Source organism: Mesocricetus auratus, unplaced genomic scaffold (assembly GCF_017639785.1).
Source record: "Mesocricetus auratus isolate SY011 unplaced genomic scaffold, BCM_Maur_2.0 Super-Scaffold_100010, whole genome shotgun sequence".
Classification (NCBI taxonomy): domain Eukaryota; kingdom Metazoa; phylum Chordata; class Mammalia; order Rodentia; family Cricetidae; genus Mesocricetus; species Mesocricetus auratus.
The window spans coordinates 17845683-17917262 of NW_024429194.1; the positions used below are offsets into that span (position 1 = coordinate 17845683).

The window sequence follows — 71580 nt, forward strand, 5'->3', positions numbered from 1 at the left end:
TACCCTTGGTGAGGGTCCTTGTCACTGCTGGAGGAGGTGACAGGACATCTGACCCCACACAAGTCTCCAAAGACACTTATGTGCACCTGAAACTTATTCTTAGCACTGTGGAGAGTGTGAAAGGAACGGCCTGAGGGTGAGCAGTCTGTTGCCATCACGTAAGTGTGTGTCCTTCATGGGGCCACCTGGCACTGCAGGCTCGCCTACCGCCATCTGGTGGGTGTGGCCCGTGTGTGTCACACTCCTTGGCAAGACCTGAGACTCTGCCCTCCAGTCAGGTGCTGCCCCATCACCCTAGGAAGCACAGCCTCTGAGGCGCCTATGCTGAGGTGTCCTCATGACTGGGTGACTCTGTCTGTCAGCTCACAGTCCTGCACGCTGCTGAAATAGCCTCAGACGGGGAGCCTCTTCCTTCTTCGCTTGTGGTACTGCAGCCCGGCGTGTCTTCCTTCAGTGGTGACAAGCTGCAGTGCTGTGCGGAGAATACAATTATTTTTCAAGCCAACTAGAGAGCCGGGCAACCAAGTGTGCGGCTTGTCTTATGCTTTGAGCAGTTCCCGTGACTTCAGGCTCTGATCGGCCCTGCACTGCCTGCTTCTCCACGCACCAGAGGAACGCCATGCTTGTCCCTCATTCTCTGACACGGGGAAGCAGAATTTCTGTCAGGATGTGGATCTGTCGCCCGACCAGGTCCAACACAGGACATCTGACTAACTTTGTGGCCAGTGGCTTGGAAGACATTGTTTACTTACTGTTGAGTGAACACGGCCTTTGTCCTGGGTGACAGCAATTCTGGTCCAGGTAATTGTGCCTGAAATGAATTGTGATTGGATTTTTGCAATCCGGTGCACAAACCCTGTGTCATGGGGTCATCCATGAAAGCTTCTTCCCATCTGTTCTTCTGTCCTGGGATGAAGAAGAGGCCCTTCTAGAGAGCAGGCTGAGGACATGGGACTTGGGGGGGCAGGCAGCCTCCTACCCGGGTGTGTGACCCTTCTGGTGTTTTCTGTTTTGAGGAGAGCCAGGCCCTGAGTGGTTTCACTGTTGCTGATTCGGCTTAGGACCGCATCTAGTAACATTCTCTCTTGTGATGGCAAACTTTTACCAAGGCAGAGGCGGGGCTAGGGTAGGGGGGACAAGTGCGGGAAGGGACAGCCTCACCCAGGAAGGACACAGGGGCTTCTCACACTGATCCAGGTCCTCCAGCTACAAGTTCTGTCACCCCGCCAGCCTGACACCTCTGCACCCTGCAGGTGGGCACACTCTTGTCTGCCTCTGCTCCGCCTGGGACCTTCGATATCAGAGCCATGGGAGTGGCCTCCTCTCCCACTCCCCTGCATTGCCAGGGTTCAACCTAAATTCCCTCTTACCCAAGAGCCTTCTCTGAGAGGCGTGGACAAGATGGCTCCACCCATGTCTCCTTCCTATCTTCAGTTTTATTTCCCTTGCCAGCCTGTGTCACAACTTGACAACTTAGGTATATTTGTCTTTCCTGTTTACTGTCATCCCTGGCCACCTGTGTATCCTCTTGCCCAGGAGAGACTGCCTGGCATACAATAGGTCCTCAATAAGGACTTGTTGCATGCAGTTTGTCATAGACAACCCACTCATTTCTGACCTCTGACTGGTGTCACACAATCCCAATGTCCGCACTTGATACACCCTGTGTCTGGAAGGCCCCCAAAGGTTCATGCGTTAAAGGCTCAGGAAGATGATGTGATTTCATCAATGGATCAACACACTGATGAGTTTATAGTCAAATGGACTACTAGGATGTAAGGCCCTAGTTGGAGGAGTGTGTGTGTGTGTGTGTGTGTGTGTGTGTGCATGTGTATGCATATTTACATATATATATATATACATATATTCCCAGTAGTCTCTCTGTTTCCTGGACACCATGAACTGAACAGCTGTGTTCTTTCACATGCCCCTACCATGACAGTCTGCCTCCCCATGGCCCAGAAACAGCCGGGTGACCATGGGCTGAAACCTCAGAAACCGTGAGCCCAAGCAAACCTTTCTTCCTTTTAGTTGGTTTTTCCCAAGTGTTTTGTTATAGCAATCGATAGCTGACTGCCACAATGCGGGACAGGTCACATGACCCCGAGACAGTCGCTGCCACAAAATCACCCATCTCCCTGCACTCCTGTCTGTGCTCTCTTTTTAAAAACCGAAGTTGTAGCTGGCTGTGGTGTTACACGCCTGTAATCCCAGCACTTGGAAGGTAGAGGAGAGTCAGAAGTTCAAGGCCATCTTCAGCTATGTAGTGAGTGGAGATCAGTCTGGGTGACATGAGATTTGAGAAATAAAGATCAAAACCGAGACACAGCAGAACAGAACCACTAACATCACTTTATTGATGCTGAAGTCATCTACGATAAGGCAGAGTCCTGATTGGTGCTGCCGCCCCATAGGAGCCTCAGGCTGCTCCCACTGTGTCCAAAGTTCCCGTTTCACGGTTGTCAGAATCGCCTGTCAGCACCAGTTATAGGCCTATCACCAGAGGCTGTTTCGCTGGTTCTAGACTGTGTATCCCATTATGGCCTGGGTTCTTAGCCTCTGACTTTCAAAGTCCCCATATCATGTGTGGTGGCATTTCCTCCCGTCTACTGCCGAGGGGCATCAGCTGCAGTGCGGGGCTAGTTTTATGTCAACGTGACACCAGCTACAGCTACCGGAGAAGAGGGAGCCTCCATGAGAACGCCTGCATGAGATCGGCTGTGGGCAAGCCTGTAGGTTCTAAAGGAAGCAGTGTTCAGTGCTAGGGCCTTGAAAGTGACGGGACCATGGGGACTCTGCCTTCGTCAATGAAGCAATCTGCTGATGGAGTCATAGTCCGACGGTATTACTGCAGGGAGGTAGACACGTAACAAGGGGGAGCCCGGCTAAAGAAAGCAGGTTACCAGGGTTGTGTTTTTACAGAATGTATCTCCCCCCATGCCCCTTCCTGTCTGGCCCCTCTGCTTCCTGGCTCCATGAGGCTCACCTCACGGGGTGAACAACTCTTCCGCCATGATGCTCCACGTCAACAGAGCCAGCTGGGTGGGAACCAAGCCTCTGAGACTGTGACAAAACGAATCCTTTCCCTTTCCAGTGTTTCTCTCAGATACCTTGTCACATTCATGAGAAGCTAACACACCCGCCTGTGGAAGTGAAACGCCATCACACAGCTATGGCCACCACCTGCCACTGTCCACAGCTGTCCCCAGCAGCAGGATGAGGTGAGGTGAGGGGTCTGGACAGGCCATGGTGCACACTCAGCCCAAAGTGTTTACCACCTGCTTTTTGGGAATAAGCAAGCATGTCCTGCGGTAGACAATGGGAAGGGAGGACTCCTTAGCGTCTAGTAGTTGACGAAGCACGATGTGTGTCCCACTTCGCTGTGGTGGTTCTGGGTTTCCTCCATTCAGTTTTGGAAGGAACTATCATGGGCAGCCTGGCCAGGAGGCACTCAGACTAGTGTGGTCGTGCTCTTCTGAATTTGCCGAGGTCCAGACAGAAGGGGGAGGTGCTCTCGGCTGATCCAGGTGCTGTAGAACTTGGTCCTACTGGCAGGACCTCTGTAGGCTTGGAATCAGAGCTCTGATGTTACCCACATGACCTGAGGGTGTCGTCAGACCCCTCAGATCCCAGCCACTCACTCACTCCTGGCCCCCATTCCAGACTAAGTGTAATGCTGCTCCTAGTTACACTTGACTTTGAGGTACTAACAAACAAGACTTGGAAGGTTGACTAGGGCGGGGACACTGGAGAGGAGGTTCTTGTGAATCATGCCCCATGCTGGGGTGGGCTTTTCATGATGCAGCTGCCTCGGGAACCCTAGTAGCACGTTGGCTCACCAAGCTGGGTCTGGGTGGAATCGTTTCTTTGGTCTGTCCATGTCCTCTCTAACTGGGGTGAATACAAACAGGGACTCCCCAGGAAAAGACACAGGACACCAGGCTAGGGCTCGATTCAAATACAGGTCTCAAGGATACTTCTCTGTCATTCTGTCAAGGAGGAAGGCCAGCTGCCACTGCCACACGGATGTCCTTGCACCCCTGGACCAGCCTTGGCTTGCACCTTAAGCCACGCTTCACGATCGAGCCCACTGTGATGTATAGTTGTGCGTAGGTATGCCCTGAGCGCAAGAGCATTTGCCTCTGTTTGGAGATCACTACCACACCCAGCTCTGCAGCTGTGTTTCAAATCAGTTTATTAAAAAATTCATTATAACTAAAAGTGGAAAATAATACACCTTTGGAATGGCGTTAGGAAGTCTCCCTGTAATGAATCTGCATGGGGAAGGTTTGTTTCTGTGCTGTTTGGTTGTCATGGTGACAGGCTGTATTAGCTAATAAGTTTGTTTTGAGAATTTTAACACCAGTTTGCCAATTTTTCTCTTTCTGCTGTGCCTGTGGCTTGCACTGTTACCCCCTCCGTGTTCCTATGCTCTGCCCTTAGGCTCCTGAGCTGGCTAGGTCAGAGCCTCTCCAGTAAACTCCACCTGAGGGAGGCACTCAGCACACATGGAGCTGAGCTGAGGGACTTCCCAGCTTGGCGAGATTGAACAACAGGTCACCGCTCTTCACAGTAAGAATGGGATGGCTCCAGGGAGAGTTGGGCATAGGAAAACTGAGTTGAGCCCGCGTTGGTCCTGTCAGCTGCCCAGAGAGAGCCATGCAGGCGGAGGCAGCAAAGAAATGCCAGGACAGGTGGTGGGGCAACCAGGCCCCACACCAGGCAGACCCCAGTGAGGCCTGGCGAAAAATCTCCACTTTCCACTCAGGCTCAGAACCTCCAACACGGACCCTGCCAGCTTAGCAGACAGCGTGCCACCAGGAGGGAGCGGGAGGTGAACCTGGGGCCAGCTGAGCCTCTGCCGATTCTCCGTGCCCTGGGTCTCCATTTCCCCTGCCTGAGCTGTTGTGGAGGAATGTGACGACACAGCAGGCCCGTGGAAGGAGCCCAGGATCTAGACACCAGCTCCAGGCTGCGCAGGGCCTGTGGTGGAGGGCACAGGGAGGACTCTTCTGATGCTCACAAGGAAAGGCCCAGGAGGAGGACCTTCTGAGTGAGGGGCAGACGCAGTTGGAAACAGCTGGGAGCTGAGCATCCCCGGGAGGTACCTGGACAGCAGACAGAAGCTCTGTGGTTCTGCTCTCTGCGGCTGAGGGCGCAGTTGCTCTGACTAATGCAGGCAGTAAGCCCTGAGTGGGTGGATGCCAGACAGTCCCACCTTCTCCGGAGAAGGACCTCAGCGTGCGGTAGTGAGGGGAGACAAGCCTCTTGGCCATTGGTGAAATGACCAGGAGCTGCCCTTTCGGGGTTCAGACCTCAGCTCCTCAAATGCAGGGCTGCCTAGAGCACTCATTTCATCCTCACAAGCTGCTGTTCAGAGCATCAGTCCTGACCTGCCTCAGTTTCCCTGACTATAAAGTAGGGTTTTCACAGTAGAGTTTGGGACCTCAAAGTTTGACAAGCAAAAGAGGAGGCCAAGTGTGGCGTCTGCTGACGGGGATGGATCTGGGCAGTCTGGGGGGAGACTTCTGAGTGAGCTGAACTCTAACTGGTGCGAGCCCCGCCACCCCACCCCATGCTCACCAGCATGTGTTATTTTGAGCAGGTGTGTGTATAAGGTAGTAAAACACAGCAGTGAACTTGGATGAACCCTTGCAGCGTATGTCTAGGAGCGATTGCTTGGGTGTGTCTGCGGTGAGGTGTCTGTGTGTTTGGACTGGCATCTGTCCTGGCATTCAGTGGATTCCCTGAATGTGCCTACTGTAAGCCAGAGCCTGGAGCATCAGTCACTTTTCTGTTAACATTCTGGAAACCAACGGAGGGAAGACAAAGGTTGGTGAGTGTGTGGAGTCCTCTAGACGCTCTCTCCGTCAGAACACACAGTGCAAATGTATCTCCTATCTGGCTTCCTAAAGCACGAGTGTGACAGCAATCTCAAGCAGAGGAAGAAGATGATTAACCCTGTGACATTCAGGATAGCCCCCGGTGATTATAGTAACAGGAGCACACAGCAGATGTGAGGTCCTCAGAGGCCGATTGGACTGGTTGGGGCACAGGTAACAGTCAACATGGGTCAGGCAGAGGAGGCATGACAGGGGCCATAGGAAGACACATGCCCACGAAGGGGACAACCTCAGAGTTCAGCCAGCTCTGGTCATCAGCCGCTTGCCACCTCTTGTTACAGGCAGCTGGCTTTGCACAGCCCTGACTCACGACCATGCTGGTTATGAGTCTCAGAGCGGCACCCAGTCCTTTCCAGCCCAGCCGTTTTCAGTGGGGAAAGAGGTTTGCAGACAGAGAATTTGAGTGCAGCTGCTGAGGTCGGAGGTAGGGACCAGTGGCTTCTTACCATGCCAGTGGACCCCTACCAAGGCTGGGCACACATCTGTGAGGGGTAGAGACAAGGGTCAAAGCGAGGCCATTTAAACGGGAAGGCTGAATGACAGAATCCCACGACAGTGCAGCGGTTGCTGTTCATGGAAATTCCTGCTTCAGGAAACAACCCATTTTGGGCTCGCTGCTTATCAGAGCAGGCACCACTGCCAGAAAAAATCACTTTCCTCATGTCAGAAATCCCTTGATTCCACTTCAAAACGACTGGAGATCCCAGTTCCATGGACTGCTAAACCCTGACCAGATTTTCTTGACGTTTGTGCTCAGCCCTGTGGTCAGTTCCCGTGTGCCTTCTGTGTCCACACTGGAGAGTCGAGTGGCACGCAGGGGAGCTCTGAGGGACCTTTAAGTCTGTGACCTCCACAGACCCCATTAGAGAGAGGGGTGGGTCTTGAGTCCCCCTCAGGTAGCAGAGACAGGTCTGGTGTCATGACTGCCTGCCTCAGGCGTGACCAGTGCTTGCAGAGGTTCAGACCACGGGGACCTGAGGAAGGAGCAGTGAGCGCCCTTCTGAGATGCTTCTGTTCTCACTGCCAAAAAGAAAGCTAGAGAAGCCCGCTGGTGTCTGTCCTGCATAACATCAAGCTGAGGGGTCCTGGCTGGGTGGATATGAGATCTGTCATTAATATCTGAAGAAAACCATCGGTGGCAGGCCTACAGATTGGTGTCACCTTTGGGCGCATACATCAAGCTCTCACAAGTCTGTTTTGTTTTGTGTTTTGAGTACATAGTGACCCTATCAGCATTAGAAGTTCTAAACACTGTTTCCATTCATCAAGGGAGGGAGAGGGGGCAGGCTTGGAGAAAGAGGCAACAAGGAGTTCAACTGAGATTGGAATGGCACAAATGAAACATGACCCCAGGTCTCACACTCCTGATGTCTGCATGGACAATGGCGGCGCAGGGCCAAGACCCATCCCCCTGTTTCCTCCCATGTGGTCTATGCATGGGCAGGGTCACAGGTGTCTGGAACACAGATCTTCAGGTTTCACCTCAGGACCTTCTGGCTCAGAATTCCCACTTAATGATGTCCCTGAGACATGCAAGTCCAGCTAACCCTTCCCTACACAGCACAGAAGAGCCAAAGGTGAACTTAAGGGGACCACCTTACCCATGCCTCGGAGCCGTCACAGGCAGCCATGGCTCACATTTCACAAGTTAGGGCTCTGTAAATCTTCATAAATTTGACCACAACTCGGCACACGCTTGCTTTCTCTACTTCTGCTACAAACTCATAGATTGTTGCTGATGCCAGGTGATTTGAGGGTGAAGGTCTAGGATGCAATCTGTTTGCTGATCTACAGGAAGCAGCTGGCACCTTGCCTGGCCCTCCAACCCATGTCCAATTTGGAACACTTCCATGGAGGTCAAGACTTTTGGACAAAGTCCAGCCCATGCACTGGCTTCAGGGGTAAAGAAGCTATAAGACTCGCCTCAAGAGGCAGAAGGGGTGGAGGGAGGAGGCCTTTAATGTGTCACCTAGGGTAGGGATCTACTGAGTTGGACTGACAGCAGCGACTGTGAAAAGGAAATCATAACTCTGTGTGACAAAAGTCACTGCAGAGAAAAGGGAAGTGCCTGTTCATTTTTACCATCGTACCCAAGCACCATCACACACACACACACACACACACACACACACACACACACACACACACACATGCCACAGTGAACCTACAGCATTCACACTTCTAAGATCAGAAAACTCACACTCAGATGTTAAATCATTCTCCTAGATGTCCATGATTCTGTCCATCCACCTACTCATCTGTCCATCCATCAACTCATCCACATACCTGCTCACCCACCTATCCATCCACCCACCCTCCTACTTGCCCAACCAACCATTATCTATCCACTAACCTTCTTATCCTTCCATCCACCCATCCACCCATCCATCCACCCATCCACCCATCCACCCATCCATCCATCCACCCATCCATCTATCCATGCATCCACCCATCCATCCATCCATGCATCCATTCATTCATCCACCCACCCAGCCACCCACCTGAAAACATGACTAGCCAAGGTGGCAAGCAAACTGATGGCTGACAAGGCTGTGCATGAGCTCATTGGAGGAGATCTAGCCTGACAGAAATAGCAAGAGGAATGCATAAATAACTCAGAAAAAAAGCAGCCCAAAAGTATATGAACTAGATGCCAAAATAACAATGACATGTAAAACACATTTTAGAATCACGCGTGTTACAAAGGTTGAAAAGGCCTCCCTATGGTGGTCAGTGGGTGAGGCAGGCATAGTGGCACACACCTATGACCTTCCAGCGTAAGGGGAGGCTGAGGCAGAATGGCCCAGACTGGCCTTGAACCCCTGACCCTCTTGCCAAAGCCTCCCCTTACACTGGAACAATGAACAAAAGACAGTATTATTTATAAAACTAAATAAATAGGGGAACAACCCAGTGAAATCTATGTGCTCATTCAAGACTAGCTATGTAAGCTGTGAAATGTAAGTTCAGAGGTCACACACTAACAAAACAACTACATTCGTGTCTCTTAATGCGGAACATCTGTTTCTATAGTGTATTATTGACCAAATGGACAACTTCAGGACACTGTGAAACCACTGGGGTCCATTTATTAGGAGAGTTATGGGTCCTGGTGCCTTAAACATCACCTTCCCATGTGTGCTTTTGTGCTTTGGAAGGAGGTGGCCACGCATCCCATAGGCTCCTGTCCTCACTGATGCTGACTTGGAAGGCGCTAGGCCCAGCCAGCTCTGTTCTGGACAGAGGGTGTGGAGTGAATGTGTTGTCATGTGAGGAGTGTGGTGGCCTTCTGCGGTCCCTGTCTGTTGTCTGGGCTTTGAGATCTGTTTTCTACTTTGGAACCTGCATCACTTCCCCCCAGAAGAAAGAAAATGTGTCAGAGAAGCACCGGGTTCTGCAGAGAAAACCCGCCATCCCACACTTTCTGCTTTTGAAGAAGTCCAAAGCGATTCCCAAGCCAGGGCAGGATCTGGAAACAGCGCCTGGCTGTGCTGTGATCACTGCTCCTGGGATACCTAACTTTTCAGGCTTTGTGTTTGGACTGCTGTGATCACCACATGACCTTCAGAGGCTCCTGAGGGCAGGAAGAATGCCCCCCCCCCCCCGGCTTTTCTCAGAAAGAGGAACTGTTTCTCCAGGATATCTGAACTCTGACCTGGGGGCTGAGCTGAAGACAGCCTGTCCCTGAGGCATAGGGCCTGTCCTCTTCCTATCTCCCTTCCCTGGACTCTAGCCACTGTGAGGCTGAGGCATCTGCCTTGCTGCATTACAGCCTTCCTCTTTAGCCTTCCTCCTCAGCCACACAAAAACAAAGACGGCTGATTTGAGGTGGGAACAGCTGCCCTGAAGCATGGATCCCTACCTAGGGCCAGTCAGAAGATGAGTGAAGCCCAGGGCTCAGAAACAAATCTCCAACCTTCTGGAACTTTGCTGGAGGCTTGGACTGGGTAAGTGGTGGCCTGTCTGAGTTGCTTTGATGTCACACAAATGACAAAAGTCAGATGTGAAACATAGCTTCTTGGAAGTCATGTTTTGAGCTCCTGGTGTCCATAAAGCCTCTGTTACCAGTAAATCCTTTCACCCTCCTCTCGGAGGGAGGACGGTCTGGCCGTGTCTGCCCCCTCCTGCAGGACAGTTTGGAACCAGGGTATCACTGGACTCACTAGACACAGAAGATGGGGACTGGCTCGGTGACTCCCAGAAGTCAACCAGAGAGAAAGAGCGAGGAATCTTGTCCTAGCCTGCAGCCACTGTCTGGCGGAATCAGCAGGGGCTTAGAGATGGGTCCCCTGAGCCCAGGTCACAAGGGAGATGAGCATCAGTGTGCTCTTATTAGCAAGCTATGCTGCCCTCATTAAGCAAAAGAGAGGGATGGTACTAAAACAAAGGCCTGCCGAGCCAGCACTGTGTGCTGCGCTGGGGAGGAGGCTTAATGGGCAAAAAGGCTTCACCGGAGCACATCTTCAAGTCAACAGGAGGCCTTGCAGACGAGCGTCTCTGCAGACTGTGAGACCTGAATAATAATTCAGCATCTCAAGGCAAACGGCGCAGAGCCTGTGCTCACCTGTGAGTCTGTCCTGGGAGTCACCTAGTCCATGGAGCAGCTTACACTGCCCGTTCCTCCTGGGAGAGGGTTCTCCATGCGGATGTGCAGAGGACAGTGTGGTCCAGGAGGCTGGCGAGCAGATTTGCAGCAGGCCTCCCTTGGCTGAACAGGCAGGTTCTCTGGAAGCTCTCATGCCACAGACTGAGCAGACAGTGTCCTGTGTATCCTTCTGTCCTCCTGGGTGTCTAAGCCTGACAGCACCTACCCTCAAGGCTGGGGGAGGCATTGGTCCTTCAGCAATGAAAGTCGGCGCTGAAAGAAACAAGCACCCTGCTCAGCAGAGCCCTTTGCTTTACAGAGAAGGGAACTGAGGCTAAGGGACAGGGCGTGGCAGGCTTAGATCTGGAGATCAGGTGGTGGCTGTGCTGGATGTGACCATGTCTGGCGCCAGCCCAATGTCCTCAGATCCCCATGGGCATGTGAGGAGCCCAGGCCTTCGCTCAAAGGGACACAGAAATTTCCATAAGATCTGAAGGGAGGCCGTCCCTAAATATAGAGCTGGAAGGAGCCTGGTAGTCAGACATAGCCATCACCAGAGACCAGCGTTTGGGTAGAATGTCTCTGTGGCTCTCTTTAGTGACTCTTCCCTCTGTCCAGTCAGTGTAGTTGGTGTCCAACAGATAGGACTGTTGGACTTGTTGGCCACATGACCTTGGGCAAGGATTCTCACCATAGCATCAGCTTGTCCTGGGAGGGTACCTTCCCCTCACTTGTGGAGAGAAAGTGACATTTCAAATTAGATGAGATCTCGGGGGCCTTTAAGGGTTACCTAGAGTCTCAGGTCTAGGTTGTCTCTCAGGAGAAGGTAGCATGCCTGGTCAACCAGTTTGCATGTGTGTGTGTGTGTGTGTGTACATGTGCACATGTGTGGAGACTTGAGATCAATGCCACAAATCTTCCTCAATTGGTCTCCATCTTAGCCTTTGACACAAGGTTTCCCACTGAACCCCAGTTGACCAGTGAACTCTGATTTCTGTCTGTCTGACTCAACTGCCAGGGTTTCAGACTTTAGTGACCATATCCAATGAGTTGGAAGTAACCATCTTTGTCTCTGGAAGAGCTAAAGTTTAATTTCTTTTAGTCTTCAATTGTCTTTAGCTGTTTTCTCTCTTGTGGCTACCATCGCATCTGTCTTCTGCCACTGTGTGCTGCACACTCCTTTTGGGAAGCTGACTGGTCACACTGCATCAGTCATCTGGAAGCAGCAAGCAAACAGGACATAGGGCTGGGAGATACGATCTGAAAGCCCACCCCCAGCATTGTCCACCCTTCAGTGAAATCCAGCTCCTAATGTAATGTAATGGAGAGCTGCCAGCTGAAGGCCAAGTGTGCAAACACTGGAGCCTGTGGGGGTAAGGACCAAGTGTGCAAACACTGGAGTCTGTAGGGGTAAGGACCAAGTGTGCAAACACTGGAGCCTGTGGGGGTAAGGACCAAGTGTGCAAACACCGGAGCCTGTGGGGTAAGGACCAAGTGTGCAAACACTGGAGTCTATGGAGGTAAGGACCAAGTGTGCAAACACCGGAGCCTATGGGGTAAGGACCAAGTGTGCAAACACTGGAGTCTGTAGGGGTAAGGACCAAGTGTGCAAACACTGGGGCCCGTGGGGGTAAGGACCAAGTGTGCAAACACTGGAGCCTATGGGGTAAGGACCAAGTGTGCAAACACCGGAGCCTGTGGGGTAAGGACCAAGTGTGCAAACACTGGAGTCTATGGGAGGTAAGGACCAAGTGTGCAAACACCGGAGCCTGTGGGGTAAGGACCAAGTGTGCAAACACTGGAGTCTATGGGGGTAAGGACCAAGTGTGCAAACACTGGAGTCTATGGAGGTAAGGACCAAGTGTGCAAACACTGGAGTCTATGGGGGTAAGGACCAAGTGTGCAAACACTGGGGCCCATGGGGATAAGGACCAAGTGTGCAAACACTGGAGTCTATGGGAGGTAAGGACCAAGTGTGCAAACACTGGAGCCTGTGGGGTAAGGACCAAGTGTGCAAACACTGGAGCCTGTGGGGTAAGGACCAAGTATGCAAACCCTGGAGTCTATGGAGGTAAGGACCAAGTGTGCAAACACTGGAGTCTATGGGGGTAGGAACCAAGTGTGCAAACACTGGGGTCCGTGGGGGTAAGGACCAAGTGTGCAAACACTGGAGTCTATGGAGGTAAGGACCAAGTGTGCAAACACTGGAGCCTGTGGGGTAAGGACCAAGTGTGCAAACACTGGAGTCTATGGGAGGTAAGGACCAAGTGTGCAAACACTGGAGCCTGTGGGGTAAGGACCAAGTGTGCAAACACTGGAGCCTGTGGGGTAAGGACCAAGTGTGCAAACACCGGAGCCTGTGGGGTAAGGACCAAGTGTGCAAACACTGGAATCTATGGAGGTAAGGACCAAGTGTGCAAACACTGGAGCCTGTGGGGTAAGGACCAAGTGTGCAAACACTGGAATCTATGGAGGTAAGGACCAAGTGTGCAAACACTGGAATCTATGGAGGTAAGGACCAAGTGTGCAAACACTGGGGCCCATGGGGGTAAGGACCAAGTGTGCAAACACTGGGGCCTGTGGGATATAGGGACCAAGTGTGCAAACACTGGGACCTATGGGGGTAAGGACCAAGTGTGCAAACACTGGGGCCCATGGGGGTAAGGACCAAGTGTGCAAACACTGGAGTCTATGGGGGTAGGAACCAAGTGTACAAACACTGGGGTCTGTGGGGTAAGGACCAAGTGTGCAAACACTGGGGTCTGTGGGGTAAGGACCAAGTGTGCAAACACTGGAGCCTATGGGGGGTAAGGACCAAGTGTGCAAACACTGAGCCTATTTCGGGGGGCATCTTACATTAAAGCTGTGACACTGTCTTGTAGGAAGCCTGGCTTAATGGTACTGTGGCAAGGGTGTGGCTGGGGAGTGCTGACACGCAGAAGACTTCAGAGTCAGGCAATCTTGATAGTTGTACCTCGGAGATGATCTCGTGCCTGCTTCCTGAACTTTGTTGAGGATCTCTGACAACATCTAGCTGCTGCAGAGATGTCAGGTAGGTTACCCCAGTGCCACGGACCACAGAGGTAGTAGATAGAACGAAGGTGTTATGAGGTAAAATTGCTACAGTAGTAAGGCTGAATTGAAACTACACATTTAACCCAAATTCAGGAAGACCCCAGAGCCTTTGGAAGGAACAGCACAAGCCATTCTAAGGAGACAAGGCACAGTGCCTCCCAATGCCAGTCTGTGCAAGGAGCACAAGCCAGAGAGCAGAGAGTGCTCCTAGGGAGCAGGTGTTCTTGCAGGGGCCTGGGGAGGGGTGGGAGCAGGCAGAGCACCAGCTGTGAAGGCAGCATCGAGGAGCACGCTGGGTCAGCAGTGAGTGTGCTTCCACTTACAAGGTGAGCGAGCATAGACAGGCTGTGAGACAGTGGGCGGTGTACAGGTGGCCGTGGGGACCATGGGGTGAGTGTCGGTGATCAGCTTGTTTGTAGACTGCAGGCACGGGATTCAGTCTTAAACCTTATCCTCCCTACTGGCTTCTGCAGACAGCTTTGAGAGTTGCGTTCCTGGAGTCTAGGAGGGAAGGAGGAGGGCTGGGGCAATAGGAGAAAAGGAATTGAATCTCTCTTATTCACAGGTCTTTAAAGCAAGGGCCAAATGCTCTTGCATCCCCAAGGACCTCTCTGAAGATGGGGTCTCCAGGTAGGGTGAGCCTCCTGGCTTAAAGCTGAGACCTGCTCCTCCTCCATCCCACCCAGTTTCCTCCAACTCTTGCTACCACTCAGCCAATTCCATTTTCATCTCCGTCTGTCACTTCGTTCTCTCACCCTCCATCTCTTTTCAGAGTTCCCTGAGTTTTATTGAGAACACAGAGCAGATGCTTTCTAAAATCGCCTTCCTCCTGTCGTGAGCAGTAGGCACGCCATCCACATGCTCGCATGGACATGTACCGACAGACTGTAGAGTAGGCATGCCATCCACAAGTTTGCATGGAAATGCACCGACAGACAGTAGGCATGCCATCCACATGCTTACGTGGAAATGTACTGATAGACAGACATGCAGTGTGAGCGCCCCTCTGCATGGCCTGTGTGCTGGCACTCGGTGTCCTTAGGCAGGGCTGGTGGATCTGCTGCTCCTCCACTGACTGCAGTGAACCTCACTTGCAGTGTCTGGTCCTCTGTGGTTTATCTGCAGAAGATAAGGGGCCTCTAGCCCCAAGGATGGGACAACCCATCCTTCAGCCATCCCACCAGGATGAAAGAGATCAGTCACCAAGGCTACCATTTTTCTCTTGTCAGGGTAGTGACCAAGGCTTGAGAGGCCCCACACCCACATATGATCCTGAACATGAATAGAGTCTATGCTTCTTACGCAGTGTGCTTCTGCCCAGGGCCTCCAACCCCTCTATAATAATGTTAGAAGTATAAGGAAATGAAGTGCTGTCCCTAGTACACTAGTGTGTACTCACACAGGGACAGCCTCTCCTCTGTCCCGGCCTTCCATCCCCCTGACCTTGGCTCACCTCACGGGTTAGGCCGACGAGGATGCCTAGCTTCATGAGGAACTAGCCCTGAAGGTGCCCAGCGCTTGCCTGGGTGGGCAGCGGGTAGAAAAGAGCAAAGGCAGCCGCGTGTGCAGCCATGCACGCAGTCATGCATGCTGTGCTGTCCAGCAGATGGGAGAGGCTGGGACTTGGGCTGTCATCTAGGAGCCACTTCCCAGTGAAAAACCAAGTTCTTCTCAAAGCTGGTGCCCCATGCCTCTTCCTCTGCCAGGATAAAGCCCCAAGTCTGACCAAACATTCAGAGATTATGGCCTCTTCTTTGGTTTCAGAGGTGCTGGACACCAGGCCACAGCTAAGGGTCTTTCTGTAGGAATTGAGAGCGGCGATGCTCTCAGACAACACCAGACAGCTCCTTGCTTACCATGGAGGCTTGGGACAGAGGTGGATGTACTCAACTGTCCACTTAGGAACTTGGAGAATAATAAGGGAGGGGTGAGGCCGAGCCACAGCTGATGCAAAGATAGGAGGCTAAGAAGCTCTTTCTTGTTCTTGGCATACTTAAAAGCACTTTAGGATATGTAATTCCAGGCATGCAAAACGTGATCACGGACCCTCATGCATCCTGTTCCCAGATTTAAGTCTGACACATGGCCAGTCTTTCCCCTTTCCTTATTTTGACCTCCCTCACGATTCTTCCTTCCTCTGTATTCCTCAGAAACACCCGAGTCATCATGTGACATCTCCTGCAAATGCTTCCATGTGCGTTTCTAAAAATAAAGACCTGTATTTTTAGACATGATGATGGGTTTCGAGACAGTCTCAAATCTTCACATCACCAGCCTCAGGTTGGTTCTGTTCCTCGGTGTCTCCCAAGTGCTGACTTACTCCTTCCATTGTGCTTGAACGACTGAGGACACTGAGTTTGACAGGTGACACTTGTTATGTCTCTTTCAATCTGTTTTCCCCCTTTGTCACCAGTTTGAGAGAAAAAAATCTCAGTGTTCCTTTTGTATTTTCATCATTGTGTTTTGAGTTAAGAGAGAAAGAAAAGAAGTCACAGTCGGTGTCACTCCTGATTGCTGCTGAGTGTGCTTGCTTCAGTGGTGTGTGCGTGCGTGTGTGTGCGTGCGTGCACGTGTGTGTGTGTGTGTGTGTGTGTGTGTGTGTGCGCGTGCATGTGTGCGTGTGTATGCCACAGTGAGCATGTGGAAGTCAGAGGGCAACTTGCAGGAGCATGCTCTCTCCTGCTGTCATTTTGGTCCTGAGGATGGAAGGCAGGCTGTCAGTCTTGGTGGCGAGCACCTTTATACCCACTGATGCATCTCACCAGCCCTTGGATACCATATTCTTGACTGTCACTGGCATTATAGCTTTCATAGGTAGGAAAGGATTACCCATGTAAGTCGCCTTTCAAGGGTCACAGAGCGCATGCCTGTCCCCCTCATACTCTGAGAGCACAGTGAGCAGCCTACCTGCCTTGCAGAGAGTCGCTCTTGAAGAGTAGTCAGGTGATGCTTACGTTAGTTTTTATTGCTGGAAAGAAAGGAAGGGAACACAGCTAGCGCGTGTCCCTCAGCTGCACCAAAGCCAGCAATACAAAGTCAAAAGCAGGAGTCTGCTTCTAGAAAATGTACCGCAGCAATGAATGTCCCTGATAGCCATCGCTGATGACCTTGATAAACACACTTAAGATTGCTGAAGGACACCAGAGAACTAACAAAGCAAAACTAAGACATCAAGATCCTGGCGTGAGGGCCTGGAGAGACGGCTCGGCGGTTAAGAGCACTGGCTGCTCTTCTGGAGTTGCTGTGCTCAGTGGGCAGCCCCTACACGGTGGCGCAGAACCCTTTCCCCCGTGACTCCAGTTCCAGGGCACCCAAAGCCTCTGAGCTCTGTGGGTACCAGGCACATAGATCGGTTATATACATAGAATAAAAACAAAGTTTTGTGGGATATGGCTTTTTAAAAGCACAATAGGGACTGGTGAGATGGCACAGAGACTAGGGTGCTTGCATCCTAGCCTGATGACCTGCATTCCCCGGGACCCGCATGATGGAAGGAATCAGCTACCCAAAATTGTCTCTGACCTTCGCGAGTGTACTGTAGCATGCATACAGCCACTCACCAACGCCTCTGTCCCTATACACACATGCACACACAGAGTATATAAACTAAAAAATTAAGTTCAATATATGCACAATTAGAGCCCTAGGGAATAGTTAGTGCCGCGATACTAAATAGAACAAATAAAGCAGTGTTTGAATGTTTGCTGGCCCAGAGCACCCCAAACACCAAATACTGAAGAAGAGATGCTGGTGAGAGTATGGGGAAGCTGGGACCATCTCCATTGTGCCAGCCCGCTTCTACTGCCATGATGAATACCCCGACCCAAAGAAACCCGGGGAAGAAAGGGCTTATTTCGTTTCGCACCGTACAGGCCATCATGAAGTGGGGGCAAGAGCTGAAGCAGAGACCGACCGCGGAGCAATGCTTGCTGCCTGGCTTACTCCCCATGGCTTGTTCAGCCTGCTTTCTTATACAACCCAGGATCGCAGCGGCCCCAGTGATCTGGGCCCTCCCACACCAGTGATTATTTCAGATGATGTCCCACAGATTTGCCTAAGGCCAAGGTGATGGGAACATCCTCTTGCTTGAGGTTCCCCTTTCCCAGATGACCCTAGTTTGTGTAGTTGTGTAGTTTGACAAAACAAGGCAAAAAACCTAGTTAGTACACACATTAAACCAAGAACCAAGGAAAGTTACAGACCCCAAGAAGATTGTTAAAGAAATCTAAAGCCAGACTTACTACAGTAAAGCTCCTGAAAAACAAATGAAAAAAAAAACCTTAAAGAAAATGTGCTCCTCTCACCCAGTGGGGTGAGCAGTGTGAAAAACAAATCTGAAGAAGAGATGCTGGCGAGAGTATGGGGAAGCTGGGACCATCTCCACTGCGGGTGGGAGATACAATGGTATAGCTCTAGGGAAACCAATATGTCGGCTCTTCAAGAAGTTAGAAATGTGTTTAGCATGTAACCCTGAAATCCTGTCTTTAGGTGTATCCCCCACAACCATGAGAAATCATCCCAAGGAGATGTACACATACCGGTGTTCACAGCGCTGCTGTGTACAACAGCTCAGATGTGGAGTCATCACAAATGCCCAGCAGATGTGCACACAACCAAAACGCCATCCATCCACACAGTGAGCTGTCCCACAGCCTGAGAAGGGACAGAAGACATTCTGAGATGCGCTGAAATGTCGATGGGCCCCAAGATCACCGTCACAGAAGGACAGACACCGAGTCTACTCGTGAGGGTCCTGAAGGAATCAAACTGCAGACAAGAGTCAGAATGCTGGGTCTAGGGACACAGGCAGGGGCAGGAGGGTGTTGAATCGGGACATAGACGGCTGAATTGTGTACTGAAGACATCTGAGATGGTACATTTTATATTGTGAACATCCAAAGCTGAGAGGGTGTTGGGGGGAAATTCGGATGAGACGGGAAGAGGGGGACATAATTTTCAAAGAAATAAATTTGACAGCTGCTTTCTCGGCAGAGAAGAAGTAGAAATCAAAGGACTGTAAATGAATGCGATCATTCAAGTGCTAAGAAAAATAATTACCGACTTAGAATTCTATGCCTGTGACAACCATCTAAAAACCAAGGTAAGCCGAAGGAATTTTCAAATAAAGTCTGAGAAAATTTGCAGCCAAAACACGTGAACTAACAGTAGTGCACAAGAGAAGTCTCCCACAGTAGGGAAATGATCCAGGATGGAGCTTTGAATGGGAAAGGGACAAATGCCCAGGTCAGCCTGGGAGAACACAGCATGCTTAGAGTAACCAAATGGAAAGAGAAAGCGGCCATGGCATAGGGGTGAGTGGGGCTCCAATCAGACCTTTCCTTGCTTGCCAAGTGCGTTGTTTATTTTTTACTTACTTGTGTGTGTGTGTGTGTGTGTGTTTGTGTATTGCATGCATTTGTGCTGGTATACGTATGCAGGTGTGTACACCCGTGCACTCACGTGCAAAGGTCAGAGAACGATTTTGAGTGTCCTCCTCTATTGCTGTCTTCCTTTTCCCTGAGGACAGGGCCCCACTAAAGCTAGAATTTTCCCTTTTTGGCCTAGGCTGGCTGGCCATCAAGCCCCTGTGATCCTGTCTCTGCCCAACCTCCCAGCCCCAGTGCATGGGCTACAGGCACATAGAGCCATGCCCAGCTTTTTATGTGAACTCTCAGAATCTGAAGCCAGGCTCTCTCTCATGCCTGCAAGCATTCTTGCCCAGCACCGTCTTCTCACCCCGTTACTCTTTTTAGTATATAAAATCATACTTACGTAAAACAAATACTAAGGTGTTCTACTGTATATAATAACTGGCTAATAGATAGGCATGCATGCTATTTTACAAGTTTTCTTTCATAATTTTATAATTCAAGGATGCATTTCTCCCATCTGGAAGTTTGTGAAACCCTCCCTAAGGAAACTAAAGGAATATGGGGTCAAGGAGTCTGTAGGAGGGAAAATAGAAGGTAAAGAAACCTGACACTAAGGAAAAAAGGGAAGACAAAATGAGCAAGAAAGATAAAGAAAACGAGAGACAGATCCAAGCGCTAGACGGGGAGATGCAGCTGTTGGCTTTCACGGGGCTGATCCAGAACTTCTGCCCTCTATGAGGAAAACGAGCAAAAGTCTGGGTGTGGAGCTCAGAGTGATGTGGAGCGCCGGCCTCGCCTGCAGAAAGCCATGGGTTAGATCTCTACCACCACAGGGAGGGACAGAACATGAGACTTGAACAAGCCATTGGCAGAAGGGTCCGGCCGGTCTAATAAGTCGCAGGAAAGTGCAAACAGAAGCCCTCCTGTGGCGACAGAGAAGCAGAGAGAAGGAAGTCCACTCTCCACACTCCCTGGAGTGGGCAGAGCCCGTAGCCACAGGTGCCCCAGCTGCCAGTGTGGAAACAAGTAGGGCTACTTCAGGACCAGCTAGGCCCCTCCTCAGTGACTGCCTCCCAGTGTCACGTCCTGAGGTTCATACCCAGCAGAGGGAAACCCATGGGCACCAGAGAGGTCCCCACGGCAGGATGGATTCATCCAGGGTCCAAGTGACAGCAGCAGGATATGCCGCTGATGCACTCACAGAGGCTGTGGGTGGAGAGCACGCGGTGGCTTTCTGCTCAGAAAGAGCTCACGAGGGCTGTCAAAGGCAAGGATGGTGCTTCTAAACGACCCAAGGCCTTGGGTACGTGAAAACACTCTTTACAGGAGCGGGCCACCCCAATGTGCACACCATACTCTGACATTTTGGCAATACTCTGTGTATAAGTTAAAGTTCAACCAAGGAGTTTATTTAAAAACATTAAAAGAGGTCAAGAGTTGTTTTCGGACTGTGGTTGTTTAACTGCAGATATTCCAGGAAATTCCCCATTAAAAATATGGTCTGGTGGAGGATGAGGTAACCACATTAGGACACGGCTCCAGATAGCCCTGTGGTGGCTATTGAGGGTCAGAGTGTGCATGCCACAGGGACCCTTCACAGGCCGCAGAGTTGGGGCTGCCCACCCTACTCTGGACAACTCTGACCAGGAGCGTAACCCCATGGCAGAAGGGAGAACTCATCTTGGTCATGAGGAATGGCCCATCTAAGCAGTCCTGTGTGAGCTCAGCATTGCTAGTGGCCCTGGGTATACGGGTGGGTTTATTTCATTGTTGGTGTGTCTGGACTTGCTAGCCAGGCTGATTTGAGGAGATGACTACCGAACAGTCCAGACGAACCGGAAGCTGGTCCAACTTGGCATTAGACAAGATGGGGGACAGACAGACATCTAATATCTAGGCCCCATCAGGAAGAAGGAGACACTGCCTAACCTAGGCAGTGTCACTCCAACTCACCTTCTAAAACAAGCCACATCTTCTAGAAAGGCTTCAGGGGGAAGAAAGCTCTTGTGGTCCCTGAAGAAGGCAAGTGGGGGCGCCCCAACATGCTGTGGCTGGATTTGACCTCCCTGGCTGCAGACACCCTAAGCATGGTGGTTCTTTCCCTTTGCCTCAGTTGTTCTGCAGCTCCGAGCCTATTCCTGTTCTTGTGGGGAAGTAAGCTGACCCAGGAGTCGCCTGGGCATGGAGAAGTGTTGGGCCTGAATCAACAGCTTGTCCTAGGGACTATGGGTGAATTCCTCCACATGATACCTGAGTTGCTTTTTGAGGGGAGAGGCCTGGGGTGCTGAGATATTCGGGGACTCTGAACACTAAAGCTACAGCAGCTTAGTAATGCCACCAGGTCCTGGTCCCCTGTCCACACCTCCTGTGAGTGTGACCCTCTGCATCTGTATCTGATCCCAATCAGCAGAGTGACAAACATGTTTGTGACAACCAGGCATCTCATGAACAAGTGTGGTTTTCATAGTTTTGGAATGGGTGAAATTTATCTTTTAAATTAACTAATTAAATAAGGTTTGAGACAGGGTCTTACTATATAGTGTGGACCTCACTATGTTGACTAGGCTGGCCTTGAACTCATAGAGATCTACCTGCTTTTGCCTCCTGAGATAAAAATCATGCACCACTATCATGTCTGGCTTTTTTGTTTGTTTGTTTTTATACAGAGTCTCACAATATAGCTCAATATCTATCTTGTTAATATTTACCACTTTTAACTCTTCCTAAAATGGCACTCAGTACATTCTAAAGTGTGTACTCCTTCCACTGGCTGTTTTCTGCTGGTAAGGATACGTGTTGAGGTGTCTCTCAACCTCATGTCTACAAAGCAGAGGACAATCTTTACTCTGCTGTTCATGTATCAATGTGTAAACCTCTCAGACCAAGTGTCTCCATGGTAACCATCTTTATGCCTTCATTGAGAGTACATTTCTTCTGCAAAAATAAGATAAAATGTGTCAAATGAACCATATCTATTTATGGTTCTTCTGAATGTTTTACCATATTTAGTTTCTGTAAAATTGTAAGACTTCTCAATTTAATTCCTTTCTGGTACAGAGTATAAATTTATCCCATTAAAAATAGGTGCTCTCTTGAGAGATTTCCCCCACAAACTAAGATATACCAAAGGAAAGCCATGAAATCTCAAATTTAAATATTATACACAAGAGAGGTTTCATCTGTGTAACATGATCTGCTCTCCCTTTGAATTTGTGCCATTTACATTTAATATAATTACTGTAAAATCTTGCTATTTGTTTTGTTTGCCCTATCTGTTTTGTTCCTCTCACTTTTTATTTATCAAGTGCTCTCTCTCTCTCTCTCTCTTTCTCTCTCTCTCTCTCTCACTCTGTGTGTGTGTGTGTGTGTGTGTGTGTGTGTGTGTGTGTGTGTGTGTGTTGGAGGGAGGATATAGCCCAGGATTTTTCTTGAACTTGGTCACTTTTCCGTTCCTGAGTGCTAGGATTATAGGCTTACAACACTATGCCCAACTTCACATACTTTATAGAGCTATTCCAAACATAAATTTATGTTTTTCTCCTGGAGGCTGTCTAGAGATTGTCCCATGCAACCACTTGATGTAGTGCATCAACTTTCTAGCAGCAGTGGTACCACACCCAGAGCAGTGCATGCCGTGAAGGTCCTCTGAAGATCCACGAGGTCACACGCGGTGGAAGGAGAGGTAGGGTAGGAGGCAGCCTTGACCGCTGCACTTGCAGGACTTCTGAAGTGTCACTCACAGGCCACAGTCTCTGCCACAGGACATTGCAGCCAAGAAGGGCACAGAAGGACGGCACAGCTAACTTGCTCCTGCTTCAAAGGAGTCCCTTGGAAAGTGACCCTAATTCAAGATTCCCTGTGGCCTGAAGGAGACCAGGCAAGATGGGTCTCAGAGCCGTTCAGTCTAGGCTCCCCTCCCCTCTCCCTTTGTGGGTGATAATCCAGCATCATGGTTGAAAGGTGCTGTTAGCTCTGCTTTCCTCCTGGCCCTCCACAGGTATGCCTCCAGCAAAACGTCTGCAGACCTGATTTGGTGTTGGGTTCTTGGGATCAGTGTGACAAAAGCACTTTACAGAAATATAATTCCTTTTGCCAAAGTCTGCTATTTTATTGTTAATAGGAGACACGAATGGTCATTACTGCTGCTGGCACGTGAGTGTCCTTTACATTTGTAGCTGCCTGTGCCCTCACTGGTTCCTATTGCATTCTGACCCTCGGGGGGCGGGGGCGTCTCCTTCTTCAGTCTGAGGAGCGAGGTCCTTTTACTGTTTCTGACAATGAACTCTTCTTGCTTTTGCTTTTCTGAACACACAGAAAAACCTTTAAGTTACAATTTATTTGTGTGTGTGACCATGCATGAGACACCAAATGTGCATCACAGCATTCACATGCAGGCTGGAGGACAATTTCCAGAGCTCAGTTCTCTCTTCCTGTCTTGCGGGTCCTGGGGGTCAAACTCTAGCTGTCAGCCTTGGCAGCAAGCACCTTGAGTCGCTGAGCCATCTCCCTGGCCATGATTGCCTATCTATTATTTCATGTAGACTTATAGGTTTGCAGAACCCTCTCCCAGCCCTTTCTTCAGAGCATCCTGTCATAGCCCTGTGGCCCTGGGACACCAATATTACCCAGCTCTTCTGCTTTTCCTGTGCTACAGTTCCTGGTTATTTTTAAATCCATTGGTTCAGATATTGACTTTTTTTTAGTTCTAGGAGGTCTATATGACTTTTAGAGGTTTTTCCTTTAGAGTCTATTTTGTGCATTTTCCCTGCTTAACATATTAGCGACAGTTACTTAAAAATGTAACTTGCTAGCTATGATACTTAAATTAGCAGTAAATCCTATTTTCTTTTCTGTGGAACAATTCTCAACTTTATATGGAAAAACAAAGACCCAGGATAGCCAAAACAATCCTGTACAATAAAGGAACATCCAGAGGCATCACCATTCCTGACTTCAAGCTCTATTATAGAGCTATAGTCCTCAAAGCAGCTTGATATTGGCACAAAAAATAGACAGATAGACCAATGAAATCGAATTGAAAACCCTTATATGGACCCACATGCCTACGAACAACTGATTTTTGACAAAGAAGGTAAAATTATACAATGGAAAAAAGACAGCATCTTCAACAAACAGTGCTGGCATTACTGGATGCTGGCATGTAGAAGACTGCAGATAGATCCTTATCTATTGCCATGTACAAAACTTAAGTCCAAATAGATCAAAGATCTCAACATAAATCCAGCCACACTGAACGTCTTAGAAGAGAAAGTAGGTGGTAACCTTGAATGAATTGGCACAGGAGAATGCTTCTTGAAAATAACACCAGTAGCACAGACACTGAGATTGACAATTAATAAATGGGACCTCCTGAAACGGAGAAGCTTCTGTAAGGCAAAGGACACAGTCAACAAGACAAAACAAACAGCAGCCCACATAATGGGAAAAGATCTTCACCATTTCCACATCTTACAGAGGGCTGATTTCCAAAATATACAAAGAACTCAAGAAGCTTGTCACCAAAACACCAAATAATCCAATTAAAAAGTGGGGTACAGAACTAAATAGAGAACTCTCAACAGAGGAATCTAAAATGGCTGAGAGACACTTAAGAAAGTGTTCAACATCCTTAGCCATCAGGGACATGCAACTCAAAACAACTCTGAGATACCATCTTACTCCTGTCAGAATGGCTAAAATCAAAACCACTGATGACAGTTTATGTTGGTGAGAATGTGGAAAAAGGGAAACACTCCTCCATTGCTGGTGGGAGTGTACTGCCACTTTGGAAATCAGTATGGCAGTTCCTCAGGAAAATAGGAATCAGTCTACTACAAGATCTAGCAATTCCACTCTTAGGCATCTACCCAAAAGATACACATTCATACAACAAGACATCTGTTCAGACATGTTCATAGTAGCATTATTTGTAATAGCCAGAACCTGGAAGCAACCTAGATGCCCCTCAACTGAAGAATGATTAAAGAAAATGTGGTACATTTACACAACAGAAAAAAACAATGGAATCTTGAAATTCTCAGGCAAATAGATGGAACTAGAAGAAACCATCCTGAGTGAGGTAACCCAGTCACACAAAGACAAACATGGCATGTACTCACTCATATATGGATTATAGACATACAACAAAGGTCTATCAGCCTACAATCCAGAGAAGCTAGGAAACAAGGAGGAATCTAAGAGAGACATACATGGTCCCCCAGAGAAGGGGAAAGGGACAAGATCTCCTGAGCTAATTGGGAGCATGGGGGAGGGGAGAAGGAATTAGGAGAAAGAGAAGGGGAGAAGAGGAGGGAGAGGAGGACATGAGAGAGTTGGAAGAGCGAGTCCGGGGAAGAATAGAAGAGAGCAAGAAAAGAGATAACATAATAGAGGGAGCCATTGTAGGTTTAAAGAGAAATCTAGCATTAAGGAAATGTCCAGAGATCTACAATGATGACCCCAACTAACAATCTAAGCAATAGTGGAGAGGCTATATTAAATGCCCTTCTCCAATAATGAGATTGATAACTACCTTATATGCCATCCTAGAGCCTTCATCCAGTAGCTGATGGAAGCAGAAGCAGACAGCCACAGTCTAACACTGAGCTGAACTCTGGAATCCAGTTGCAGAAAGGGAGGAGTGATGAGCAAAGGGGTCACGACCAGGCTGGAGAAACCCACAGAAACAGCTGACCTGAGCAAGGGAGAGCTCATGGATCCCAGACTGATAGCTGGGAAACCAGCATAGGACTGTTCCAGACCCCCTGAACATCAGTTTGGAGGTCTGGTTAATCCATGGGGCCTCTGGTAGTGGATCAGAATTTATACCTAGTATACGGATGGACTTTAGGAGCCCACTTGACATACAGGGATGCTTTCTCAGCCTAGACACACGGTCGAAGGTCTAGGCCCTACTCCACATGATATGGCAGACTTTGAAGATACCCCATGGAAGGCCTCACCCTCCCTGGGAAGCAGACAGGGATAGGGGGTTGGTTGGTAGGGGATAGGGGAGGAGAGGAGGGGGAGGGAACTGGGATTGACATGTAAAACAAGCTTGTTTCTAATTAAAAAAAAAGGAAAAAGGAAAAAAAAACTCACAAAGGAACCTTAAGCAATATATTCCCCCAGGAGTTTGGATTTTCTAGGGCACTTTCCCGTTTTGGAGGAATTACATCTTTTCCATTTTCTTCCTGGGCTGGTTTCTTCCCAGTGTTATAGTTTATAAAAGTAACCAGGGTTTTGTTGCTGGGGCTTCTGTGGGCTGGGGAATTTGAGGAGCAGGAGCTGCCACATGGAGCCTGGAGGCCCCGGCTCTTTGTTCCTTCCATGGTCTTCGGGTCTTCCTCCTAGCTTGTTTCTAATTGTTGCATTAGCAGAAGTCTTCAAAGCCCAAGTTCTTCAACGCTCCATTTAGTTAACACTCCGAGTAAAGATTTCAAAATGTTTTTATAATGTGCCGTCAATAGCGTGATAGGACATTTGGGTTGATTTCCAGAACTCAGATGTTCATAAAATTTAACTTATGACAGGCGATACAGGGAAGCCTTGTGCTGCTGTGGCATGCGAGTCTACATGCATTCAACATAATTAGGTCACAGATGTGTATGGGTCAACCCTCTCTCTCTCTCTCTCTCTCTCTCTCTCTCTCTCTCTCGTGTGTGTGTGTGTGTGTGTGTGTGTTTGTGTGTGTGTGTGTGTGTGTGTGTGTGTGTGAACTCTATGTACCCATCTATCTAGTCTACAGTGTGCCCGACTTATGGTGTCGGGATGGTGTGTCCAGATGGGCATTTGAGTGAGTTGGGCTAAGTAGCGGAGATAACCCTTCCCATGGGGCTTTATCCAGCCACAGAGGGCCTGTACCAAACAAAGGGGAGGAAGTAGGAATTGGTTCCTTGTCCTGACTCCCAGCATGTGCATGATGGCGCAGCTCACTCTCTCTGCTCTTGAAAGGGAGGGATGTTCCCTGGCTCCCCTGTTCACAGGCCTCACACCAGACAGCTCACACCACAGGCCACAGTCCAGCTCCTGGATCCACAAACTGTGTGACTACCTAGCCTCAGTGACCAGGGAGCTCTCTCTTCTCTCTCTCCTATTTCTCTAGAAGTCCCTGATATATACATATACACATATGTGCATACACAAGTGTGTGTGTATGTGTGTGTACATGCGTGTGGTTTTACATTTTAATGACTAACTTGTTTGACGAGATTCTGAGTTATAGTCACTCATTGACCACGCTGACTCAGCAGGGCTGTTTGCCACCATGCTGTGACCCTGCAGAAGCACTGCCTTGTTTACCTGTGGAGTTGCCTTCAAAACTTGAACCACACTCATGACATCATCAGACCTCACACTCTCCTAGGGACATATTTCTCTAGGATTCACCCTGATGCCACAGTTAAACATTAAAAGCAGGACTCTTCATTGGGACTGACAGCACCTGCGGGTGCTGGTGGAATGACTGGGAAAGCGAACATCTCTACTGCTCTGCTGTTCTCAGAGTCCTGCTGCTGGGGGACCGTGCCCGGATGCACAGCTTTCTTCTGAGGTGTGCCCATGGAAGCTGAGAGTTTTAATGAGCAAACTGACTTAGAAGAATGAGCTGATCTAAATGAAGATTCATGCTTTACAGAGAACGGGCCAGTATGCCTTCTGTATCTGCGTGTACTGTGTTATGATTCTTGGCTACTGTTTATGAATAACAACTAATCTGTCTCTGTCTTTATCTTTCTGTTTCTGTCTGTCTCTGTCTCTGTCTCTGTCTGTCTCTCTCTCTCTCTCTCTCTCTCTCTCTCTCTCTCTCGTGTGTGTGTATGTGTGTGTGTGTGTGTGTGCATTCCAGTGCATGTTGAGGCCAGAGGATACACTCCGGTGCCATCCCCTGGAATACCACCCACTTCCTTTGAGACAAGATCCCTGACTAATCTGGAGCTTGCCAATTGAGCTATATTTTCTAGCTGCTGGGCCCGGGGATCTGCCTGTCTCCTCCTCCCAGCACTGAGATTACAAGTGTGCCCTGACACACCCAGCATTTATTTATTTATTTATTTACTTATTCTTATGTGTATGAATATTTTGCCTGCATGTATGTCTGCATACCAAGTGTGTGCAATTCCTGCAGAGACCATATGATGGAGTTAGAGCCCCCGGAACTGCAGTTACAGATGGTTGGAAGCTGCCTTATGGATGCTGGGAATTGAACACAATCTCTCTAGAAGAACATCCAGTGCTGTAACCCTTAAACCAGTTTTTTAATGAAAATTTTCATTTTATTTCCATATTTTCTGTGGTTTTTGTTTGTTTGTTTTTTATTTTTCAAGACAGGGGTTTCTCTTTATAGTCTTGGTTGTCCTAGATCTCACTCTGTAGACCACCAGGCTGGCCTCAAACTCAAATTGATCTGATTGCCTCTGCCTCTGGGGTGCTGGGATTGAAGGTGTGTGTCACCACCCATACCCCTAATCCATTTTAACACCCAGCCTCAAAGCCTAGCATTTTACCATGAGTGCAGTAGATTGAACTCAGGTCCTCATGCTTGCAAGACAAGCATTTTACTGACCAGCCACCTTCCTGAGCCATCACTTATTTCTTTAAGTATACATTGGAGCATTCACAGAAGATTGTGTCTTCTGGTTTTTGTGAATCCAGGATTTCAGATGGGCCCAAGGTGAAGGGTTCAAATCCACAGATCATTCCTGCAGTCTTCCCATTCACTGTCAACGGTATGGAGCACAGTGGAAATTTCCACCAGCTGGAAGTGTTCATTGCTTCTTGTCCTGAACATGTTCATTGCAAACTGAAAACCACTGCAAGACAATACATTAGATAAACTGTTGAGATTTAACTCATTAAAAATGGTAAAGTCCAGGAGTGCATGTTCCTCCTCTGTTTTGCAGGCAATTGCTTGACTTTCTTTCCCTTACATTTTCTTCCTCCTGAAGACTGCTGTAACAAGCTGCCATGTCAAGGAGGTGGGATTTGCATGGCCCCCACTGGGAAGAAGTTACTCCAGGGCCTTCAGGCTGCAGATGTGTGGATATGCTCATGAGATTTTTTTTGTTAACTCAACACAACCTAGAGTCATCTTGGAAGAAGAAACCACAACTGACAAAACGCTTCTACCAGAGTGACCTGTAGGCAAGTCTGTGGGGGCACTTTCTTGGTGGATGATAGATGTGGAGGGGCCCAGGCCACTTGAGTGGTACCACCCATCTGCAGGTTGTCATAGAGTAAGAAAGCAAACTAAGTGAACCCTGGAGGCCAAGCCAGTAAGCATCGTTCCTCCTTGATTTCTGCTTCAGTTCCCGCCTCCAGGCTCCTGCCCTGGCTTCCCTTTATGATGAACTACAACTGTAAGCTTCGATAAACCTTCCCTCACCCAGGCTGCTCTCAGTCATGGTGTTCATCACAGCGCTAGAAACAAACTAGGACCGTGGGCATCTGTGGCTTCAGGATGAATGGAAAGGTCAAGCAGTCATGAAATAAGACAACAGAAACCTTGATAAAGGTAATTGATAGTCTTCCAGAAACTACGGTGTGTTGAAAAGGTGAGTGACATATTCTCTTGCTACAGAAGGAAAGGCTATGGTGACTGTTTCTGTGCTTGGTGGTGGTTGGAGAGTGTCTTCCACCAGCTAGAAGCTGGACTGCTCATAGGGCAAGTGTTCTCAGCTACAGGTCATGCTGACTTCTCCTTCCCCTTTTCCTGGGACATCTTCCCCTTCCACTAACACTGCGGGTGACTGACAGTGTCTTAACCTCACAGAGATCACTCTCAAGGGTGATTGGTGGCATCTTTGCCCCACTAAAGTGACTCTCAAAGCCTTTCTGTCAGTTTCTGACTTGTGAAGATGACTGAAACTTGTGTTCCCAAGCCTCTGCCCTGACTGCCTGGGTTCCCGGTGTGTCCAACATTTCGGAGTTTTCTTGGGATTTTTAAACTGAGCTGAGCTTGACGTTGTCAACCACAGAGCAATGAAGAGGAAAGATGTCCCAATGAGGAAGAGCTGTGGCCTCAGGACATGTGACTGTCAGAGGCTCTTTGTCTCATGAGGCTGGAAGAGGAGCAGAGTCACCGTGAGATACATAGCGGTTGTTTCCTGTCATTGCATCACAGATCTGTGATGCCTCAGTCCTAGAATGCTGCGTGACCCACACATGCTCAGTTCTTCCCCATACGCTTCTCACGCGACAGTCCCAGGACGGAGGAGCCACATGCCTGTTTACAGAGAGGCAGTGGGATTTCCATGTCGCCCCTTGGAGGTGGCTGAGAAAAATATACATGCAGCTCCCTTGGGGATCTGACTTTCTAGGAATCCAAGTTTAGTCTATTAACATGGTGGCTACTTACACTGGGACTTTGTTTCCAGTTCAAACAGAGTGAGGAGTCTTCTCAGGCCTCCAGCGGTGGTCCCTGACTTACCACTCTCCCGTGATATCTCTTTGTCACACATTTCAGAGCCCAGCATCTCATAGGTGGCCCACCTCACTTCTCTTCGGCAAGCAGGAGCCCCCAGCTCTGGCAGGAAGCACAGTATCTCTTTTTGGGATGAGAATTTTGAACACACTCTGTCTCTTGGTGAGGACAGGGCAGAATGCTGGGGCTCTGAGGCACTTGAGAGAGGGAACGGCTCTGAGGCACTTGAGAGAGGGAACGGGGAGGACGCTGGTGTCCTCCACCAACAGCCGAGGAAACGGACATTGGAAGGAGCTTGGCCATGAACCAAAATTCCTGTCCTGCAATCTGCCTTCCTCTCTCCTTGCCCAATCCAGGGCTCAGACTGGCTTTGAGGTGTCTCCGTATCACTCCCCCAGCCCAGTTCTGTTAATGTCACACTCCAATGTCGAGGGGTGCGGTCTCAGCTTGGGTTTTGGGGTTCCCGGGTGCTCCCCGCTCCCTTTGGCGGCTTCATTCCTTGCCTATGATCGGACACTAGATGACAGTGTGTTCCTCTCATTAAACAGCTCCACGTCCGAGGGGCCTGGCCTTCTCTGTAAATATCTCCTAGCTCTCCCCTAAGCACTCTGCCGGAATCCAGTTCAAGGACGACTCCCACTCTCCACCAGAGCCGCCTGACCCATGGGAGCCCAGAGGAGGCAGCCAGTGAGAAGGAGCCCCACCCACAAAAGGATGAAGCCGAGGTGACACACCACTGAATGAGGGCTTTCCTTGACTTCACCCGGAAAGCTTGAAGGGTTCCCTCCAGCTGTCCTCCCTTGAGACGGGAAGCCACCTTTTCCAAAGTATGGTGGGGAGGAGTTGGGACCCTTCCTCTCCTATGCTCCCAAGCGCTGGTTCACAGAAAGGGAACTGAAGACCAGCAGCTGACGACTCTCAGAGCCATGCAACAGCTCAAAGTCACACATAGTCACATCAGCCTGGCTTTACAGGTACAAAAATAATCAGCTATTTTGGGAAATTGTATTTTTATGGAAAGTATAATTGGAGGAGCTCCTGTTCCATTTTAAGCCTGCCGTTAACTAGGCCCTGGGGCTTGGCTGTTACTGCAGAGGGACTCTGATAAACAGGGCTCTGAGTATGCCCCTCCAGATGTGAGTTCTCTGGGATAACCACTGCAGATGCCCAGACGGAAGAGCTCAGTGCAGCGGCTGCCTTATCTGTTCCGTTACAGCTTGAGATGCCCCGCTTTGGTGCTCACTGGTTCACATGTTCCCAGCTGGAAGAACTGTTGGGAGGCTGTGGAGTGTTTAGGAGGTGGGGCCTGGCTGGAGGAAGTGAGTCACTCAGTCATGGGTCTTAGGGATTCTAACCAGCCTTGCTTCTGACCCACTGTCTTTCTCTCTTCTGCCTGATCCACCTGGATGTGACTAAGCTCCAACCACCACAGCCGTGGGCCATTCACACAGTCAACCCTTCCCCACCACGATGGGATGTCTGCACACACCCATTCTCTGAGACAAAACACACCCCTTCCGTTGCTTCCTTCGGGTGTTTTATCCCAGTGATAAGAAAGTAACTGATGCAGGAAAATTGGTACTGAGTTGTAGGGCCATTTGGGCAATAGACACGACCGCACGGTTCTTAGGCCTCTTCCGCACTGGCTTGCAAGGGCAATGCGGAAGAGTTGTGTGCTGGAGAGGACCCAGAGGGCTACAAGAGCTGAACGGGCTGTTCGGGTGGGAATCCAGACCAGGATGTGGAGACACAGGCAGGCAGTGAAGGCCAGGGTCACCAGGGCTCAGAGGGGAGCAGACTCTACTGTGAACTGGGCGAAAGGTTGTTCATATCATTGTGGCAGAGAATCTAGCTGAATTCTTCTCATGCTCTATAAATCTGAGTGGCATTGTTAGTTTTGGGCACTGGTACTGGCCTGCCTTTGGAGTTCTGACAGGATATGCCCTCAGCTGCTGTCATTAAGAGCCCCACCTATGCCTATTCATTGTGTTCCCCTTTAAAAGGCCCTGCCCACCTCCCATCCCTCTCTCCCTCTGTTTGTCTGTTACCCCCTCTCCGTGCCTCTGCCTCTCATTTCTCTCCTCTCTCCTGCTGCTCCTGTCCGTGGAGGCTGGTCTCCCCCCCCTTCTTTCCCCTTTTTACAATCCCTTTCCCTTAATAACAACCCCTCCACTTGAAATCCGTCACATGACATCTCTCTCTCTTGAGCTGCTTTTTAAAAATTACAACAGATATCGCTTGAGGTTTGTTTGGTGAAAGAAAATTTAAAACAGCAAAATATTCAGGCTATGGTGGTGTTATTGTTCAGTGCATTTAGCGAGGTTGGCAGCGAAATTTCAAAAGAGAAAGCAGAGCAGAAGCGTGTGAAAATGTGTGTGATTTGGCAAATAAAGAGAAGTTAAAGTTTTTGGACAAGGTAGTGTGAACAAAGGAAGCACCCGTGACTCTTAAAGAGATGACACAATGAAGAGAAAACCATGCTTTGTACTGGGACAATAGGTAAGGTGCTTGAAGGTAAGACCCTCCCTGTCAACAGAGTTTTAGGACTTAAAATGGGAATTCATTCAAAAAAAGAATAGAAAAGATAGAGCCTTCAGGCTACCCTATTGGAAAGTGGCTTCTTAGAAAGGGATTTCCAGGTTCTGCCAACAAAATGCACACAGGCCACTGCCGTCATGCCCTAAGGAGGCTAGGCTACATCTCAAGCTTCTACCATATGGTACTTTCTTCACAGGCATCATGCAAGACACAAGAGAGAAGCTTGTGTCAAGGTTCTGGAAAACTCCCGAGGCTGGACAATGTGGAGCAGGCCTGGTAAGGAGCTCACGAGTGGACTGTGGGTGAGGCCTTAAGTTGCAGGAGAGACCCTGGGCTATTGGAGATGCCCACAGCATGGTTTGTTCACCAAGGAAAGCTATAAGCACCAAGTGCACTGGCTAGGAGACACACGTACCAGAGGCAGCAGAGCAGGAGGGGCACCAGCCAAGCCCTCTCATGTGTTGACAGCGACCTCACGAGCTCCAGATGCTGAACAGGCAGTTTCGGGTTTGGCATTAGCTCGGCTGAGCTCCTGTCCTGCTTCAGCCTTCTCTTGTTATATTCCAGTCCTTTTGGAATGGACGCCTTTCCTTCATGCTGTTGGATATGGGAGGTGTGTAAGGTGCACCTTGATTTCAGAGGTTCACAGCTACAAGATTGCTTTGAGTCTCAGAAGAGACATTTGGACTTTTGAACAGTGTTGACTGTTAAAGGCTATGGCTACCTTTGAAATTCACCCGAAGGCACTAATTACATGGCCGTGAGCCTGTGGGGGCTTGGGATAGAATATAACTGTTTAACTGTGAAATGTTCCCGATGGACTCGTTTTTATTATTAGGTCCACATAGAGTGGAACTGTTCTGGGACGCTGTGGAAGCTTGGGGGGTTCATAGCTGCAGGAAGCGGGTCATGGGTTTCCAGAGCTATAGAGTGTGGTCCTTTTTTTTTTTGCCCTATCCCCCTCTCTCCTTGATGAATGCAAATGTAAGAAAGCTCCCACCTCCACAACCAGACCCACAGCCATGCGTTTCCCACCACAGTGAGCGCAGTTCCTCAACTGTGAGGGGAGCATACCCTACCTCTTCTAAGTTGCTGCCAGCAGGTGTTTAATCGCAGTGACAGAGGAAGGAACAAAAGCGTCGAGCAGCACTTCTCAGGTCACACGCCATCCAAGGATGTTCCTGCTCATGCAAATTCCCTCATTAAACAGGAGCATCTGTTTATGAACCTGGAGGTACTGATTACCTGAGCTCAGAGCCACCGGCGTGGGAGCTGAGACAGTGGTTTTCCATCTGCGAGGGAATCTGAAACTCTCAGCACCTGCAGAGTGAGGGCCACTGAGTCTCAAATTATCCCACCCCTCTCGGGCCTTGTCGTCTGCCCCACACGGCCCTCTGTCTGCCTCATGCGGCCCTCTTCCTCGCACCTCCCGTGTTTAGGGCTCAGACAGTTGCCGTCTACCCAGCTCTTCCAAAATGGCGAATCTGTGAGCTAAGTGGGTGTCCTCATTACTTTTAGCTTGACAGCTGGGGTGCTTGCTATGCAGCATCCGTGAGCCAGGGAGATGTGGCGTCTGCTAGACTGGCCAAGGTCAATGACATGTAGGAAGTGCAATGAGAGCGAAGAGGCCACCTGATCATCAAACTGGTGACATTAGGACATTAAGCTTGCGAAGGCAGATGCAGTGGAACCATTGCTTGGTGGCCTTGCATTCTGGCTACAGTTCCATGAAAAGCCACATCTGGTGAGCTATGCTTAGACCGTGGCAACTGAGCCATGCACTCGTCAGTCAAGTCCCTACTCCGGAAAGAGCCGGATGAGCTGCTGGGGTCCTCTGTCATTGCTGTGAAGTTCTGCCCCAAGGCTCCGACTGTAGGATACGCCTTCCCTCCGGGAAGGGCTTGTGTCTGGCTTGGCAGCAGTGGCACAAGGGGCACGGGGAGGTGGAGAGGGCTGGGGAGACTGCTCAGTTGGGAAAGTGTCTGCCACATAAGCAAGAAGTCCTGTGTTTGGGTACCTAGCACCCCCGTGGTGTGTGACAGTAATCCCAGTGCCAGGGAGATCACTGGGGCCAGGTAGTCTAACTGAATGGCTGATATCTAGGTCCAAAGAGACAGTATGTCCCCAAAACTAAGGCGGAGAGCAATAAAGGAGGATAAGTGACATTTACCTCTGGCCTCCACATGCTCATAAACACAGGCACCTCTACCCCAGCACATATACATAGGCATGTATGTACACATACACAGCATACACACCCAAGAAAACAGCTTCTCCAAAGGTGATGGAGGCCGTGAAGCACGAATTTGTGGGGCTTCAAAGACAGGCTTTGCCCCCCAAAGGAAGTGTCACTTGCGTGCCTGTCGAGATTGTTCCTTCCTGCTCAGAGAGGCTGCTGTCCCATGAACGTGAGGCTGTGCTGGGCCCTCGAACCTTCCTCTATTTCTCTATCCCCACCCCCACTGTCATCAGAGCAGCTGCAAACTGAACACACATAAGCACGCACACACAGAGAGAGGGATGGGGGAGGGAGAGAGGGGGAGGAAGGGAGGCTTGCAGTCCTCCAGAGATGGGGGGTAATTTGCAGCCCTCCACACAGAAGTGGGCACAGGTGCACAGCCCAGAGATCTTCCATCTTTGGGAACCAGGGAAGGAAAAAGGAAATCTGTAAATACAAACGTCGCTGTAAATGTGAATATTTACTTGGAATGAGGAGAATCTCAGCCAATCACCTTACTTTGAGACCCCATAAGTACTACAGGCATCAGAGGTCAGACAAACACCATCTATCACTGGTAATTGCCTGCCTGACATGCTTCTCTGCTCCTCTGTCTGCAGTTTTCCTGGTTTCTTCCTACAGTCACGGAGCACTCTTCCTATAAAGAGAAGAGAGCAATGATTCCATCTCCAGCAAGATCAAATCAACTTATGTGGTTTTTATTGTTAAATGCTTAGGAAAGTTCACTGAACTTGGCAACTCGCTATTGATACTGCCGAGCACAATGTGAGAGCTTTGTCAAGTTCAGGAAGAGCCCTACCATATTCTTTCAGACGTGAGCTCGATGTGTCCCAGTGTTTCATGGGTGGGCAGGTTGAGGTACTCTGACCCTCCTTGCCTCAGCTTCACTAATAGAGACCTCTCGGGTCTCTTCTTGTTGGAGGTGTGTGTGTGTGTGTGTGTGTGTGTGTGTGTGTGTGTGTGTGTGTAGGCAAGTGTGTGAGTGTGCAGGCATATGTGCGCTCACATAATTGTGTGGTCGTGTGTGGGGGGCCATAGGTCTACCCTGGGTCTCTTCATCTATTGCTCTTAACCTCATTTTTTGATCCAGGGTCTCTCACCTAACTTGGAGCTGAATTTGACAGGCTATAAGCTCCTGGGAAACACTGGTCTCTGCCCCCATCCCTCACCCTAACCCCAGGGCTGGGATTACAGATATGTACTACCATGCCTGGCTTTTACACTGGACCTGGCACAGGTCTGAACTGGGGGCCTCGTGCTTGCACAGCAATTACTTCACACACTAGACGGCTGCCCCAGTCCTGAGGTCCAAACTCAAGCTTCCATTTCCTCAAATTTCCCTCTAAATCTATGGTGGTTCATCACCATGGAAACATACCTCTGGGTGTGTCAGTGAGAAGTTAGACAGTAAGGAAATCCCACCCTGAACATGGGTGACTCCAACCCATGGGTCCCTGACTGAACAAAAGGGGGAAACCAGAATGATCAAAGAAAAATTGCAGACAATTTGCCAAACCCGTGAGTTTACTGGCTTTACTTACAGGAGCATGGCTGACTCTCAGAGAACTGTATCACTTAAAACCCCATTCCAGTGTAAGTGTCAATTCATGAAAGCTGTGTCACCGGAATGCTCTGGGCAGGTTATAAATGGTTACACTACCGAAGCATTTCCCCCACCCCCAGCAATGTTTACCTCTTACCTAACTTCTGGGACGAGATGGACATCCTGACCATCTCCCAAAGGCTCAGGAGCCTCCTCCTATCTGCACAAGGTTGATAGGCAGCGTCTCCGGAGGGTTTCCTGTAAGTGACCACCAGGTCTCTTACTCAGGACAGCCATGGTCATGTGTGCCTGCAGGGCGCTGTCCTGCTGACTTCCGGTGCTGTGCCACTGGGGATTGCAGCTGTGGATGGAGGGCGAGCAGCGTCTCCAGGGCTTGGGTGGAAATGAGTAATGACACGGAGCAGGCCAAGGGTGTCAGAGACCACAAGGTGGTCAGGGCCGTGACTGGCTGACCATACACTCTCGGGTCTGTTAAAAACTGGGCCAGCACCCAGAAAATCACAGCAGGTGGGAGGATGTCACCCCATTGCCTCCTTCAGAATCCCGTGGAAGTTAAGGGTTTCTTAGCAGCTCACTTACAAGTATGCGCTGGTGGGAAGTAGGTGGGGATGGGCAGGAGCCTGGGTCAAGGGCAGGGACAAGCCCAAGGGAACACACGGACCAGGGCTGCAGAGTACCAGGGAGGAGAAAGGAGTCCCGATGTCTGTTTAGTGCGATACTTTCTGAAGCTGTCTGGTAGGAAGCGGCCCCCAGGATCCAGCTCACTAGTTTCTGGGTGGTTTTCAGTGGTCAGGCCAGGATGGTGAGGTGAGGGGGGGCTGGACTCGAGAAGTGGAGAATGATTGCAGGTTGAGCCCTGTGAAACACTGGCAAAACCCTGTTCCTCCAAAGGCAGAGAGGAGTGACCAGGACCCCCAGGGTGTATCTGGCTCTCTGTCCTGGCCTCCTGGCTTCCTCCCCACTCCATGCCCTACCCATGCTGCCCAGGAGGATGTGTCTGTAGCCCCGGGAGCATAGTGCATCCTAAAGAAGGAGAATCCCCAATGGGCTGGACAGAAACCCCTCTTCCTGAATGTAGGCACATGTGGGGGAAGGCAGAAAAGGTTTCGCCCACTGAGAAATGATGGCTGCTGTGTGGGTGGGCTGGGCTGGTCCACCGAGCTCCCTTCCAGAGGACCAATGGATGGATGAGAGGCATTTTTGAGCAGCTCTTTCTATGGCAGCTACCCCACTGTGTGAGGCATTTCTAATTTTAGAACACAGGTTTCCATGGCAACAGGATGTGTTTTTTGTTAAATATAGCAGCTGTTTCAGTTTTCCTTGCCCTATGGACAGGAGTGTGGTTTTGCTTGGAGAGTTCTTAGGATATTCTGGGAAGGTGGGAGATGAAACAATTGACTTTCTGTGAAGACCCGAGGAGACCTGCCCGATTCTCTGCGACTCCAGAGCCTAAAGCAGAGCCCGTGGACTGGGCAGGCCAGGTGGCTCCGCATCCCTCCATGTGCCTGGGTGCTAGTCAGCATCTGAAAACTGCCATGCTGCAGGACATCCCTCCTCCAGCCATGGCTCAGAAGCCAGGCTTCAGGGAACATAGGTGGTGTCAAAGCTCCAAACCTAGGCTTCAGGAGCCACAGGTGGGACTGTGGTCCAGGGCCCTTAGCTCTAGGGTGTATCAGTGAGTTCTGTGACTCTTGACTTAGCCTTGACTATATAGGACAAGAAGTACCAGGTCCCATCTCCTGTTGCTTGAGCACATCCATACCCAGTGGCTTATGCTGTGCCAGGCAACTTTGTATGTCTCCCAAGATCTTCATTGTAAGGAAAAGGGCAAGGCCAGTGACTGCGTAGATAGGACAGACTAACCTTGGTTGTGTTTCTCTGGGAAAGATACTCTTACCACACCTAACCCTGGTAAAAGGCATTGGTTAGACAACAAGACTGACCTGGCTCAGCTGTAGGTGCCCATGGAATTTTCAGGAAGCAGGCTCCCAACAATGATGAGGTTACTCTTCCAGGTTCTTTCCTTTGGTTTGTGGTAACTAAGCCACACAGCAGGTCCGAGGGATGACACAAGGTCACACTGTGTGTTCGATCAAACAAACTTGTTTGGCACAGTGGTACCAAGCGAGTTGGCATGCTAATACCTCACCACATCCTTGCCGTTCTCTTGGTGTGAGAGACCCCACAGGGCCCCAGTTTCCTCAGCAGCACCACCCCTATTGGGGGCGCACTGCTCACTGATCCTAAGGCAGGCTGTCTGAGGCCCTTCTGTCAGGGCTCATCTCCTGGCTCTCAGGCACATCCCATACCCAATGGCTCGTGCTGTGTTGGATGACTTCATACACCTTCCAAGATCTTCATGGTTGCAGAAGCTAACTCTGAGGGGAGGGTTTCTGTTCCATGTGGGGAGTGCCAGGTCTCTGAGGAGCACCAGGTCCCTGTAGGGGCCCTTTGCAAATCTCTTTTCATTCTTTTCGTCCATTGTGTCTTCTTTTTCAAGAGATAGCCATGAATCAGCTTTCCAAGGGGGGAAATCCAGTAGACATTGGACAAAGCAGTTACTGGAAATCACAGTGAAGAAAACATTGAGAAATGCTATGCATTTTACCTACATTAGAAAGCAGAGGCCCATCCAGCTATGACAGTGTTGTGGCTGCACCTAATAAATGTGCATCCCACTGACTGAACAGGCATGCATTGAATTGTACCTCCGAGGAAGATCTGTCCACATCTTGATCTCTAGAACCTGTGAGACTGACCTATAAAGATATACTGGGGTTAAGATGAAGGGGTCCCCTAGAATTCCTCAGGGTCCCAATATCCAGCAACACAATGACATTTAAGGACAGGAAGAGGAAGATTTGAGATTGTCTAGGCTGAACCATATCCCCTAAAATACATTGAAATCCCATCTTTGGGAACAGGGTGGTTGGAGGAAATGAAGGAAGAATGAGGTCATCAGGGTGGGCCCTGGTCCAGTAGGACAGGCCTTTAAAACAGGGACGTTAAATACAGAGGCAGCCGTGTAATGCCATGTGAAATGAAGGACGTGGATGGAGAGGTGCCACAGTGGAGGGGACTCCAAACATTACCAGTGACACTTATATCGGAGGAAGACCAGACCAGGTTCTTCTAACAGCATCAAATGGACTCGGCCCTGACCACACATTGATCAGGGACTTTCAGCAGAGGAGGCTAAGAAGAGAGGAGGGGGAGACAGAGGTGAAGAGAGGAGGGGGAGACAGAGGTGAAGAGAGGAGGGGGAGACAGAGGTGTATGTGAAGGCCATGTGACCACAGAGATAGAGATAGAAAAGATACAGCTGCAAGTTAAGGACGCCTAGAGCCACCAGAGAGAGGGAAGAACAGATCATCTATGGGAGCCTTGAACGTAGTGTGGCCCTACCTGGGTGTTGGTGGGTGAGGTGGCCCTGGGGGAGGCTCGATCACACAGTGCCCATGCCTGGAAGTGAAGGACGACACACTGCTGGCAGGAACATAGATACGCCCCACAGAAAGGTAATGTAACTCTGGGGACCACGGGAATTTGGAGGTGTGTGGGCAAGTGTATGGACCAAGGGCAAGGCTTCCACACAAGGATATAATTTGAAGCCCCAACTTGAGGACAGTAGTTACCACTCTACATAACTCTATTTGAGAGAACGGGGCCTGATCTTCCTGACTGTACAGAGACAATGCTCAAGGCCTCTGCCCTTCTTTGTTGAATATCAAAGTCGCAGGAATAATTGTTATGAATTTAGCAGTTTAAAAAACACTCATTCATTCATAACTTCTGGTCAGAAGGACCAGAAGTTGAGCTAAAATTAAGGAGTTGACAGACCTGTGCTCCTTCAGCAAGTGCTAAGGGACACTTTTCTTCCTTCTCTGGCTTCTAGGTGCCACCCACACTCCTTTCCCTGTGTCCTTTCTCCTACTTTCAAAATCACCAATATCACATCTTTGTGATAATAATAAGCACGTGAGCGTGCCCAGCATATGTCCTTTCTCCCACTTTTCTATCTACGTACTTATCCACCCATCAATCTTTCTTCCCCTCTCCCCACCATGCACCATTTCATTTATCCACTCATTTCAACACTCATTCATCCACTCATTCACAAATTCACCCACCTGTTCTCCACCCATCTGTCATCCACTCATCACAGAGCTTGTCATCCAACCGCCCATTCACCCACCCACTCATCCACTATCCATCCATTCACCCTGCCAGGCAGCCATCCACCCCATACATTTCTCCATTCATTTATTCATCCATACACTCATTTACATTCATGACTTCATTCATCTATCCCTCTGCCATGTACTCATCTAAGTATCAATCATCCATGTATCCATCTACCCAGTTCTCATCCATCCATCCATCCATCCATCCACTCATACACCCATCTATCATCCATCCATCCATCCATCCACTCATACACCCATCTATCATCCATCCATCCATCCATCCACCCACTAACCTACCCACCTATCTACCCATTGGCTTATGTCATTCAGTATCTATCCACTCATCTACTTATCCAACCCTGCATTCATTCTTCAGGCTTTTACTTACTTAAGTACCATCCACCCATCTATCCATCTATCTACACACCCATCCAACCACCCCCACCCACGCATGCTGTCATACATTCACTCATCTAAGCATTCATTTATTCACTCATCTATTTGCCCTCTCATTTACTTAACTACAGTCCACCCATCTAAGGGCTCATGACCCATCCACCCATGTGCACGCCCACCCACACATTCACCTATCTATGCATGCCTCTGTCCATTAACTCATCCAGATGTTCATCTATGAATCCAACTAGCCACTCATCCACCTATCTATCCATCCACCAATCACTTGCCAAGCCCTTACTATTGTCTGGGTCTGAAAAAAAAAACAGAGTTGACTACAATGATTTTGACTGCCGGGAGCTCTCATTCTACTGTGGAGACAGAGATATCTGTGTAGTGCGACACATGTACTACTTGAGATGCAGAATTTTAGGGGCTGACAAAAGTCCTTTTGTCTGAGAAGGATTAGCAATAATCAGAGGAGGCCATGTCCCTTGGGGAACTGAGACCTAGCAAGAGACCCAAGGACGTTCATGGACCGCAAGGCACACACCAATAAAAAGCTGAGCTAGGGAAGACCAAAGGGATACATGGACCAGGGTCGGAATATGGAAAAGTAATTGCTTATGACCCAAGGGACATACTCCAGCCTCCACAAGACCAATACTCCTTTGGCTGCCCTGGGCTTACTTCCAGAGGCATAGCCTCTTCTCATACTACAACTGATGCTAAAATGGCTCAAATAAAATATTTAGACTTTGAATTCTAGCACATGGTTTAGCTGAATCTAGTATTTCTTGTCTGTGAAATGGAGCTAAGTTATATATATATATATATATATATATATATATATATATATATATATATATAAAACCACTTTTATTTAGGGGAAGTTGTCGGGAGCCCATAAGATGACACATGTCAAATGCTGAGCTCACTGCTCAGCAGCAGAACAGTTTGGCTTACTTTCAGCAAGGACTGAATACTCATGCGTGTGGGTGCACGCGAGTTATATGCATTTATCAGCATAGTGGCAGGAGACTGAGAAGGGACAAATAGAGGAAGCCGTGAGTAGTGTCTGGTTAGACTCAGCAGTTGGGGAAGGTACCCTGAGGCTGAGAAAGAGCTGGTGGACTAAAGGTCCAGGGAGGAGCTGGTCTTCAGAGCACAGAATAGCATTGCGGTGGTCTCTGACAAGCACTGGCTTTCTCGCTACCTCCATAGCCTACTTGGCCTGGGACAAACCTCTGCTATCAACTATATGTCCCGTGAGGCATCTTAGGAAAAACAATAATGCATGCTGTATTGAGTGAGGATGAGGTCACCATGATGGATGGCTACGCAGACAGACTCGGCGGGCTCTGTGAGCTGTGCAGAAGGCCCCCATGGGTCCTTCCCACAGAGTTCTCATCAGCCATCACAAGGGCGAGGTTGTAGACCCCTGGAGTAGGTCCATTAGGTCTGCAAAACACAGCCCATCTTGATGCTGCAGGTGTGGGGCAAATGGCAAGATGAAGAAGGAGTTGGGGAGGGCAGGGGGGACTTGTGTCCTTCCCAGATGGGACATGTAGCACACGAAGGATTCACTGGCATCCAGAAACCTTTATGCCACCTCTGGTTGTTTCCACACAAAGCCAGATGGGAAGACAGGTGATTGCATTCTCTGGGAGTGAGTGTCTGGAACAGAGGAAAGAGACTCAGTAACCCTCAAAAAGTACTTGGCTGCTTTTATCTCATCATCGGGTGCACACCTAAGAAATGTTCCTAGGAACTGAGCCCTGTAGGCAGAGCATTGGACACTTCCAGAAAGGAGGGAACAAAATAGTAGCCTTCCCCTTTATGGGTGTCGTTGTCAGGACTGTGAGCTACCAAGTTAAAACTGTAAGAGAATAATTCTAGGTCCTCTCCTGAGCCACTTACTGGGCATGTCATGTGCAGCAGGAGCAAATCCCATGGGTTTCTCTCTATGCTGTGTGGCACGGATAGGCAGCTGGCCCTAACCTGGCCTCCAGATTCAACTGACTGTGCCGTGTCAGGAAATCTGACGGACACCTGTGCTTTTCCCCAGTCTTCTTTATGGATTATGGACCCATCACCTCCTCTTAACCTCTCAGCAAACCGGACAGGTGCTGTACCCCAGCTCAGTTTAGGGATGCACTGACACAGGGGACACATTGAGTGTCCTGGCAAAGAGACACTGTGCTGCCCAGGGTTCTAGCCAAACCACCGGCCAGGCTGCTGCTCCTAAGCCTGCCCCCAACCCTTTGACCTGATTCTGAATGAGACACATGGAAATGGATCCAGGACAGCCAGTGTCTGTCCACTGTTTTCCTTATCCTGCTCTGTGGCCGGAGTGCAGAGCACATTAGTTAGAACCTGGAGATGGCTTTTGCTCATCTGTCCTCATTAGCCCAGCTGGAATTGATCTTTGTTGCTTTTGTTAGTCCCAGAGAAGTCGTTTCTCCCTTTAGAAACACCCCATCCCTGAGCCACTCAGAACAAGGGGTCTCCTTCCAGCATTACTCCAGGAAACTGGAGGTTGAAGGTCTAGCATGGTGGATTCCATTCAGCGAGTGGGGGCTCTTCTTGTAACCACACAGACCCCTTCCAGCTGGGGACAGAACCAGAACAGAGTTGCCCCTGCTCACCGCAGATCTGCCCCTCCCCTGAGGATCCCAGTGGCTCTTGCAGTCCAGAGATTTTCCAGCTGGTAATGGCCTGCCTACTGCATAGAGTTTACACTTGTTTATATGTACTCATTACCAAATTATATAAGGCATCTGTGATGGTCTCGACACTAGACAGATTTGTAGCCCACTATCATTTCTGAAACATGATTAATGCAGCAAGGCAAAATAAGCAGCAGGTAAGGGATGCAGCGAGTGGAACTCGGCTGGAGTCTGTGTCGTCACCCATCAGTGTCTCTTCCTGTCCCGAAGATCACGTCCCACTCTGGACCTCCATCTCCTGGAGTCCATCAGCATCACCCTGAGCGGAGGACCCCGGATGCACACGTGCAGGTGGTGCCATCCCCAACGCCAGAGGTCGTGGCTGGGTTTGTCACTTATTTTCTGTTAGTGACTTGAACGTGACTGAGAGGGGCTTGTCCCACTCAGAGGCCTGGCTCCCCAGTTCTTTATACCTTCCCTTGGGGTGCCTGACCGGCTTAGGATACTCATTCTTCCTCTTTGCTTCCCAGCCTGCTCTCGTCTCCTGCATTGCTTAGCCCTTGTGTTACTAATCCCTGGAGCACAGACATGTAGAGACTCCACTCGAGAGTATGTCAGCATGCCTCTCCAGAAACCCCCATCACAGCCTCATAGATACAACACAAAGGCTCCTTTCCGGGTCGACGGGGAGGCAGATTGTGGTATGTCTGAAAGCAAGGGAAACCCAGTTATCTGTCTAGACCTAACCAGCTTTTAGTTCTTGCCATAGCTGACATTAAAAATCACTACTTTTAGGGGATGGGTAGATGGCTGAGTCAGCAAAGTTCTGATGTCATAAGCATCAGTCTCCAGCACCCATGGAACAGCCAGACACCATGGTGCATAAGCATCATCCCAGTGAGGAGGGGGCGAGAGGAGGGAGGTAGGAAGCAGAAAGGGGGAGAACAGAAGTGAGAGAGGGGGAGGAATAGAGGAGGACAAGAAAGGAGATGGCTTGATAAAGGGAGCCAGTACAGGTTTAGAGAGAGGTCTGGCACAGGGGAAATGTCAGAGGATCCACAGGGATAACCCCAACTAAGAATCTAGGCAGTGGTGGAGAGGCTGCTTTTGATGCCCTTCCCCTATAATGAGATGGATGACTACCTTGGTTACCATTCCTAGAGCCTTAACCGAGTTAGCTGATCGAAGCAGAGGCAGGCACCCACAGCTGAGCCCTGAGCCATTCTCCCAGAATTCAGTTGTGGAGAGGGAGGAGAGATGAGCAAATGAACCAAGACCTAACTGGAGATACCTGCAGAAACAGTTGACCAGACCTAATGAGGGCACGCAGACCCTAGTCATAAAGTGGGAGAACCAGCATTGAACCAAACCAGGCCCTCTGAATTTGGATGCCAGCTAGGAGGCCAAGGCAGTCTATGCGACCTCTAACAGTGGAGCCGGTGTTTATTCCTAGATCACAAATGAACTTTGGGAGGCCATTCCCTGTGGACTATTGCAGTCCAGATATGGAAAGGAGGGCCTGGGCCCTCCTGCAAATGATGTGTTGGACTTTGATGATCCACCCTGGAGGGTCTCATTGTCCCTAAGGAGTGAGTGGGGGTGGGTAGGGGGTTGGTGGGAAGCATGGGAGAATGGGAGGGCAAGGGAATGGGGGATAGATATGTAAATATGAGTGTCTCTAAAATAAAATAATAAAGGAGATTGTAACAGAAAAAAAGAAAATCAGCTCATTTGTGGGAGACTTCACATGAGTGTGGGCACATATTGTGTGTGTGTGTGTGTGTGTGTGTGTGTGTGTGTGTGTGTGTGTGTGTGTGGTCACAGGCCATCTTTGAATGTTGCTTCTCAGGAGCCATCCAACTTATTTTGAAAGACAGGGACCAGGTTAGGCTGCCTGGCTGGTGAGTTCAAAGGATGCCCTGTCTCCACCTCCCCAGGGCTGGGGTTACAAGCATTCACACTCATGCCCAGCTATTCACATGTGTTCTAGTGACTGAACACAGGCCCTCATGTTTATGTGGCAGGAGAGAGTTACCTGCCATCCCAGGATAGTAATTTTTCATAATAGCTACTACATTGACAATCTCTTCTAAGACTGTTAATTGGAAATCATTTTGTCTCTCTGTTGGTTTCTGGCCTGCTCCCTGACTCCTGGGTTTCAGATACAAATGACTGTGGCAACCGTACCCATTTCATGAGTATTCTGTGAGTATTTGTACCCCCTCCCCTTCGGAGACCCAGCTCTTGAGAAGTGGGCAAGATGGGAAAGGTGGGGTCCCTGCTTTGGGGCCCCTGGTGGGTGGGAACAAACTCAGGACTGGGGTCAGACCCCCACACTCTGCTGGATTGGGTGCTGGAGCCCTGTGCCTCAGGCAGCATCTTAAATCCACCTTTAGGGGACAGATGGTTCTTTGTTTCGGGAAATAACTTTAATGGGCCTTTTGCTGATGCGAAGGGAAAGCAAATATTATATTCTGCAACAGAAAGTTCTAGTCAGCGAGGCGCTAAATTGCTCCGCATAACGAGGTAAGCACTGTCTCCCTGGGCTGGAACTGCATCTTTGTTGATTATGTTTTCTTCAGGAAATTCTCCTAAATATGGATTTAATCTGAGCTGTGCCTGGAGATGGCTGTTTGTTCTTAGAAGATGTGGGCTGAATACACTCAAGTGTGTGAGTGGATGGTGTGCAAAGCTGTGTGTGAGTCTGAAGTAGCGACGGGAGTGAGTGTGGGGGCACATGTGTGACAGGATGTGTACATGTCTGCACTCATGAAAGTATCAGTGTGTGTGTGTGTGTGTGTGTGTGTGCACGCGCGCACACTCATGTTTGCTGGGCTTGGCATGGCTTTGGGGGAGCCTAAGGTGTGGGACTGAGCTTCCCATCTGGAGGGAACAGAGTAGAATGTGCATAGCTGGTTCTCCAGAACCCCAACATGACCCAGGAGAACCCCAACATGACCCAGACGAGCCTCAAGATGAATGAGTGTATGGCCACCAGGGTAATGGTGTGGGCAGGTGAGCATCCCAGGATTCACGGTACATTTAGTAGCTGCTGTCACGACAGAGGGTCCCCTCAGCTCTCCCAGCTGCAGGCAGGGCCTTGTCTGTGGCATGGGGTGGTGTGACCCAGGCCATATCTGTGAATTATAGAACCTGAATGGGCAAGCATGGGGTCTAGTAGGGCTGAAGATGGATCCTGGAGCCCAAGGACACAGAGGCTGTTTCCCCTGCAGGAAAAAAAATCTTTGTATCATCTACCTCATACTTGCTCTCCATTACTGAATGCTCCCAAGGTCTGGGAAAGGGACCAGGCTTGGGCATACTCCCCATCCCAGTGCAGACGGGAAAGTTCAGGGAGAATGGAGAACAAGTCTGGTCAGTGATAGGACATGGAAGGGACACTCACCTACATGCAGCAGTGCTGGTCGTGAGCTCTCCCTGCTCCCAGGATGACCTGCCAGACCAGGAGAGGAGTGCGAGCATTGGCCTGGAGAGGAGGGTGTTGGAAGACCCTTACCTGGAAAGCCATTTCCCACCCTTTCACCAGAAGTAACTGGATTGGAGTTGGGGGTGCTTGCACGGTGTTCACATCTAGTTTTTGGAACACACAGATGGATCATTCTCTGGAATCAAACTATAGCATCTTCTAGGAACTATGGAGGCTTTGAAGGTCAGCTTGTACATGATGAACAGAAGAATCACTGGGAATGAGGCAGGCAGCCAGTGGGGCAGGGTTAGGAACCGCTTGGTGGGTAGATGCAGTTCCCAGATAGGACCACAAGGCGGCACACCAAATCCAATGTGGCTAAAGAGAGATTGCCATCTATTCCGTGAGTTTCGTGGGAGCTTCCACACCCATGCAATTTCCACTGTGGGCATCAGAGGGCTACAGGGATGGCTGTCTCAAGACTTCAGTGGTCTCCCGTGGTCCTCATGGAGTCCAAGAGTTCCATTGCTTGGATGTGCCTTGTCATAGAGACTAGTATGGATTGTCACACAGGGCACAGACAGGGCCCAACGCGCCCACAGAGACCCAAGCTGAGACCATGCTACTGTCACCACCCAGTGGGAACCCATGTAGCATCAAGTCTAGAATAAAATGAGGTAGGCCCTCTCCTACAGGACTCTGCCTGCCTACATGACAAATAAAACTCTAGATTGGACCAGGAGCATAGGGCCCCAGGGCCACAGCACGGAAGGGTCTAGGTACCCCAGGGCTTCTTCTGGGGGAGGTTCTCACCCTCTGATAAAGCCTGTGCTTGCACAGGCCCAATGGAGCAGCCAACCTGTTCCGGGCTGGGCATCCAGCCCCAGGCTTCCCTGTCAACCATGCTCTAGGCTCCACGCTCTTCCAGTCTGTGCCTGACAACCTGTCCCCGAGGGCAGAGGGCAGAAGTCCTGAGCTATGCTGCTCTGTGTTGTTTCACTCTAGACTTTGTCCTTGAAGCAATGGGGGATCTTTTTTTTTTTAAATTTTATTTTCCAGTTTAAATTTGGATAAGAAACAAGGTTGCTTCACAAGTCAGTTCCAGGTCCCTCTCCCATTCCCTCCCTTCCTCCCGAGCCCTCCCCCCCCCCCCTTTATACCCTCATTTCCCCAGGGAGGGTGAGGCCCTCCATGGGGGTGTGCATAGTCTGTCATTTCATATAGGGCAGGGCCTAGACCCTTCCCCAAGAGTTCGGGTGAGAGTGCACCTCACATTGTTCTATGGGAGTCCAAAGTCCATGTGTATACTTGGGATGGGTACTGATCTGCTGCCCAAGGCTCAATAGATTCCCTAGGCCTCCTCACTGACACCCAGATTCAGGGGGTCTTGATCAGTCCCATGCTGGCTTCCCAGGCTGATGCCTGGGATTCAAGAGTTAACCTTTGTCTGGTCAGCTGTTTCTGGGGGTTAAACCAGCCCAGTCTTAATCCCTTTGATCATCAGTCCTCCCTCTCTGTTACTGGCTTTCTTGAGTTCAGCTCAGTACTTAACCAAGGGAGTCTGCCTCTTCTTCGATCAGCCACTAAATAAAGTTTCTGTTTCCCAGACTCTCTGGTCATAGGATTGAAGGCTGGCACTCCCCAGATCTATGTCTAAAATCCATATATGAGACAGTACATGCCATGTTTCTCTTTTTGTGACTGGGTTACCTCACTCAGGATGGTTTCTTCTAGTGTCATCCATTTGCCTGCGAATCTCATGATTCCATTATTTTTTTCTGCTGAATAGTACTCCATTGTGTAGATGTACCACATTTTCTCTATCCACTCTTCAGGTGAGGGACATCTAGGTTGCTTCCAAGTTCTGGCAATTACAAATAAAGCTGCTATGAACATAGTGGAACAGACATCTTTGTTGTATGAATGGGCATCTTTTGGATATATGCCTAAGAGTGGAGTTGCTGGGTCTTGTGGTAGGTTTATTCCCATTTTTCTGAGGAATCTCCATACTGATTTCCAAAGTGGCTGAACCAGTTGGCACTCCCACCAGCAATGGAGGAGTGTGGAATGGGGGATCTTGATGAGGTCACCTGTGGCCACAATCATGAGCGAACTGTCTCACTTCGCTGAGGCCGAGCAGGCCTCAGAAACCTACCAGCAGGCAGTATGCTCACTGTCGTGACCAGGGACCTTGGCGTCTGCCCACAGGGCCCTGTTTAGTGGTGGGGGAGGGGCATGCTTGCAGGGCCTTGAGGACTCTCATTTCGGCTGCTACACTTCAGACTGAGCTGGGCAAAGAACTCCCCTCCTCCCCTTGTGATTCCATGTTCTCCGCAGTATCCTTAAGGACATGTTTTATTTATTGGAAGAGGAGCTGCCTCGGGAGTCATTCTGCTCTGTGACTATTTGGCAGAAGGGGCAGATTTTCCAGCTGCAGGCTTGGCTTGCTCAGGGTCTCCTAGGACTTCAAACCCCTGGCATGTGACAACCACTCCCTGCATGCCCGCCACATCCCCAAACTGCTAGGGGACACCTGGCATGAGTAGATAATAGAAGCCGTACAACCCAAGGACAGGAAGTGACCCCACCTGAGGACAGGAAGTGACCCCACCCAGGTGTAGGCAAATGATCTCATCTAGGACCCAGGCAATGGCCCACATAGTCAGACAGTCTAGTCCCCACCTGGGGAAGTGCCGGAGCCCCCACCAAGGAGACTGAAGTCAGGACCACAGTCCACAGTCCAGCTTCCCACTGCCCAGCATCCCACAGTCCAGCTTCCCACTGCCCAGCATCCCACAGTCCAGCTTCCCACTGCCCAGCATCCCACAGTCCAGCTTCCCACTGCCCAGCATCCCACAGTCCAGCTTCCCACTGTCCAGCATCTCACTGTCCAGCTTCCTACAACTGATTGCCTAATTACTCAGCTTCAATCCATCTGGCCACACTGACAGCCCCACCAAGGCACCTCTGCAAGAAGGCTGTGTATTCTCTCAGGATCCCCTGATATCAACACTCAGCCATGCCCAGGCTACCTGGTTTCAAACATCAGGAGTTTTGGACAAATGATGCCACTCCCTTGGGGGCATCCTGATATTTTTTTTCAAATCTGCACGCATGGTGAAACAGGCAAGGACAAGAGGAGAAACGTCAGGAGGCCCCAGAGGTCATAGTGCATCAGTTCATGAACTTCCTGACATCCCTCCTCTTGTCCCCACCTGCATTGACATCTCTTGGCAGTGGGAGACAGGCATGGGGCGCCCACGCACTTGGCGTGAGGGGGGCAGAAGGAGTGCCAGGATCCAGAAAACAGAATGGTGTAGCTGGAGAGGTTCCCTGGATGGTTAGGAAAGATCTCCAGCCTCAGCAGAGGCTGCTCCAACATTCCACAGCTGTCTCTGCCCACAACACACCAACAGGGGAAAGAGGACCTTTGACAGGGCACTGACTCCACAGCGTCCTCCAGATGAGTGGGAAGAGACCAATTAGATGAACCTCCCAAGGGCTCCTTGGAGCACAGTCCCTACGGGCAAACACCTGTAGGTGCCCACCTGGATCCTTGGAGGACACTCCCCCTATGCCGGGTTCTGTGATACTCTGAGCTCTAGCTTCAGCTGCCTCAGACCTGCACAAGGTTCAGAGGAATCACTGGGGTGATGAAAGAGGAACCCCACTACCTGCTGGAGTGTTATCCCATCCCTCACCACTCTTGCAGCCTTTCCAGACTCCCCTTAGGGGCAGCTGGTGAGGAGAGGGGGTTCATGCAAGACCCAGACCCAACGTGGCAAAAAGGAGCAACCAGGATGAGGTTCAGCACTCATGGGCAAGTCGGATGAACTGTGGGTTCACAGCCGGGCTAACAGCAGGGTTGGAGCAGCCCCAGGGTGTCCTGCTCAGGAGGCAATGAGAGACATTGGAGGGCGTGCATCAGCGACAGAGGGACAGAGACTTGGAGCAGCCGTGGTTCCGTCTGGCAACAGAAGACGAGGGGCTGCTAAAGGCCCTTCCATCCCACAGTGCTCAGGGTGCAGTCAGGGGCCATCCTGTGTCCTTGTGCCCTTCAGTTATCTGACGATTCTACATGCCCTGAGAGCCATTTCTACAGTTAAAGGAAGGAACAATAAAACCCTAAAAGATACTGATGACAAGGTGGGGAGTCCTGGAGGGACACAGGACACTGAGCCACAGAGTCATCAGCTGCACACTGGGCCCCTGGGCTCTGGTGGAACTGTCCTCAAAGAGCTGTCTGTTGTGACCAGGAAGGAGAGGGTCTGCCTTCACATCTCTGCTCCCTTCTCCGTGGGGGTTCAGAGGGTCCCACCGCTGAGCCTGGGTTGCTCCCTGACCCCATGGAAATGACATGGAGAATCAGATATGGGTGGCTTCCTGTGTAGTGGATCTGCTTGCAATCCTTAAGAGTCAGGTGACTCTCTCTGAGCCTGGATTGGACAGTGTTTCAGCCAGCTTTAAAAAGACCTGGCTGGTTGGTCCGTCCCCACAGTGGAGCTTGGTTCTCCTAGACTCTTAGCTGGATTCCAGCCTTAAAGACTCTGCAGACCTGCAGGTCCAGGGGCACATTGATCCAGATCAGCAGTTCTCAAGCTGTGGGGCTGCAGCCCCTTTGGGGGACAAATGACCCTTTTACAGGGGTTGCCTGGGACCAGTGGGAAACACAGATATTTACATTATGATTCATAACAGTTGCAAAATTACTCTTGTGATATAGCAATGAAAGTAATTTTGTCTGTTTTACAGAGAAACCCTCTCTCGAAAAACCAATATATAATAATAATGATGATAATAATAATAAGTCTGTGGTTGGGGGATCAGCACAACATGAGGAACTATATTAAAGGGTCGCTGTGTTAGGAAGGTTGAGAGCCACTGATCCAGATGGACCTCTCAGTGCCATGCATGGGCTCTACTTCCTAGGTTCTAGGATGCATTCATTTCTTCCCATTTTCAAATCTCTGGTTGGTTCCTAAACCTGTGGGGAGAGTTCCTGTAATAATGGGGTATTTCCCCTGAGCATTCCTCAGGAGTATGTCTTTAACTATCAGTATCTTAGCATTTTGGGAACAAACTTGCTTCAGAGCTGGAAAAAAACCCCTGCTTGGTCCTGGCACTGCTGTTTATGGCTGTGACTCACCTGGCTGAGCCTCCCCCCAACTCATTGATAATGCATGTGGAAAACAGAAACCCCATGGTGCCTTGGGCCCTGACCTCTCAGGTCCCTAACCCTAGGGACCATACATCCTAGGTAGCTCAAGTGAATATTCATCTGAGACCTTGACCATGTGGAGGCTCAACAGCTTCACAGAGCCAGCAAGAAGAACCCAGCTGAATGTGTGTGTGTGCCCAGGACTTTCTATAGACAAGATTGCCTCCTGCCATGAGGACCCAGGACTTGGGCACTAGAACATGGCTGTGTGTGAGTCTCTTTCCCCTGGAAAGTGCACAGTGCAGAAAACGTGACCATGAATACTGGGGCACTCCTGAATAGCTGAATGGCAGTGCAGTCTGTTTCTGTGGCATCTAGAAAAATAAGAGAAAATCGACTTGGAATCTACCTCTTGGCAACGCAGGCAGCCGGCTTTGATTGAAAACACATCCTCAGATTCACAGAGAGCACCACTGATGAAGCCTGGGATGGCCCCAGGGCAAGACAGAGCACTCCCTGCTGCATTCCCAAATTCTCCTGTTAAGGCCATTATTAAATTCATCTGAAGGTCAAATAAGATCCACAAATCAAAAACAGCATTAGCAAGTAAAAACAGGGCTGTGAGATTGAATCAGGACATGTTTGCCTGGGAATAGGCATCTGCTGGACCTCACCTGACCGAGGCAGGAGTTGCTGGCCCAGTTTCAAAACTGGTCAAGGGGCCCATGGATTTGCAGGCAGGAGCAATAACAGTGCAGTCAGCTCCTTGCTTGGGATTCTTAGCTTCAAAGAAAACCAGTGAGCACAGCATGGTGTGCTGAACTCCCCAAAGCCATGCTTTATGGCCCTTGACAGGCAGATGATCAAGGGGGTTGCTCCTCACTGGAGCCCTATTCAATATTTCTAGCACTGCAGGATCACGTGACAGAAAGGGCAAGGAGCACCGGGGTGTCCCAGTCCTCCCCAGGGCAGATCCCATTTCACAGGGGGAATAATTTGAGGCAGATTCATGATCTTTTGAGTAACACCCGGTCCCTGTCAGCCATGGTTTTATGCTCATCTTACTTCCAAGATAAATGTTTCCATTCTGTAAGACTTTGCCCACTTTCCCAATGTTCCCTCAATTGGTCACATACATGTGCCTGCACACACACACACAGGTACACACACACACAGGCACACACACACAGGCACACACACACACACACACAGGCACACACACACACATTCCATCTCAGGGCATCATCCAGACTCAGCCACTAGTTCCACTGCCATCTTGGTGACACAGTCCCTTATGAGAAAGACGGTTTGTTCTGCAATCACCACCCTTGCCCAACAATGCAGCAAGAACTGGCCATGAACTTGGAGGCGCTTCTCTGCTCTCCAGAATTTCCAGGGCTCTTGCTGACACTGAATATTTGTGAGAGGATGACATGGCTGGGCCTTGGCTCTCATTCCAGGGACCATTCCCAGAAGCACTGGTCTGCTACAGGGTTCCTGGCTTTCATGCCTACAGACTGAACCCAGATGAGGCAACTCAGTGGGCAGACTGCTTGGGTTGGCATCCTGTGAACGGGGGGAGGGAATCCAAAGGCAGGAGCTGGTGAAGACAGTACAGGCTGACCTTAACCTACTGAGTCACCAATGGCCCTGGACCCCTGTGTGACTGAGCCCCCTGCTCCTCTGACTATGACTGGACGAGCACAGGGATCCTCTATCCTCTTTACAAACAGTTCTAGTATCGGGCTCCCCCAAGACTCAGAGAAACAGCTGTGAGCAAAGCATTCCCAGCCACTGCCTCGGGGCAGATTTGCTTCCAGGAAGAGAGGCAGATGGCAAAGCAGCAAAGGAGGAAAATGGTCGCGTTGGATGATAAAGAGCACCATAGAGACACTAACTCGAGGAATGGAGGCTGGGAAACACAGCAGGAGCTGCAGTGTTTGACCAGCCCTCAGGGACAAGAGGCAGGTGGAGGAGGGAGATGGGCGTCTGGAGAGGACCTGAAATGATGGGGTGCAGGGGCTCCTGACCTAACCAGTGTGAACTCCACCCAGAGGGCAGACACTCAGCTTATTTACTCTGCTCAAGAAAGACAGCTCTGTCCAGAGTTCTTGGGGTACAACGCTCATTTGCTGATGGAGGGTTTTGGCTTATTTGAACATTTTTCTGTTTATTGTGCTGTGGCATGCAGGATTCTTTCTGCCTATGCAGTATAACACATCTATCATTTTGTAACTTTGATTCCAATAGTTTTTGTGTTAGGCAGGCCTCCCAGAGAGAGCAGACCCAGCCTGTGGTCACCTCTGGCTACTCTCTATCCCCTTGTCAAGGGACCTCTACAGTCCTCTGGTGAGTGCCAGGGTTGGTTATGAATGACGACATATAAGCTAGGTCAACCAGTTGCCAACAGTACCCACTATGATTTGTGCCAACAAAAGAACCCAGCCAGTTGAATGGCGACCCCAATCCCCATAGCAACAGCTGGAAGAGCTTGAACATCCCACAATAATGAGACAGTTTGTTCACATGGTATATAGTACTAAAATTCATGTTAAAGGTTCAAACTATATTAGCATGTAGTAACGGGCACAATAGTACAAGCAAAGGCACACACATACGTGTACACATACACGCAATGTAGTTCCAACACGTGCAGAGGTCATCACTACTTCCTGGTGTCCTAGTTACAGTCCATCATCACACAGAAGTCAGAGTTGCAGGAACATCAGACAGCTGGTCGAATCATATCCGCCGTCAAGTGCAGGGAGAAATGAATGTATGCTTAGTGCTCAATTCACTTTCGCTGCTATTATACAGTTTAGGACCCAAACCCAGGGAATGGCAACACCCACCCACAGTGGGCAGAGTTTTCCCACATCATTTAACAAAATCAAGACAACTCCCCACAGGCATAATCACAAGTCAACCTGATTTGGACGATCCCTCGCTGAGACTCTCGTCCTGGTGATTCTAGGTCATGTCAAATGGACAATTAAGCTAACCATCATCGCTGCCTTCTGTTTGCTTAGAGTATTTTCTGTCTCCCACATTCCATTCCTCTGGGATGACAGAAGAGTGACCTTGACCACTTAACCTCAGTTACCCCAGGACATGTCTCTAACACCCCTGACACCTGTTATTCCTGGTGCCCAGTGTTCTGTGAGGTTTCTGTCATGTGTAACATCATTTCCCTCAGGGAGGGAATATGCTGGAGGCTGTGGGTAAAGCTTTTTAACTGAGTACAATTTCTCATAAAGGAAAAGGGGGAATGGTTGTTCAGTAATTAGCAGGGGTTAAGATAATTAGTAACATGTTTACTGTAAACCCAGGTGTGTAAGCACCTTAAATTTTACCACACTGTGGGCTTTCTTTGAAAATATAATGAAACTATCCGCAAAGGGTGATTTATTTCAGTTTGTGAAAATAGTAAGCTGTCATCTTTTCAGAGAAAAACACAACAATTTGGGTCATATTTAATTTTCTTCAAAAATCGCTGATATAACACTATTTCAAGAATGGCAGGATATGTAGTGAATCCTATGGTAGTGGCTAATAAACTACCAGAATTAATATCAGAGAAAGCTGCACAACACAAGATCAACATAGAAAAATCAATTCTACTTCTACAAAAGCGAAGAACCAAGTGAAAACAGAATAACCCAACATCCCCACTTACAAATCAACCAAAGGGTACACACTTAGGACTCTGTCAAGAAAACACAAAACTTGAATTTTTCTAAATATAAAACTTATATTCAGAATAATACAAAGTACTGTTGAAAGAAACCAGAGGACTTCCACGGATGGAAGGATGTCCCAAGGTCACAGACTAGAAGACTCATTGGAAGTGTGGCTGTTTGGCTAGTTGATAATCCTGAGTGGTAGTTCCACTGGACCTGGTGTTTCCAGGAAGGCAGTTTGCTGTGCTGTGATTAAGGTTTGGAGATGACCCTACATGGTTTTGGAGAGGCATGAAGGCAAACACCTCTGCCCATGGACTTCAACCTCCATGTTCCTGCCATCTTCCCTGACGCTTGCCCCATGAATCATGTACTCTCCTTGTCAGCCCCATGATGGCTGAGACTACCTGGCCATAAGTCTCTAATGCAAACAGAAGCAGCCCTGATTAGTTGGCCTGGTGTAAACTGGACACCAGCAGGACTCTCTGTGTGGAACCCAGGCCCAGTGGAGGCTTCATCACAAGCTTAGCTGGCTCTTTTATAGATGGTGACACTCAGATCCTGAAGTTCGTATGTGGAGATTCAAGGGCACAAAGTACACAGAATGGCCTCTACGGACGGTGTGCAGTGTTGACAAAGACAGACACATTTGCAGGAATCATACTTGGTGGGATTAAGCTGAGAGTTCCGAGGCTATCAAGTGATGACCACAAAGGGCACTGTGATAGTTTGACACAGAACAAGTCAATTTTTAAACAGCGTGTGGAGACACCTGGACAAGTCACATTCAAAAAAGGAGTCAGACCCCTGTTTCACTGGACATAAAAACTGAACTTAAACCAAATCTTGAGATATAGATACTAAAACTGCCAGAAATAAAAATAAACACAAATTTACATGACTTAGAACTAGACCATGGTTTCCTATGGCACCAGGATGACAAATAATAAAAGAAAGTTGGACTTAAACTAAGCACATTTTTTGAGACATACAGACTTAGTACAGGGACCATGCAAGCTGGGTAAGTGCTGTAGCATCGAGCGAGTCACATCCCCAGCCTGCTCTTCACTTTTTACTTTGAAACAGAATCTTATGAAACTGCTCAGGCTGGCCTTGACCTCAGTTTGTAGCCCAACCTGGCCTTGAACTTGTAATTCCTCCCGTTAGGCTTCTGAGAAGACAAGCATGTGTCATCCAGTCAAGCTAGAAAACTTCTGGGATTCAAAGGCCGTCACCAAGAAAATAAAAAGCAACTCACAGGATAGGAGAAAATATTCAAAACTCGTGTCTTGGTAAAGAGTTTGGGTTTAGAATATATAATTAGACACGCACTGCTTAGTAACAAAAAGACAATCACCAGAAACTGGCCAAAGGGTCTAATGTATGTTTCTTCACAGAAGATAAATATACAGGCGACAAAATGGTGGCCAGGAAAGTGAGCCATCAGAGAAATTCAAATCAAACCACAACAGGGCACTATTTCTATACAGAAGGACGGCTGTAAGGAACACAAAAGAGTCAGTGTCGGCAGGACCGCAGGGATGCTGGAACCCCTGCACATGCCCAGTAGATCTGCAGAGTGGTGCAGGGTGGCTGATAAGCAGCCCCAACCTTCTCAGACACGTGACATGACAACTCTGCTCCTAGGTGCACGAGAGGAACCGCGGTGGGGGATGCCCTTCTGTATGCTGTGAACATGTTTGGCCAATGGACAGGCAGAATTTAGCTAGGTGGGAATTCTGAACAAAGAGGCAGGGAGAAGGAAGAGAAAAGAGATGTCCTGAGGAGGCAGGATTCCAGGGCATTGCCGGTAAGCCACAGTCATGTGGAGATTCTACACAGATTAATAGAAATGGATTAATAATTAAGAGAGAGCTAGCCAGGAAGAAGCCTAAGACAAAGGCCAAACAACTGTAACTTATATCAGGTCTTGGAGTGGTTTTTCATTAAGAGGCTGTGGGTAGAGAGAATACTGGTCAAGTCAAATATGACTGAGATAGACAGAGAAAATCTCCTTCTGCAGAACAGGGACATGTCCACCTGGAGAGATGGTTCAGGGTTAGGAGCACTTGCTTCTCTTGCAGAGGGTGTAGGTTTGGTTCAAAGTACCCATGTAACTCAAATTTCAGGGAACTGATGTCCTGTTCTGGCCTCTGTGGACACCAGGCATTCACATGTACACTTACATACATGTAGGCCTTCACATATGCCCATAAAATATAAAATAAATAGGTGCATCTTTTTAAGAGGACACATAAACATGAACCTGCACACAAAGTTCATAGCAATGTCATTGACAGCAGCAAAAATGAGAAAAACCACCCGAATATCCATCAGCTCACACATGGTTGAAGAAAATGTGGTGTATCTAGAAAAAGAAGTGAAGAATTAGTGCGTTCTTGCATTAATCAGCTTCCCATCACTCTGACGGAATACTAGAGGCAACAGACCTGCAAAGAAAAAATGTTTAGCTTGGATCCAGGTTCTGGAGGTTCCTGTCCAGGACTGAACAGCCTTGTTCTTTAGGCCTCTGATGAGAGCAGCAACAATGCCTGGGTCAACAGTCCTGCATACAGGTCTGCTTAAAGGCCCAAGGACCTCTTTTGGCTCTTTTGGGAAGTCTACCACCCAGCTCCCAAATACACATGGAGACATTATTACTTATGAATGCCAGGCCCTAGCTTGACTTATTTCTAGTCAACCTTCCTCAACTAAAATTATTATTCCATCTATCTTTTGCCTCTGGGCTTTTACCCTTCTCTGTTTCTGTATATCTTTTCTCCCCTTCTTATTCCATATCTGACTGTGTAGCTGGGTAGCTGGTCCCTGGAGTCCTCCTCTCCTTCTCCTTCTCCTTCTCCTTCTCCTTCTCCTTCTCCTTCTCCTTCTCCTTCTCCTTCTCCTTCTCCTTCTCCTTCTCCTTCTCCTTCTCCTTCTCCTTCTCCTTCTCCTCCTCCTCCTCCTCCCCTTCCTCCTCCCCCTCCTCCTCCTTCTCTTCCTCCTCCTCCTCCTCCTCCTTCTCTTCCTCTTTCTCCTTCTCTTGCTTCCTGATTACCTTTTCCCAAGATTTCTCCTTCTGTTTATTCTCTCTGTCTGCCAACCCCACCTATGCTTTCTCCTGCCTCACTATTGGCCATTGAGCTCTTTATTAGACCAATCAGGTGTTTTAGGCAGGCACAGTAACACAGCTTCACAGAGTTAAACAAGTGCAGCATAAAAGAATACAACACATCTTTCCACCGTTAAACAAATGTTCCACAGCATTAACAAATGTAACACAACTTCAACTAATATTTCACAACAATGGTGGCAGGTCCAATAACGGGCAATCACATACTTTAGAGACAGCAAGTGACTGTTGCCGCTTAAAGTGGGTCACAGAAGTGAGTGGGAAGTTGAGTCACTACTCATGGACGTAGAGTTTCTTTTCAGAGTTCAAAAATGCCTAATATTGGTGATAGTGATAATACGGCCGAGATCCTGTACTGAAAGAGAGAATGGGCAGGAGTCAGATGGGCAGAGGAGATAATCTAACCCCAGGGAGAATCGGGGCCAGCAACATGACTCACCAGGTGAAGGCACAGGCAACCTGAGTCCAGTTCCTGGAGCCCACATGGGGGAAAGGAAAGTAATGACTCCCAGAAGTTGTCCTCTGACCTCCAAGAGTGTACCATTCTGTGGGCTGTCCTCCCCACTCAATAAATAAGTAAATCTATCAGAGAGAGACAGAGAGTCACACATATACATGCAGAGAGAGAGAGAGAGAGAGAGAGAGAGAGAGAGAGAGAGAGAGAGAGAGAGAGAGAGAGAGAGAGAGGGGTTTTTGCCTTCTACGCTGACAACCAAGACCCAGCTGCCTCGCCCAGGAAGGACCTGTTAAATTCTCCTGCAGCCAATCTGCATCTTCCGATGCTGTCCTTCTGTTAAATTCTCCTGCAGCCAATCTGCATCTTCCGATGCTGTCCTTCTGTTAAATTCTCCTGCAGCCAATCTGCATCTTCCGATGCTGTCCTTCTGTGGTTGTCACATACTGTACAACTGCCACAGGCAGGCTGGAGAGTAAAACAACTGGGCTCTTTCCTTCCCTGGTTTGGCCCAATTGGAAATAAATCCATTTCCCTCTACTCATCTTTTTTTTTCTAATTTCTTTGGAAGCTAAGGCGTTGGGTTTCAGACCTAATGGCCTGGGAAGCTGCTGATCAACCCCACAAATCCACTAAAACAGCAAATCATGTGCTTTAAATGGGGAAAGTGAATCGCAATGAGTTATATCTCAATAAAGGCACTCTGGAAAAGAGCAACATGATGAACTTGTTCTATTAGCAAGTGCTTACCCACCAATAAGAAACACCTCCAAGACTCCGCCAGAGTCTCAGAAGAAAATACCATAACCAGCAAGCAGTGTGACTTTTCAGAGTCCTCAGCGGTGAGTCCGGACTCTGAGAGGGCTGGCCATTAGCTTCCTGTCAGGGTCAAAGCTATCGTAAAAGGTGGAAGAAAATAGTGAAGGTAGTCCTGGGAAATGGACAGAGCAGATCGTCTACAAAGTTGTGACCACTTTGGGGGTTGACTGACTTTGTCACAGGGGTCACCTAAGGCTGCCAGAAAACATAGATATTTACATTATGATTCATAACAGTAGCAAAATGATAGTTATGAAGTAGCATCAAAAATAATTTTATGGTTGGGGGTCACCACAACATGAGGGACTGTATTAAAGGGTGACAGCTTCAGGAAGGTTGAGAGCCACTGGCCTACAGTATTCAAAACACCTCACTTCCAACAGTCCCTGACCATCCCCGCCTGGGTCCTCAGCCATTCCTGACCCCAGGGCAGGGCCAGGCCAGGCAGCACAGTGCCCTCGGATTCCGTTCTGCCTGCTGGGACCACTGAGGGCAGCTCTCAAGGCAGGCCAGAGGGCAGGGTTTCTGTTCTGCCTGCTGGGACCGCTGAGGGCAGCTCTCAAGGCAGGCCAGAGGGCAGGTGAGATGGCATCTGGAGGACTGGGGCCAGCTGTGCCTTCTCCTCTGTCCCCACAGCTCCCTGTGAACATTCCAGATCAGCAGGTGGAACACAGGCGGTCCTAGTCACCAGACAGCAAACTCATGTTCCTCTCTCGGGTCACGTGTGATGTAGCGAGGGACCATCTGGTCAGACAGCACAGAAACAAGTCTCCTGGCCAGAGTGTCTCAGCCTCTGCCCCCGACTTGCCCCTGGTGTGAGCATGCATGAGCCCATAGGTGGCCCTTGGTAGCCACCTCCATAAGACGTGTGGCGTTGAACCTGGTGTCTCAAAGATGGGGAGACACCAGAGACAGGCGAGCTGCCTGACAGATGGGCACATCGCTGATGAGCATGGGGTGGAACCCAGGCTGGCCCAGGGAGCAGTGACAGCAAGCTGACTCAGGCTGGGGAGTGGTCGGTAGATGACCATGTTTGAACCTGAGGGTCCACTCAGTGTAGGGGATTGCTAGAAGGGTGGACTGACACTCCCAAGGGCTAGCAGGAGGGAGTAAGACTGGCAAGCTCAGGGCAATTCCGAGGCAGACACGGATGCTAAACGCCAGTCCTGTGCTGTCCGCCTGCGTCCGTGTTGACAGAGTCCGTTTGCTTCCCCTTGCAGTTATAAAGGCCAGTGGCTTGGCCCAGGGGAATATGAGCAGACACGCAGGTGATGGCGAGAAATGGACTTTGTGGCAATGTGTATGAATCATCGAGGTGAGGGCTACTTGTTACTCAGCTGTCCTCCTCACAGGGTGTACGTGAGGGTCTTCACGGTCACTTTTCTCACTGCTATAAAAAAGGATGCTCACAAAAACAATTTGAGGAAGGAGGGGCTGATTTGGACTTACAGTCTGAGGCAAACAGTCCAAGGCGTGGTGGTAGGAGCGAGGCATGGGTCACATTGTGTCTGCAGTCAGTAAGAAAAAAATGAACAGTGGCGATCCCTCCCCTTTCCTTTTTATTTGGTCCAGGACTCAGCCCATGGGATGGTACCACCCATACCCAGTGTAGGTCTTCCATGTCAGTTAAAACTCTCTGGAAATCCCCCATAGACATACCCAGAGGTGTGTGTCTTCTATGTTATTCCAAAACCAAGTTGACAGTGAGGAGTAACCATTACAGTGATCAGAGGTGGTGATCATAAGATCCTTGAACATTTTTGTCTGGTCATCTCAGTGGTCCAGACTGAGGAAAGCTAGCACCCTGGAGCCTGCCCGGGTCTCTGCTCAGCCTGACACAGTGTCTCCCAGAGCTGTCAATGGGATGGATTGTCCTAATTACCAAAAAAGAAGAGGCTGTGTACCCGCTGTGGAGTCAAGTGCATATGTGATGTGTAAGTGTGCACCCTTAGCCCTAAGTAGCACCCTCAAGAATAGTGGTTCTCCACCTTCCTAATGCTGCGACCCTATAATGCAGTTCCTCGTGGTGTGGTGACCCCCAAACATAAAATTATTTCACAACTGCAATACTGTTATGAATCGTAATGTAATTATCTGATATGCAGGTTGCCACCCACAGTTGAGAACTGCTATTCAAGAGCCTGATTCTTGCCTCCTGTTCCCTGGGGACCACTCTGCCCGGTGTGGCCCTCAGACTGGTGATGAGGAGCTGAGAAGCAGGCTGCCTTTCTTCCCCATCTCAGGGCAACCCTGAGGAAGGGGCAAGCTGTCTGTTGGCCTCTCCTAGGCTGTGTGAGCCAGTGACACTTGCCTCAGATCTTAGGCCCAGCTTGTTTATGGCAAGGAGGATAGGCAGAGCAAAGGCTTCTAAACCCTTTTTTGCCTAAAACTCTAATTCTGCCCCATCAAACCTGTGTAACTGTGCTTCCCCTTGGTGTGGAGGGAGCCCCAGCTACAGGCAGAGAGAAGACACACAGCTTTGCAGTGAGAGTGAAATGCGGCAATGGAGGCAGCTTGGAGTACCCAGAAGAAGGTGAGAGGGCCAGTTCTAGAGCACCACAGGACCCGTGGGGCCTAGTGTCGTGTAACCCAGCCACAGTCCAATATGTAACCCAGATCAGAATGATCATTCAGTCCTGACCCAGCATGGTGACTATCAGCCTTCCAGTAGAGTTAACTGGGGTTCTGGGGAGTCCCATATGCTCTCCAGGGGCAGAGGCATCCTCCCCTCATGGTAATGAGAGGCCAGGGAGAGCATTGAGCATGCTCAGACATTCCCAGCAGACCCGCCTGGTTCCTGGATTGCTCAGAGACTCCCAGGCACAGCAGTTCCCACGCAGTACCTGCCAGGGTGGGGACATGACTATAGCATTTGGAGACCAACTGCTCTGGGTCCTGGTCCCCAGCAGCCAGGCAGGGACTAGCCCTGGGCTTTCTTTTATCACTCTCCAGTGTTTAGGCTGTCCAGACTTCCTTCCCCTAGCAACTTCCTCAACTGCTACTAGCACCTGAGTTAGCCTCCAGCTCCATTCTCTGCCTCAAGGGTCCTAGTCCACCTTTGGTTTCTGTCCACAGCCTGGGCCCGGCGGCTTCTTCAGTCTCAACTACATGCCGGGCTAGCAACTCCTGGCTGCTTCCCAAAACCCCAACTCCCAGCTACAGGCTTAACTCTGACCCCAGAATCACAAGGCCTGTAAGAGGCAGGTGGTGCAGGGTGGTCAGGAGTGGGCGGAGCCTTCCTGGAAGCCCTCCAGCCCACAATGGAGCAGAAAGGTGAACAATTCTGCCCAGGGCTCAAGGCTGGCTGTGCAGAGGTGACTGGCTCTTCTCACAGGCATCTGCAGTTGCCTCAGTGCCACGGGGACGAGGAAGATAGGGCAAGAGGGAGGGCTCGGAATCCCCACACGAGGGTGAGACACAGTCTGTTAGTCTCTTTGCCGGAGGGCAGGGGGGGGGGGGGGGGGAGGGATGCTTGGGTTGGCCTTCAAAGTATTGGAGATTTTTCACTAAGGTTGGATTGCTGCAGCCCCTGTAAGTGGGGCATGTGACCCCAAGATCTCAGGCTGTCTCCAGGAATGGAAGTTGGAGAACAGAAGTCAACATGGGGAACAGGGGCTCTGAGCAGCCAGGTTTGGCTAGAGATGTAGCTGAGCCCCAGCCCAGAGCGTGCACTGGGCACATTAACTTCTCTGGACCTGGTCTCCAGAGATGTGTCCCAAGGGAGGGGGGGAAATGGGAGAAGCAGCAGTACTTGCTCATATCCCCCACCAAGCTTGGCAGCTATATGAGCTGGTGCTGGCATGTTGGGTAGGCAGATGGATTACAGCAGAGCTCAATTTACTGGGTGAGGTCAGCGGCCCCAGCTGTCACCCCACGCCTTCAGAACTGGAGACGCCATGAAGATGTTCTGGCAGCAAAGAGACTTGTCTCCCAATACAAGGGCTGGGCCCTCACACCTGCGTGTTGGTGACAGATTTAGTGTCTGCCCCGACACCCTCTCTCCCTCCTCTTCATTCTCTCCCCACCTTGGTCTGCAGACTGTACATCATGGGACCAGGCCCCTGCTCCTTGCCAACTGGCTGTTGTGCATAGCAGTGACCCAGGACCAAGAAGCCATTTCCAGCATCCACCACAGAATTCTCTGGCTGGGCAGAGGTAAGAGAGATGAGAGGCTCACGTCTAATGAGCTGGGAGAGGGAGATTGAAAGTGAGTTCAAGAAGCAAGACGACAACCTCACAGGGTTCCGTGTAGGCCACAGAGGGAGGGCGAGAGACCCAAGAGCCGAAGACTATATTGCCCAACACTTGACATCAGTGATGGGATGGGTATCTTATGATGCTGCCCCAAAGGGCCAGCTGTTTCTTGCAGGCAGTGGATGGCAGCTATGGTTCTCGGGAAAGCAACCTGATGATGTTCAAAGTGAGAATGAGAATCAGGGCTGTGGTCGAGGGAAGGAAACCAAGTGTCGTTAGAACAACCTGAGCCAGGGCTACTGAGCCAAGGGCAGGAGAGGACAGGGCCACTGTGAGGACAGGGGTCGAGCTTTAGGGGAATGCACTGCACTGAAAATAAATCAGTGTATGGGTGACAGCTCCACTCGTGAGAAGTCCTGGTGAAGAGCAGGACTTGGTGTCACCAAAGCCAGGAATGGGTGACAATTGGGAGACAGGGAGCATCCCCAAGCCCTGGCCACTGAACTGCGTCTCCACCGCCATTCAGCAACCACGGTCCCTTTCCTTAGCTTAGTTCCAAGGTGAGTCTTTTTTATTCTGATTAGTAGCAAAGAGAGGCTTGTCGCTTGTCCCCATTCACACTCTGTCCCTGCATGAGGGCCCTGCTCTCTGGCGTAAGGCTCACTCTGCAGCACAGAGTAACTCAAAGCCACAACCCTCTCCTGAGCGGGACCTCCCTATTGGTGCTCTCCCAGTTACTGTCTCCTGGTCACACAGAGTCCTCCCGCATCTCTCTCACTGATGTGAATGAGTCTGGGAAGCATATTCACAGGCCATGTATATTATTTTTCTAGTTCTTACCCTGCGTACCATCAGAGTATAAATTCAGTCCAGTCTTCAGTTAAAAACCCACTTAAATGACGGCGGTCCCCAGCCATATGTGGGAGTAGCTGGCTTGAAGTCTTAGTGACACCCTCACATTTTCTCCTCTTGATGCCCGAACACTTCACCATGATGCTGGCTGACACCATGTATGGAGTCAGACGTGAAAGGGCCTTAGTGTGCTATCTGCTGCTGCCCCTCTACATTCCTGTCACCCCAAGTAGCAAACAGATTCTCAGAGGCCAGGGAACGCACTGCAGATTCAAGGGTGCAGAGACAAGCACCCATCTCTAGAAACTAAAGGGGGTGGGTGGAGCTCACAGAGGCTGTTTCGAAAGAGCCAGCCTTTCCAGTGAGACTCATAGCAGGAGTGTTCAAGGATCAATAGCTGGGCAATACTCATCCCAGTTCAGGCAGGCCACAGCTGGGCGACGCCCTTGCAACAGTATTTTCTGAGCAAGGTTGCACTGGCCTGTGCAAGGCTGTGGTCTGGCAGAGTGTTCTGGGCCATTCCTAGATCAAACACAAATGTGAGATCACCTCCTTGAAGCGCTTTTGGCTTTGTTTATTATTTGCTTTTTATGTGCTCTAACAGAGGCAACCTCATTGCCTCTATCCGTGCTTCTAAGCCCAGGTTCTGCGTGGATTTCGTCTTTGCCAGCATGTGCGCACAGAAGAGGACGGCAGCCGAGGGTGAAGAGCCTCAGGCTGGCACGATTCGCACCCGGGCAGGCTGTCATTGGGTCTGTTCTTGCCCGTGTTTACCTGTGTTGAGCCTTGGGGCTGGGAGGGGGGTTCTCTGAGATGGAGAGAATTCACAGCATCTCTCTAGAGGAAGCGAGGATCCTGTGGGACAGAAAGCAGTCAAGGTGCAAAACTGGGAAGAAACTGGTCAGGACACCAGGCCAGTGAGTCAGCACACAGCTGACCCAGGCGCTCAGGACTGCTCTGACACAGCTTGAAGATGATGGCCAAAGGCCTGGGGGCAACCTGAGGAGAGAAGCCTGCTCAGAGGCCTTCACAGTCGGGAGGCTGTTCCAGCCCAGGACAGGTGAGGTCCTAGCCTACTCTCTGCAGCCAGGCTTGTCTCTTGTATGTCCCTTCTGCCCTGAGGACCTCTGCACCGGGGGGCCGTGTGTTCTGTGGATAAATTAACTTGTAAGCCTAGCATTCTCTCCTTGCCAGCTCCTTGGTCTGGGTAATGGCTGGCTTTTCTTTCTGGCTGCCTTTGCCATCCTGGTTACGTTTTCCTGGATAACTTCTCCCTCCCACAGCTCCCTGGCACACCAGGTTACAGAAGCCTAAGCTCTCCTCCCAAGCAGGCCAGTTGTGAGCCGATTTCACACAGCCTGGGACAGCTGGGTACACCCTCTGTCTATCCCCATCTCTGGCCTTTGCTGCTGGTTGGTTGCGTGAGCCAATAGGCAACCAGACCCAGATTCTAGTCCTAGCTCTGTCTCTAAGTCTAGGCAGCTCCTATAGTCACCCTGACACCAACTCCCTCTTCTGTGAAGAAGGACGCCTCTTTTGTTGGCTGATGCTGCCACCAAGGCTGTGTGAGCCAGCCTGCACAGAGCACCGGGCAGATAGATGCTCAGGTGCTGGTAGCCACGCAGGGTTTCCCCATAAGGAAGTCAGGGGTAGTTTACTGTGGGAAGCGTGCTCCACAGATGAATACATAATGTTTCTCTTAAAATTTATTTTTTTAAAAACTTTATTTACTTTTTGATGTGCATTGATGTTATGCCTGCGTGTATGTCTGTGTGAGGGTGCCAGATTCCCGGGAACTGGAGTTACAGATAGCTATGAGTTGCCATGGAAGTGCTGGGAATTGAACCCTTGTCCTCTGGAAGAACAGTCAGTTCTCTTAACTGTTGAGACATCTCTCCAGTCCTCTTCTCTTAAAATTTCTAAAAACTAATCAACTGTTTATTGTAAAGAAGCAATAAAATGTATCAGGGGCCAATGTATAAATAGAAATGATTGTAATCATTGTGGGAATGAGAAGTGTAAATGGCCTAAGCAAATAAGGCATACAAAGGCACTCATCTACAAGACATATAAAGACACAGATAGGTCCGAATGCAAAGCTCTACAAAGATAGACTTCAACTCCAATCCTAAAACAGCTGAAGTGGGTGTCAGAGGAAGGAGACCCCAGGACAGGGAGTCGCCATGAGTTCAGAGGGGCATCTCACAGTGACAGAAGGCTTAGTTCAAGGAGAAGCTGTAACAGACAAAAACACCTGGGAGAAGCTGAGTATGATTGCTGATATCTGCCATCCCAGCTCTCAGGGTGTGGAGGCAGGAGGATTTCTGTGAGTTTGAGGCCAGCCTGTGAAACTTGTCTCAGCAAACAGAACAAAACAAAAACTAAACCCAGCAGAACTGAATGCTCACACAAGCGAACACACAAGCTCACATGGGGTTTCACAGCAGAAGGAAGGATCCAGGAGGATGCCTGAAGCCTGAGCACACCTGCTCAACAGCCTGACCTCAGAGTTCACCGAGTCCCGCCCGGGAGCAGCAATCCACCCATGTGGGGAAGTGTTCTCCAAAACCCTGGGAACTGACGCAGGGCAAAGAGCCATCTCAGGCCGCAGAAAAGAATTCAACAAATAACGCCGGAAGATTTGCCTTCCACCCTGGCAATTTTGTCTTTAAAAAATAGATCCCTACTCGATGACAGCTGTGTTATAATCCTTCTGTACACTGTGAAGATGTATTGCTCTCGTTGGTAATAAAAAGCTGAGTGGCCAATGCCTAGGCAGGATTTTCAGGGCAGAGAGACTGCTGGGAGAAAGGGCAGAGTCAGAGGAGACACCAGGAGATGCAGAGCGAGCAGGATGGGGAATAGACATGAAGTAAATGAGCCTCAGGGCAGCACATAGATTAATAGAAATGGGTTAGTTCAAGTTACAACAGCTAGCTAAAAAATATAAGCTAAGCTATCAGCTGAGCACTTATAATTAATATTAAGTCTCTGTGTGGTTATTTGGGAGCCCATGAACCCAATAAAAAACTTCAACTACAGATGCCACTCAAGGAGAAACTCCACAACCATTTTATTACATCCCAGACGGGAAGTCTTTAACACTATTATTTTAAAACAGGAAGCTACACAGGAAGGAATCCTAAAGATCATGCTCGGTGATGAGAATGGTCAGTTTGGGAATCAGGAACATGAGAGCAAATGCTTAAAGCCACTAGTTCATGGAAGGTGTGTCGTACAATATGGCCAGCATGAAAATGTAATATACATTACAGGTTCCCTGAAATACTAGTAAAAAACCCCAGTGCCAAACAGAAATTATAAAACACTTGTTTCATGTTGAAATATTTGCCAAGTCAACTTATAGAAGAAAAGTCTGCACTGGCAGACAAACTTGGAAATACAATACACACCGCTGATGATTAAAGAGACAAAAATGACATTACAAAAATTCTTCTTTCTATCCATGGCAGCAATGGATGTAAAAGTCTCTCTATTTCACGTTCCTCCACACATGTGGGGAGGAGTTTCATATGCTGCTGGTGGGCATATGACCCCACAAGTTTGGATACCAACTTGCTAACATCCAGTGACTTTGAAGCATGTACCCAGCAAGATGACAACACACCCCTGACACCTGGGACAGGCTTGGAACATTACCTGTACTGGGACATTCTTTTCCTAGAATTGCTGTATTTTGTTTAGGGAAAGATACTCGGGGTGACAATGAGCATCATATTCAGAATATGACAGTGTCTTGGAGGGGAACGGAAGTGGGTACAAGGATGCCTTAAGCCAGAGACTCAACATTGCATTCCGTAAGCTGACTGCTGGGTTCAGTTTCGTATTACCAGTTTCATATTGTTATTGTTGAATCTGGAGTGTTCCCCACAGGCTAATGTTTTGAAGACTTGGTCCCCAGCTTCTGGCATTGTTTTGAAGGCTGTGGAACTGGGGCCTTGATGACAGAGTAGGTCATTAGAAGAGTTGGACTTGTACCTGGTTCTAGACTTCCTGGTCACCCGCCATAGAACCCATTTATTTTGCCATGAGCCAAAATGAATCATTCCTTGCTTAAGCTGATGTTGTTTGGTATTTTGCCACAGTAGTGAACAATACACGTTTGTCTAAAATGCCTTATAACTCTTACTTCAAATGCTTTTGAAATTTTGTTCAGAGAGGTACATAAGCGATAAGACTATTGTTAACATGAAAAAAATCACTATTTTTAACTTCTATCATTTGATGTTCGATCTTTTTTTGGAAAGTGCCATAAGTTTCCCTTAAGTGTGTTTTATGTTAACAATTTTAGATGCTCAAGAGAATGAAAAAAGTGGAAGAATTTGATCTTCGGGGTGAAGCAGTGTTTTCAAAGTGTGGTTCATGCTTCTGGAGTCTTGGAGACCTTGGTGGTCACATGTGAAGTCAAGTCCATTTTCATGATCCTGAGAGGCATCTGTGAATTTGCAATAAAGGAGGCAAGCTGCCCACAATGCCCCTCAGGTTAGCATCTTTCTGTGACAGCAGCCCCTGTGTGCTTCATTGCCTGGAGAATTGCTGGGGGAAGACATGAGGAGCCAGTCTACCTGAGGATGTTCTGGTAGTATCATTCATTCTTGATGCTCAGGCCGGGTGTCTTTTTACTGCTCTTACAAAGTAGATGTGAAAAAAATGTTTTTCCGAAGTGGAGAATAATGTTGATGGAAATAATCTTCATTGTCCACATGGCTGGGCCTAGAATCACCATGGTAACACATCTCTGAACATGTCTGTGAGGGACTTTCTAGATAAGGTTAATTGGATGAGAAGACCTACCTTGAATTTGGACATTGGCATTCTCCCAGGCAGGACCCCAGATTCAACAAAAAGAATAAAGTGAACTGAACCCTAGCATCTCTCTCCTGTAGGGGGAACGTGACCAGCAGCCCTAGATCCAGTCACCATGCCTTCCCTTCCATGATGGCCCGTGTTTTCCTTGGAATGTTAGCCAAAATAAAACCTTCCTCCCTGTCTTAGTTAGGGTTTCTATTGCTGTGAAGAGACACCATGGCCACGGCAGCTCATAAATGAAACATTTAATTGGGGTGGCTCACTTACAGTTTCAGAGGTTCAGTTCATTATCAACATGACAGAGAGCATGGCGGCTTGCAGGCAGATGTTGTGCAGCTGAAGTACTACATCTTATAGGGAACAGGAAGTCAACTGAGACACTGGGCAGTAGCATAGCAAACCTCAAAGCCTGCCCTTACAGTGACACACTTCCTACAAGGCCATAATCACTCCAACAAAGCCATACATCCTAATAGTGCCACTCCCTATGAGATTATGGGGCTGATTACATTAAAATTACCACACTCCCTTAACTCTCTTCTTGCCAAGTATTTGGTTATGGTGGTAACAAGAAAACAATTACAATAGCCACCCAAAACAAAGTCCCTGTGATCAAAGTTACAATAGAATCAGTCCATTTCCAGGGAACAAAAACTATCACTACTTGAAAGAACAATTTACAGACTCCTTTGGAGTATTTACTGACACAGTTAAGACATGACCTTAGGGAGAGATGAAGGGAGACAGTCATCCCAAGAAGACCCTTTGACAGGACTTGCTGCCAGTGAACAAAGATGACCTTTACAATGAAAAGTAGAATTTTGGAAAAACATGGGCCAACACCCAAATCTTTCATGGCTTCGCATTTTGTAATGATTTGGCAGATGTAGTGGGTGGTGATATTTGTGAATGAGATGTTTTGATGTTTGGTAAGGAGTAGTGCCAATCTCTGAAACTCCAATTAAATGAAATGTTTACTTTATGATAACGAACACTAAGTCTAAAACCGTGTCATGGGAGGGGACCCACTCAGAGTAAAGGACAGGCTGGTGTATCCTGACATCACAGAAAAGCAAGGGCTCATCGTGT

General features: G+C 49.4%; 3 long non-coding RNA genes across 7 annotated transcripts; 2 read left to right on the plus strand and 1 right to left on the minus strand.

Moving 5' to 3' along the window:
- The first annotated feature begins 9609 nt into the window (after positions 1-9609).
- On the plus strand, positions 9610-18871 carry LOC110343135. 4 transcript variants are annotated; one of them, XR_005879804.1, is made up of 4 exons: positions 9610-13540; positions 14129-14193; positions 15714-15927; positions 18052-18871. It is a non-coding gene; the product is annotated as an uncharacterized LOC110343135 (long non-coding RNA). The 4 variants fall into 4 exon arrangements; XR_005879803.1 differs by lacking the exon at positions 14129-14193 and having other exon boundaries at positions 9610-11861; positions 13371-13540; XR_005879802.1 differs by lacking the exon at positions 14129-14193 and having other exon boundaries at positions 9610-9850; positions 13371-13540.
- A 10440-nt stretch (positions 18872-29311) lies between these two features.
- Positions 29312-33700, plus strand: LOC106022136. Its single transcript, XR_002385327.2, has 2 exons — positions 29312-31328; positions 33089-33700. It is a non-coding gene; the product is annotated as an uncharacterized LOC106022136 (long non-coding RNA).
- Positions 32430-37558, minus strand: LOC121142734. 2 transcript variants are annotated; one of them, XR_005879806.1, is made up of 3 exons: positions 36832-37499; positions 33972-35768; positions 32430-33489 (listed from the first exon to the last, which is right to left on the minus strand). It is a non-coding gene; the product is annotated as an uncharacterized LOC121142734 (long non-coding RNA). The 2 variants fall into 2 exon arrangements; XR_005879805.1 differs by lacking the exon at positions 32430-33489 and having other exon boundaries at positions 35573-35768; positions 36832-37558.
- Between the last annotated feature and the right edge of the window lie 34022 nt (positions 37559-71580).